At 48.0% G+C, this 71,464-nt stretch overlaps 2 protein-coding genes and 1 long non-coding RNA gene across 4 annotated transcripts; all 3 read right to left on the bottom strand.

Moving 5' to 3' along the window:
* Positions 1-27,857: 27,857 nt before the first annotated feature.
* On the bottom strand, positions 27,858-35,993 carry LOC118476166 (chaperone protein dnaJ 1, mitochondrial-like). Its single transcript, XM_035964361.1, has 4 exons — positions 35,567-35,993; positions 34,882-34,999; positions 28,751-28,834; positions 27,858-27,972 (listed from the first exon to the last, which is right to left on the bottom strand). Exons 1-4 carry the CDS (start codon positions 35,695-35,697, stop codon positions 27,889-27,891), a joined length of 417 nt encoding a protein of 138 aa, XP_035820254.1. The 5' UTR covers positions 35,698-35,993; the 3' UTR covers positions 27,858-27,888.
* An 11,098-nt stretch (positions 35,994-47,091) lies between these two features.
* Positions 47,092-49,263, bottom strand: LOC100273932 (Zinc-finger domain of monoamine-oxidase A repressor R1). Of its 2 annotated transcripts, XM_008669840.2 has the most exons (8): positions 49,021-49,263; positions 48,695-48,929; positions 48,407-48,596; positions 48,228-48,298; positions 48,054-48,131; positions 47,883-47,970; positions 47,717-47,772; positions 47,092-47,603 (listed from the first exon to the last, which is right to left on the bottom strand). In XM_008669840.2, the coding sequence occupies exons 1-8, from the start codon at positions 49,084-49,086 to the stop codon at positions 47,536-47,538; spliced, it is 852 nt and encodes a 283-aa protein (XP_008668062.1). In that variant the 5' UTR covers positions 49,087-49,263; the 3' UTR covers positions 47,092-47,535. The 2 variants fall into 2 exon arrangements, with proteins under 2 accessions (XP_008668062.1, NP_001141796.1); NM_001148324.1 differs by having other exon boundaries at positions 47,290-47,772; positions 48,407-48,929; positions 49,021-49,185.
* A 6,985-nt stretch (positions 49,264-56,248) lies between these two features.
* On the bottom strand, positions 56,249-57,507 carry LOC103643896 (uncharacterized). Its single transcript, XR_561372.2, has 2 exons — positions 57,264-57,507; positions 56,249-56,560 (listed from the first exon to the last, which is right to left on the bottom strand). It is a non-coding gene; the product is annotated as an uncharacterized lncRNA (long non-coding RNA).
* Positions 57,508-71,464: the final 13,957 nt, after the last annotated feature.

The raw sequence follows: 71,464 nt of genomic DNA, 5'->3' as shown, positions 1-71,464 counted from the left end.
GAAAACCAGTGACTACTATGACTTTGTGGTCGTCAAAGTAGTGACGCAGCTTGCGGGCAGTTAGAAGTACTGCATATAATAGCTTCTGAACTTGAGGATACTTCTTCTTCGAGGGACCTAGAACTTCACTGATGAAGTAAACAGGATGTTGCACTGGGTAGGCATGCCCTTCTTCTACTCGCTCGACTACCAACGCGGTGCTTACCACGTGAGTCGTGCAAGAGATATACAGCAGCAAATCTTCAGCCGGTTGAGTCGGCGTAGCTCGCCGGGGTGGTTTCAATACTGGTGGTGTTGTCAAGAATTTCTTCAGTGCATCTAGAGCTTCTTGTGCTTCTGAAGTCCATTGAAACTTATCCACCTTCTTGAGTAGTTTGTAAAATGGCAAACCTTTTTCTCCCAGCCTGGATATAAATCTGCTCAGAGCTGCCATACATCCAGTGAGTCGCTGAACTTTCTTTTGTGACCGAGGAGCTTCCATCTTCATGATAGCTTCAATCTTATCCAGATTAGCCTCAATTCCCCGGTGGTTGACGATAAACCCGAGCAACTTTCCTGCTAGTACCCCGAAAACACACTTTTCAGGATTGAGCTTCCATCTATATCTTCTCAAGCTGTTGAAGACCAGCTGTAAATCTTCGATGAAGTTTTCCGAATTCTCTGTTTTGATCACCACGTCATCCACGTAAGCCTCCACACGCTTGCCCCAGTGATCGGCTAAGCATGTTTGAATGGCTCTCTGATAAGTCGCTCCAGCGTTTTTGAGGCTGAACGGCATGGAGGTATAACAGAAAGCACCAAACGGAGTGATGAACGCCGTTTTTTCCTCGTCTTCTTTTGCCAAACTAATCTGATGATACCCAGAATAGCAATCTAAGAAAGACAGCACAGAACATCCAGCGGTGGAGTCCACCACCTGATCTATCCTCGGGAGCCCGAAGGGATCCTTCGGACAGTGTTTGTTGAGATCAATATAGTCGACGCACATGCGCCAATCCACTTTATTCTTTTTGAGTACAAGAACAGGGTTGGCTAACCACTCGGGGTGTAATACTTCTCTAATAAATCCAGCCGCGACCAAGCGAGCTAACTCGGCACGAATGGCCTCTCTCTTGTCGGGCGTGAAACGACGTAGCTTTTGCCGGATCGGCCTCGCCTGGGGATAGACCTTCAATTTGTGCTCGGCCAGTTCTCTTGGGACTCCCGGCATATCCGCAGGTTGCCATGCGAATACGTCTCGGTTATCTTACAGGAACTGGACGAGCGCGCTTTCCTATTTGTCGTTCAAACTGGAGCTGATGATGGCAGTTTTGTGCTCATCAGCAAACCCCAGGTTGATCCTCTTGGTTTCTTCAGTCGGCCGCATAGAGGTCGCTGCCAGAGCTTCGTTTGCCGGTACTGCCAGGTCCTCCTCAGGCTTAGAGTTCGCCAGTGTAGAGGGAACCGTCGACGGCTTGGTGGTTAGGGCTGCTTGGATGGCCACCCGGAAACATTCTGCGGCGCCTTGGAAGTCGGCGCGCACAGTCATGATTCCTCGCGGCCCTGGCATCTTCAGTATCATGTACGTGTAATGGGGGATGGCCATGAATTTGGCCAGTCCCGGCCTCCCGATGATGGCGTTGTACCCGCAGTCGAAGTTCGCCGCTTCGAACCTCAGGAACTCAGTTCTGTAGTTCTTCGGAGTTCTGAAGGTGACCGACATGTAGATGTGGCCCAGCGGGTATTCCCCTTCCGTCGGCACGATGCCGAAGAAAGGAGTGTCCGACTCGTGGAGCTCTTTGAGGTGAACTCCCAAGCCTTGGAGCGTCCGGGGGAAGGTGACGTTGATGCTGCTCCCCCCGTCCACTAGCACCTTCTTTACCCGGCTCTCTCGGATCACCGGATCGACGAGGAGCGGGTATTTGCCTGGATGGTCAAAATTGAGCCATTGATCCTCCCGAGTGAAAGTGATTGGGTGCTCCGACCACCGGTATGGGGCGGGAGGACCGGTGGTCGCCACCAGTATCTGGCGGTCGTTGAGCTTTTGTTGTCTTTTGTTCTCCTGCGACCCATGTCCGCCGAAGATGACGTTGACCTCCTTGTCAACGCGTGGGAAAGCTCCTCCTCCCCCCTCCTCCTGCCGATGGGGCTGTCGTGGTTCATCTGGTCCTCCCCTCGGCGGAGGAGGCGGTAGAGGTTGGAAGGGTCGGCCGTGCCCGACGGAGTGCTTGAAGTCCCGGCAGTTACGAAGAGTGTGGCGCATGTCCTTGTGGTACGGGCACTGGGCGTCGAGGATGTCGTCCAGCGTGCGCTCGCCTCCACGAGGTCCTCCTCGGGCGCGAGAGGCAGGTGGTCCGGCGGCATGTACTTCCTCGCGAGGCCTCTTCTCCCATCGTTTGTCGGGTTGCTGGTTCGTGTCACGTCGTGGTGCTGCTGGTGCAGACTTTGCTCCTCCGATGAGATCCTGGGCCCGCTCGTCGGCGGTGATGTAGAGGTCTGCTTCCCGGAACAGCTCCTCGGAGGTAGTCGGCGCCTTCTGTAGTATGGCTCGGACGAAGGCCGAGTCATTGGATCCTCTGTAGAAGTCCTCGATCACAGCCGCCTCCGTGACCTCGGGGATGCGATTTCTCATGGTCTGGAACCTTTTAAGGTACGACCGGAGAGTCTCATCCCCCCGGCGCTTGATGGATTTAAGGTCCCATGGTTGCGCTGGCTTGTCGGAGAGGGACTGGAAGTTGGCGGTGAAACGTCGACTGAAGTCTCCCCAGTCGTCGATGCAGTGTCGGGGTAGATGTCGTAGCCACTGTAGCGCATCTTGCCCAAGGACGATGGGCAGATACGTGGTCATGACGTCCTCAGATGCCCCGGCAGCCCGAGCAGCGGTGGTGTAGACGGCTAGCCAACCCCCTGGATCCTGCTTAGGTTCATATTTGTCGACATTGGATACCTTGAAGTTGGGAGGTCATTGGATGGCCCTAAGGCGCGGAGTAAGAGCGGATACTACACACGTGTCCTCCTGTCGTCGGGGACGATGTCTGTCCCGGGGAGGGGAGTGGTGGTTGTGGTTCCTCGACCGTCCCCGGGTGGTACCGCCAGTTGAAGCTGTTGCCGATTCAGTCCTGGTGGCCTGACTTTGAGTTGGGATGCCATGATCCCGATCATATTCCTCCCGACGGCGAATTTTGTTTTCATGCCGCCGTTCGCGCGAAGCATTGATAGAGCTTCGCGCGTCTCGGCGACTGTTGATGGCGTGTCATAGGTCGTTCGGCGGGTGAGCGAGCGGTAGAAGATGGTTGGCTGCCTGAGTGAATAGGCGTCGGTATCCCTCGGCGTCGGGAGTCCGAGGAAGCCCGTCAGCTATCCGAGCTAGTACGCCTCCGACTTCGCTTGGCGTGTTCATAGCTCAGGCGAAGTCGGGATTCAGGTTGCGTCCGAAGAGCGGATTCTCCCGGCGTTGCCTTGCATCTTGCTTGGCTTGCTCCTGAGTCCGTCGGCGATCACGTCGTCGGGAGTTCCTTCGTTCTCTGAAGACGCGTTCTTCCGGAGTTTCTCCTATCTCCGAGACCTCGTCTCGCGAGACAGGCTGCTCCGGATCCCGTTCTCCGGCCGCGTGATGTCGTTGAACGTTCCTGCGTCGGTTCCTCCGTCGGCGGGATTCTCGTTGAGGTGGTTCTTCTCCAGGCGCGGTCGGTTCGTCGTCAGAGACGGCGGGCGACTCCATTCTCCCGATGAAGAGGACGTCGGGGTAGAATGGTGCTGTTGTCGTGGCGAATTTCTTTCCGTTCTCCTTTGAGGCCGGAGGAACGGAAAGAACAACTTGCCCTTCCCTGGTCTCCTTCTTCATCGTGATCCGTGTCCATTCTTTTGTCGGGGAAGTAGACAGCGGAGTTTTCTGGGTCAGCGAGCTCCCAGCTCCAGCCTTTCCGGAGACGATCTTTTTCCGAAGAGCCAGAGGTTGCGTCTCTCCAGCATTTCCGGAGTCCGTTGGAGGAGACTTCTTTTCCGGCGGATCCGCGATACGGTGTAGAATTCCCTCTTCATCTGCTACAGATGAGATCGTCCCGAAGCAGAATACGGATCCAGGACGCATGGCGATCATGCTGTAGAAAGTGATGGCCATTGAGCTAGCTTGGATCGTCGACACACCCCCTACCTGGCGCGCCAGCTGTCGGTGTTTTGGGTCCGACCGCACACCCGGGGTTGCCCCTCAAGGTGTTTTTAGGAGTAGGACAGTGTCGACGACTGTAGCAAAATGGTTCGTGCCGATCACACGAGGGACAATAGACAAGATTTACAGGTTCGGGCCGCTTAGAAAATGCGTAATACCCTACGTCCTGGTGAGTATGTAAACGAGGTTACAAGGGGGGCTCTCTGGATTGAAGACACAGAGAGTTAAGGTGGGTGGCTGAGTAAGATAGGGTCGATCGTTCTGAAGGGGTGCCCCTAGGCCTTATATACTCGACCGTGGGGCAGTACATGTGGATATGATAACAACAAGTAGCTAAAAGGTAGTGAACCTCCTGAGTTTATCCCTACGTAACCTTCGCCGACTTATCCTTGCATGGCTCCGTAGCATGAGGGCTCCAGCGCGGGAAAGTCGGGTCTCCGTTGCGATTTACTCGCTCGACGTTGTGGGCCGTCCGGGTTTGCATCAATCCGGTCTTACGTCTTCTCTGCTTTGTTGGTCGTTTCTCCTCAGGCCCACGAAGGAATGACCTTACGATTTATTGGGCCCTTGGGCCTTTCGTGAGGTCTTTTACTCCTTTAGTGGACCCAGGGGATATCTATCCCCCACACAAGCAATTTTTCATTTTCATCTCTAAGGCTAGCAAGAGAAATGTTCAATTTTTCAATCTTAGCAAGCAAATCATTATTATCATTTCTAAGATTGGGAATTGAAACATTACAAGCAATGGAATCAACCTTAGCTAACAAATTAGCATTCTCATTTCTAAGGTTGTCTATAGTCTCATGGCAAGTGCTTAGCTCACTAGATAATTTTTCACATTTTTCAACTTCTAGAGCATAAGCATTTTTAATTTTAACATGCTTTTTGTTTTCCTTGACTAGGAAGTCCTCTTGGGAGTTTAAGAGATCATCCTTCTCATGGATGACACTAATTAATTCATTTAATTTCTCTTTTTGTTGCATGTTTAAGTTGGCAAAAAGAGTACGCAAATTATCTTCCTCATCACTAGCATTATCATCGCTAGAGGATTCATATCTAGTGGAGGATTTAGATTTAACCTTTTTCTTTTTGCCGTCCTTTGCCATGAGGCACTTGTGGCCGACGTTGGGGAAGAGAAGTCCCTTGGTGACGGCGATGTTGGCGGCATCCTCGTCGTCGGAGGAGTCGCTAGAGCTTTCGTCGGAGTCCCACTCGCGACAAACATGGGCATCGCCGCCCTTCTTCTTGTAGTACCTCTTCTTCTCCTTTCTTCTCCCCTTCTTGTCGTCGCCCCTGTCACTGTCACTAGAAATAGGACATTTTGCTATAAAGTGACCGGGCTTACCACACTTGTAGCAAACCTTCTTGGAACGGGGCTTGTAATCTTTCCCCCTCCTTTGCTTGAGGATTTGGCGGAAGCTCTTGATGACGAGCGCCATTTCCTCATTGTCGAGCTTGGAGGCGTCGATGAGTGTTCTACTCAGTGTAGACTCCTCCTTCTTCTCCTCCGTCGCTTTGAATGCGACCGGTTGAGCTTCGGACGTGGAGGGGACGTCAAGCTCGTTGATCTTCCTTGAGCCTTTGATCATAAACTCAAAGCTCACAAAATTTCCGATTACTTCCTCGGGAGTCATTAGTGTATATCTAGGATTGCCACGAATTAATTGTACTTGAGTAGGGTTAAGGAAAATAAGTGATCTTAGAATAACCTTAACCACCTCGTGGTCATCCCATTTCTTGCTCCCGAGGTTGCGCACTTGATTCACCAAGGTTTTGAGCCGGTTGTACATGTCTTGTAGCTCCTCCCCTTGGCGAAGACGGAAGCGACCGAGCTCCCCCTCGATCGTTTCCCGCTTTGTGATCTTGGTGAGTTCATCACCCTCGTGGGCAGTCTTGAGCACGTCCCAAACTTCTTTGGCGCTCTTTAATCCTTGCACCTTGTTGTACTCCTCCCTACTTAGAGAGGCGAGGATTATGGTTGTGTCTTGGGAGTTGAAGTGCTCGATTTGGGCCACCTCGTCCTCATCATAATCCTCATCCCCTACGGATGGTACCTGTGCTCCAAACTCAACAACATTCCATATACTTTTTGTGGAGTGAGGTTAGGTGATATTTCATTAAATCACTCCATCTAGCATAATCTTCACCGTCAAAGGTTGGCGGTTTGCCTAATGGAACGAAAAGTAATGGAGTATGTCTAGAAGTACGAGGATAATGTAAGGGGATCTTACTAAACTTCTTGCGCTCATGGCGCTTAGAAGTTACGGAGGGCGCGTCGGAGCCGGAGGTGGAAGGTGATGAAGTGTCGGTCTCGTAGTAGACCACCTTCCTCATCTTCTTTATCTTGTCGCCACTCCGATGCGACTTGTGGGAAGAAGCTTTCTTCTCCTTCCCCTTTCCCTTTTTGCGGGACTCTTCCGATGAAGCCTTCCCGTGGCTTGTAGTGGGCTTTTCGCCGGTCTCCATCTCCTTCTTGGTGTGATCTCCTGACATCACTTCGAGCGGTTAGGCTCTAATGAAGCACCGACTCTGATACCAATTGAAAGTCGCCTAGAGGGGGGGTGAATAGGGCGAAACTGAAATTTACAAAGTTAATCACAACTACAAGCCGGGTTAGCGTTAGAAATATAATCGAGTCCGCGAGAGAGGGTCAAAAACAAATCGCAAGCAAAATAAGAAGTGTGACACGCGGATTTGTTTTACCGAGGTTCGGTTCTCGCAAACCTACTCCCCGTTGAGGTGGTCACAAAGACCGGGTCTCTTTCAACCCTTTCCCTCTCTCAAACGGTCCCTCGGACCGAGTGAGCTTTCTCTTCTCAAATCAACCGGGAACAAAACTTCCCCGCAAGGACCACCACACGATCGGCGTCTCTTGCCTTGGTTACAATTGAGTATTGATCACAAGAAAGAATGAGAAAGAAGAAAGCGATCCAAGCGCAAGAGCTCAAAAGAACACAACAAATCACTCTCACTAGTCACTAAAGCTTTTGTGGAATTGGGAGAGGATTTGATCACTTGGGTGTGTCTTGTATTGAATGCCTAGCTCTTGTAAGTGGTTGGAAGTGTGAAAACTTGGATATCTTGAATGTGGGGTGGTTGGGGGTATTTATAACCCCAACCACCAAACTAGCCGTTTGGTGGGGCTGTCTGTCGCATGGTGCACCAGACAGTCCGGTGCACACCGGACAGTGTCCGGTGCGCCAGCCACGTCACCAGGCCGTTGGGTTCCGACCGTTGGAGCTCTGACTGCTGGGCCCGCCTGGATGTCCGATGGCGCACCGGACATGTACTGCAGAGTGTCCGGTGCGCCACTTCACGCGTGCCTGACTTCTGCGCGCTCTGGCGCACATTTAATGCTTCTGCAGTTGACCGTTGGCGCGAAGTAGCCGTTGCTCCGCTGGCTCACCGGACAGTCCGGTGTACACCGGACATGTCCGGTGAATTATAGCGGAGCGAATTCCCGAAGCTGGCGAGTTCCAGAGTCGCTCTCCCCTGGGGCACCGGACACTGTCCGGTGTACACCGGACAGTCCGGTGAATTATAGCGAAGTGCCTCTGGATTTTCCCGAAGGTGAGGAGTTCAGCGTGAAGTCCCCTGGTGCACCGGACAATACGATGCACCAGACCAGGGCACAGTTTGGTTATCCCTTGCTCTCTTTGTTGAACCCAATTCTTGGTCTTTTTATTGGCTAAGTGTGAACCTTTGGCACCTGTATAACTTATACACTAGAGCAAACTAGTTAGTCCAATTATTTGTGTTGGACAATTCAACCACCAAAATCAATTAGGAACTAGGTGTAAGCCTAATTCCCTTTCAGTGAGGTTTATCTAAACTCACTCAACAATCTAGGGTTCACCTAGAGCAAGCGCTAAAGCGGTCTAACTAACCTAAGCACTTCGCAAAGCACCTACGCTAATCACCGAGTGATTCTATTAAGCACTTGGGTGTAAGAGCACTTGGGAATGTCTACTATATGCCTTGGTATGTCTCTTGGGCTCCCACACTTGGAAATGGCCGGTTGGGGGTGTATTTATAGCCCCCAACACAAATAGAGCTGTTAGAGAAAAGCTGCTGCTTTCTGCGGCACACCGGACAGTCCGGTGGTGCACCGGACATCACACTGTAGCCTGTCCGGTGTGCCTAGCTGTTGCCCTGTCAGAGCAGGTGACCGTTGGCGCCGCAGGCTTTCCACACTGGACAGTTCAGTCCTCACACCGGACAGTCCGGTGGTCTTCTCTCTGGGTGCCACCTGGAACTAGCCGTTGGGCTGGGGTTCCTTGGTTCACCGGACAGTCTGGTGCTCCACGCACAGACAGTCCGCAGGCAGCACACTTGGACTTTTCTTGGATCTTTTTAATGTCTTCTTTTGAGGTGTTGTTTTCCTCAATTCCTTAGTCCAAGTTAATCTTGCATCTTGTGAACTACAAACACAAACACTAGAAAACTTATTAGTTCACGGATTATGTTGATCATCAAACACCAAAACTTAATTAGCCAAATGGCCCGGGGTCCATTTTCCTTACACTTCTCTTCAGCTCTACATCGATTAGAGGTGTCTAGGGTGGCTTGCCGACCCTAGACGAAGCCTAGGATCTCTCCTCCCCGGCGGGGTCCCTCCCGGGAGCGAGATTCAGGCGCCACCGGCGAACTCCGCCACCCCTGCGCACACGCGGACCGTTCGACCCATCACGCAGGGAACCCGAATCCTACGCCAGGTCACGGACCGTCTGGCCCACCGTCCGCGTCTGTGCAGAGAGCATCGCCACAGGTTCTCAACGCAGTGATTGGCGCCCGGATCGGCGCCAACAAATCCCTCTCCGGTATTCTCGTTCTTAGGGCTTGTTTGGGAGCAAAGAAATTGGAGGTGACTAAGAGCATCTTCAATAACTCCTAATAATTAGTCTTCCAATATTTTTATTTAGGATCTCTCAAAACTATTAAGGGTTAAAAATGGACTAGTTTTCTAATAGTTTCTTGTTTTCATTTCCCAAAACTATTTACAATACTCTTTGTGGGCCGACCTCACCTCGCGACATACTCTCTAATTTCAAATTTATAATATATAAGTAGTAGTAGAACAATTCTTAACATATACGACCAGTGAAGAATGTGAAGATGTAAACTTGTAGTAGTAGACAGCAAGCAAAATCACCCTTCATGACCATTCTGGCCAAATAAATTGTAGTGATACCAGGTAGGAAACTCAGTGAGAACCAAATATAGGTTGACAAATGACTATAATATTTCTCATAGACCATTATTGTTTATGTAAGAATTGATAGAAAGAATGATAACGACTTATCGAAGCATGGCATACAATGCTTAATCACAAAGCTGCTTACATTGTTTTTATATCAGAATAATGTAGCGCAACATCAGTAAAGAATCCAATATTTACATGGTATTACTTAATCACAATTAAATATGTAGAAATTATTTGAGGAAACTAAATTAAGGTAAATATGTGGCACTGAATAAATGGTAACTGGTTAACAGGGCTGAAGTGACAATATTTGCTGCATAAACACAAAATTCAATTAATGGTGTAGTATGATGGCCAAGAAACAAATCGAGGATTATATCATGAATGTAATAGGGAAAGTTGAGGTTCTGTCGAAGCAAGTCAAAAAAGAGAAGCTATCTTCAAGCACTTTAATAGTTGGTACCTACAAAATCAACCTCGAAAGGCGGTTATCAACTACAGAAATTTAAGATGTCAATTTCATCACAGCAGACCATACCTTTTTGTCTTCTCCTATTTTCCCTTGGCAACCACACCAAATTTAAGGAAAAGAAAACAAAACCAAACACGTGTGCGTCGGTCGCCATGGCCATGACAACCGAGGGGAGGGCGAGTATTCTGTCTCCGATTCGTCGTCGTCCACCTCTTGCTCGTGGTAGCTGACCATGCGGCAAAGGCGAGAGTTCAAGTGTACCGGTCGGCAAGCCGGAGGTGAGGACCGAAACCAGCAGGGAAAGGCGTACTCGATCGTGTCCACGTGACGCCGCGACGCAGGAGTGAGTGGAGCAGCAGGTGGCCAAGGTTGTCGCCTCACCGGATGGATTGGGCTTCAGCTTCATGGGCGGCGAAGGAGGAGGATGAGGGTAGGCATGATCGTACGAAGTCCACGAGGAGACTAGAGTAGGCAAGAAGATTCAAACGCCAGGAAAACCAACGTCTGAAATCCTAACGTCTGAAATCCTAAGCGTTAAAGACAAATCTAACGGCTACGAAATTTTGGAGCGACGTGGATAGGCTCTGAGGCACCGTTTCCATCTGGCTTTAATAATAAGGAAATATGTGCACGTTCTTGGAAGATGGAAACATGTAAAAAGCGATCAGAGTTACATCATTCGTCAAGAACAAGGACAAAGTTTAGCCAGACACTACACTAGTTTACCTTAATTAAAAGCTGAAACCTCAACAGAAAACATGAATTGACACAGGTACCGTGTGTTCTTTACATGGTCACCCTGATCCACAAAGTTGTACTACAAGAGTCCCTGCACGACTGATAGCATTTACGTGCATGATTACACATCAGGCAGGGCGGTCCAGCATTATTCCAGCTACAAAATCCCAAGCACCATGTCGGTAGCAGTGACTTGATCAAGCCAGTGTGATCGAAGTAAGAATATTGCTGGGTGTCTGAGTGGTCATAAAGAAACCTTTTCTTCTCTTTTCTTTCTTTTGCAAGCTGATGTATTCATGTATCAGAATGAAGTTCACATCATAGCACTATGGAAAGGTGGTTAGCACCATATGGACACTTCATCGTTTTAACTATATTCTTAGGGTGCAAAATGAACAGATTGTTGGAAAATGCACCAAATTACCCGTGTCACATTCAGGACAGCACCAACATGAATATCACCTTTCACTCTTCAAAATACACGATGATCCTCACGAACCTGGAGAAAAAGTAGCCAAAGGATAATTATATTCGCTCATTTGTCATCATCTGTGTTACTAAACTGTAAGAGACGATGAGGACTGACCTTGAGGGGAAGATATACAGTGCAATCAATCATATTGATGTAGTGCATCTAATCAAAATCCAATGGTGACGGCTATTTACATTTACTGAAACCTAGTACCCATTTTTGGTTTAATCTCTTCCATATGAAACCGCTGGATCTAGATTGGATGCTCTGGATGGTTTGATCGCATGCTTGCACCAAATGAGTGATTGCACATGATACGCCTCCAACTTTGAGGGTCACATTCATGATCAACCTTGGTCAGTATATTCATGATCAACCTTTCCAATAGCCTCAAGTATAGATGAATATGTAATAAGATCGTACTCAAACCCCAGTGTATTCATCTCTTTCATCAGCTTTGATGCCTCCTCAAACATGCCAGCATGACTCAAGGCACCAAGGACAGTATTATACGAGACTACATCAGGTCTTACTGTAGATTGTTTCATGTTAGAAAGCATTTCCATTGCACGGTGAGGTCCTCCCGTTTTTGCCAGCCCATTAAGGATAATATTGTATGAATTGATATCAGGAATACACCCATGCTCTTGCATTCTTCTCATCGTACTAAGAGCTTCATCAAGCATGCCTGTTCTTGCTAATCCAGACATGAGAGCATTGTACGCATAAACATCAGGAGCACAACCAAGTTTGTTCATTTCGTCAAACATATTTATAGCATCATCAAGCCGTCCAGCCTTTCCTAAGTGTTTAATCATAACTGCGTATACCCGAGCACTAGACGAGCCACAATTTTCCTTTAGTTCCTGAAAAAGCTCGCAAGCAAGATCATAACGCTTAGCTTTTCCAAGAGCATCAATCAGGCTACAATATGCCGCTGGACATGGAGGGAAACCCTTTTCATCCATCTCTTCCAGTAGCATCATGGCCTTCTCCATCCTGTTGGTTTTGCAGAATCCATCAATAAGGATAGAATAGGTGAACGAACTTGGGGATATTCCACTTTCCTTCATTCTCTCAAACCAAGATGGAACCTCAGAAGCACGAGATTTTGATTCAAAAAGTGCTTTTATGATAGTATTGTATGTCACCACACTAGGAATGCACCTCAATGTTTCCATCTCCTGAAACAGCTTCATAGCATCATCCAAACGGCCAGCCTTGCCTAAGAAATTTATCATATTATTCATAAAAACTGTGTCTGGCCTGCAGCCTTCTCGCTGCATTTCACAGAAGAAGTGATATGCTTCATCTATTCTACCAGCTTTACCAAGGCCTCTGATTAGCTCTGTGTAAGTAAACACATCCGGTCGGCAATACTGATGCCTCATTTCTTCAAACAAACTCAATGCTCCATGAGCATCATTGAATTTGAAGAACAAAGCTATTAACATTGTATATATCTTAGTAGTTGGCTGCATACCGATCTCCTTCATCTCATTCAACAACTGAATTGCTGAATCACGTCGACCTAATTTGCAAAAGGCGGAAATCAATGCACTATATGTCACAGTGTCTGGGAAGCAATGACCCTCAGTGCTCATCTCATTGTATAGTTGATGGACTTTCTCATATTGGCCCTCATGCATCAACATTATTATCATGCTGTTATATGCCTGTGCAATTGGCTGACACTTCCGCGTTTTGATCTGGTAGAAGATTGTAATTGCCTGTCTGACCATCTTAGCATTCCCCAGCATTCGAACTACATCTGAAAGTTCTGTTGGGGTAACAACACAAATGGGATTCCGTACCATTTCTTGGATCATCTTCCACATCTCACCATACTGCTCCACTACTTCCAAACAATGTATCAATGCCATGTAAGTGGATGTGTCATGCTCATAATTCCTCCGCTTTGCAGCCCATCTGAAGAACTGCATCTTCACATTGACCCCAACGTCAGTTTTCATAACCTCTCGTACCAACCAGTGATCAACTCTAAGCATGAGAACCTCCAGCGCCTTCTCAGCATCAGGGCCCCACTTGAATATCTTCAGGATCCTAATGAACCTCTCATCCAAGACACGCACAGAATGTGTGTATCTTGGCGCAATGGTTGCTATTGCTTCCTCACTCTTACGAATTGGAGGATGAAACATTCGAACAATTTCACTTTCTGAAAGACAAAAAATTAAGAGTGGTCAAGGATAGGAGAAAAGATAGTACAAAAAATGTGGCATTTCAGTCATCATTTTTTTCTCGAACACGTGGGAGAACCACGCATCAATATATATTAAGAAGATAAGAAAAAGGGTCTAGAAAAGACCCAGTACAAAGGTGCCCAGGAAGCACCCCAAAAATTAAAAAAACCAAAAATCAAACTACAACCAAACCTGCCTAAGAGCAGCAGCCCCTCCAAGACCCCATAATAAAGCCTCATCATGGATGGACAGCAAAATTGCGTGAATGTTTGGGGAAGCATTGTCAAACACACACGCATTTCTATGCTTCCAAATCTGCCAAGCTACTAAAATTACAATAGAGTTGAAACCTTTTTTCTTATGCTTAGACACTTGTCTTTCTGCCTCACTCCACCAATCTTGAAACCCTGTAGCATCAGACGTGGGAGCAAGATGTTGCAAACCTAGCCTGCTTAGTGTTGTAAACCAAACTTCCCTCGTAAAAACACAATCCACCAGCAAGTGATGCACTGACTCATCCTGCTGATCACACAAGGGACAACTATCTGGATGATCCATTCCATGACGTGCCAGTCGATCAGCCGTCCAACATCGGTTGAGAGATGCAAGCCAAATGAAATACTTGCAGCGCGGGGGGGCCCAAGTCTTCCAGATTCTTGTAGCAGGCTCAAAGGTTGTTGCACCACCATGGAAGCGCAAATAAGCAGAGCTGGCGGAATACAGCCCTGAGGAGGATGGCAACCACCGATGTTGATCCTCCACATTAGGGTACAGTTGCACCTCTTGGAGTAAATCCCAAACCAATAAAAATTCAAACAGCACCTGCGTCGTAAGGCTTCCAGAGATATCATGCACCCAACCATTGGCTGTTAAGGCGGCTTGGACAGATCTGTGCCGTCTTATATTCGCGGGCACCCGATTTATTAGAGCGGGGGCAATCTGGAGCAAAGATTGGCCCTGAAGCCATTTATCTGTCCAGAAGAGAGTGTTTGCCCCATTACCAACCACCGAACACACAGAGGCTGCGAAGAGAGCTGAAGCAAATCTGTGCACCTTTATTTTAAAATCTGCCCAAGGCCTAGCTGGTTCAGTTTTCTGGAGCCAAAGCCATCTCAAATTTAAAGACCATCCCATAACTTCCAAATTGTGAATTCCCAACCCACCAAGAGAGAGGGGACGACAGACCTTGGACCACCCAACGACACAATGTCCTCCTCTAATGTCAGTTCTTCCTTTCCAAAGAAAACCCCTGCGAATCTTGTCTATTGCCTTGATTACCCACCTTGGACATTGCAAAGCAATTAGATGATAAATGGGAATAGCAGTGAGCACAGCTTTAACCAAAGTTGCCCTTCCGGCCAGGTTAAGATTAGCAGCTTTCCAGCCAGGAAGCTTTGCTGCCACCTTATCAATAAGCTCCAGAAAGGATCTTCTAGGGAGCTTTTTAACAGAGAGAGGAAGACCTAGATATTTACATGGAAAAGGAACAACATTGCAGAGTAACATCTGTCGAGCAGCAGCAATGATATGCTCGTTGCACTGAATAGGTGTCATACTGCACTTATTTATGTTTGTAATCAGCCCTGATGCCTTGCCAAGCACCCTCAACAGCTCCTTGACCACACTCAGCTCATTTCTGTTAGGCTGAACAAATAATACAACATCATCGGCGTAAAGAGAGACCCGCTGGCCCCCTCCCCTTCTTAATAAAGGTCCCAAGAGCCCAACCTCATTTGCTTTCTGAAAAAGAGAGTTCAGCACATCCATTACTAATATAAAGAGCATTGGGGAGAGAGGATCTCCCTGCCGCAGGCCTTGCTGGTGACAAATGAGATCTCCTGGTTCCCCATTAACTAGCACTCGAGTAGAGGAGGAACACAATAGCTTAGCAATTAAATTACGCCAGAATAGACCAAATCCCACATGTTCCAGAACTTCAAGGAGGAAAGGCCACGAAACTGAGTCGAAGGCCTTGCCAATGTCTAACTTCAGCAAGATTCTAGGAATTTTCTGCCTGTGAATCGCTTTTGCAGTTTCTCTAACCATCATAAAATTGTCATGAATACTTCTTCCCTTGATGAATGCACTCTGATTGGGGGAGACCAAAGTAGGGAGGATTGCAGCAAGCCTATTGGCCAGAATCTTGGTGAGAATCTTGGCAAAACTGTGAATTAAACTAATCGGTCTGAAGTCTTTTACCTCCACAGCCTCAGCCTTTTTTGGTAAGAGAGTCACATACGCCGAGTTAAGGAGATAAAGCTTGGAAGAGTCCCCCTGGAGAATTACTGACAGGGCTGCCAAGAAATCCCCTTTGACAACCGTCCAGGCACACTTATAAAAACGCCCAGTAAAACCATCTGGGCCCGGGGCTTTGTCCGAAGGAATAGACTTGATAGTATTCCAGACCTCTTCTTCACTAAATCCATGATCCAGCACTTCAAGATTGCTGGCTGGTCGGTGGAAGACTCCCAAATTGAGGGTAAATTCCCTAGAAGCAGCAACCCCAAGGAGATTATTGTAAAAATTCCAAACAGCATGTTTCTTTTCTGCTTGATCAACCACGATCCGATCCTCTACTTTCAGTTTGCCAATAAAATTTTTTCTCTTTCTATACCTTGAATGGTGATGAAAATAAGCAGTGTTAGCATCGCCCTCCTTCAACCAGTTCAGACCACTCCTATGTCTGGCCATTGTTCTCTCTAATGATGCCAGCCCCAAAGAGTGGTGTTTTAGTTTACGACGCAGCCATTCTTCATGATAGGAGAGGTCTCTTGAATCTCTAGCAACTTCCAGCCTATGCAGAATCTCATTAGTCATTACCAGCTGCCGTTTAACATGCCCAACCCTTTTGCTACTCCAAGATTGGAGGTGTTTAGATAGCCTTTTTAATTTATCTGCCATCCGCTGCAAAGGACAAACCGCTGCAATTGGTTGACACCAGGAATTTTCTACCTCTGTCATAAAACCTTCCAACTTAGTCCAAAAACTTTCAAAATGAAAACGACGTTTGCCTTGAGTGAACTCGTGCAAACCCACCACCAGGGGACAGTGATCAGAGATTGAGGAAGAGGAACTTTGCATCAAACAATCAGGAAATAGATCCTCCCAGTCCCTGGAATAGAAAAATCTGTCAAGACGCACAAGGGTGGGGGATGACCTTTCGTTGGACCACGTGAATTTCCTTCCCAAAAGCGGGAGCTCAACTAACTGCAGATCATTGATAATCCTCTGGAATCTCCCCATCATGGCCCTATCAAGGTTGTTGTTATTTTTGTCTTCAGCCCCATAGATTAGATTAAAATCCCCCCCAACTGCCCATGGCCCAACACAAACAGACCGGACCATGCGGAGCTCCTGCAGAAACTGCAACTTTTTTTCATCAGATTGTGGTCCATAAACTCCAGTAAACCACCAGGGAAGGTTACTATCATGATTGAACTGAACTGAAATTGAAAATTCATCCACCCTTGTCTGGAGAGCAGAGCACACCGACCCTTTCCACGCAAGCAGAATACCCCCCCGAGTGCCAATGGCTGGTAGACAGGTGAACTGATCAAACACATTTCCAAGGAGGGAGAAGACCATAAATCTGGAAATAGATTCCTTCTTCGTTTCTTGCAAACACACTATGTCGGGGCGAGTAGACTCAACCATCATACGCACAGCATCCCTCCTAGCTTTCCTATTAAGACCTCTGACGTTCCAAATGAGGATTTTTGACAGATTCATTGATAACAGAAATACAACCAACATAATGTGAGGCTACAGCAGGCCATCAAGCACACGTTTCAATGCTTAACTCCCTAAGCAAAGGAACATCCAAGCATTCTTGCACATTATCTGGGACCGACCATCCAAACAAAGCTGCTAGGGCCTTGATGTGAGAGTTGGAAAGGGGTTTGTCAAACAGCTGTCCAAATTCCTCCAGCATTTCATCAGTCACAGCCACCTGTGAGTTTGTGACGTTCAACTTCAACATGAGCTCCGCCTGGACTTGTCTGACTGTTGAATTTAAGCCTTCCCTTTTCTTTGACAAGCGACTACTGCGTCGTGGGACAAAATCTGGCGGAAGCTGTTTAGTTCTTCTTTTTTGAATTGGAGGTTGCGGAAGCAAGCAGTCAATGTCTCTTGTGATATTAGCCACCAGTTTCATAACGGGGGTCGCCTCCTCCAACTGAGAAGAAACACCAGCAGGTACCAGATCCAAAACTGGTGCCGACACCTCCATCTGGGATGAAACCGGTGCAGGTATCTGAAGTCTGCCCTTTTTCAATCTTGAGTACACCTTCAGTCTGGGGCTCTCAAGGACCTGAGCATCAAGTGACATTCCAGCGGGAGAGTTCCTGTCCGCCTCCGACGTCCCAACCAAAGATTGAGTTGAGGTCAGCCGGGGGACCAACTCGATCCCGACATTGAAACTGTTGCGGGGCGAAACGGTCTTGGTCAGCCTCTGCAACCCGACAAACCTCTGTCGGGGAGAGCCCGACCCAAGCGATTTCAGCGACCCAGCCAACCTTGTCCACATGGGCCCCCCGTGCCCATCCATCTGCGGCTGTTGCACAACTGGAGCATCAACAGCACAGCCCACAGGGCCAACCTTTGCGCAGACTGTCCCGGGACCTGTGCCCATGTCTGCTGCCGTGAGTTCCATCTGGACAGCCAACACCTCCCTGGCAGGAACGGCTACCATGCTCCCAGTGTGTGCAACGGCTCCTGAGCTGACCGCCAGCATTCCCCCAGAGTGCGCCTCGGTTCCTATGTCGGCCGCCAGCATTCTCCCACTGTGCGCCTCGGTTCCTGTGCCTGCCGCCAACCATGAAGGAGAATGGACCGCACGTCCCATTGAAGAGGCCACCTCCTCGACTCCCGCCACAGAATTAACCGCCAGCCGCCGCACAGGGGGAGGCACCTCCTCGACCCCCGCAGCAACCAGCAGTAAAGGGAGGGGGCAATGCAGCCGTCGCACCTCCGCGATCCCCGCAGCAAGGTCCTCCTCGGCTCCTGCGCCAATCGTCAGCGATAAAGGAGATCCGTCCAGCAGGCGCGTTGGGGAGGCCACCACCTCGATTCCTGCAGCCGGGCCCGCTGCCGAGAGGGCACAGCGCTGGACCGCAGCACCACGACCACCAGACGTTGACTGTCCCCTCGGGCCCAGACGCTGGAAAATTGGGCGCTGAAGCCGCCCGCCGTCCGGACGTGGAGAATTGGAGTCGTCCGAATGCCTCCCGCCGCCATCCTCATGCCGATCCCGTCCATCAGCCGCAGGGGAATGAGCTGGAGGGGGGTCGAAATTCGTCGGAACCATCACAGCAGTAACAGCCACCTCAATATCATAGGAAAGGCATCTTTTCTCCTGCACATCCGTCCCCGGCTCAACAATGAGGAGCTTCATCGGCCGAGGGAACAAATCTGTGTTCAAACACCATGCACGAAGCCTGAAGGAAGACAGATCATTCTTCAATGACGTGCTCGGATGAATGTCTGTGATAATGCAAGAGTCACGGAGCAGATACTCCACCGTAGAACGATCCCATGCGTGGGCTGGAATGCCATGAACCTCGACTTCCACCAGTGCTGGCAACCTAGCCGCCTCAGCATGAGCCAACCGCGACCACCGTCTGAATTGAAGATTGAAAAGAGGGCCCCTAAACAATTTTCCTCCGCTGAAGACTCTATCAGCCGAACTTTCATCCGGTAACAACAATAGGAAATCTTCTGGCAAGGACTGATGAATCGATATTGAATTAACGTCAATTCCAAAAGCCCGAGCCACTTCATCCCGCACTTCAGCTCCACTGATCTCCGGTCTGCTGCCAACAATAGAGACGAACAAAGCCCGGCGAAGAGCCGCCTCCTCCCGAGCCATAGCAGTGGAGAACTCAAGCATGCAGGTCTTCACACTCGACTGCGTCCCTACACCTGGCGAGGGCTCCAAGGTCGAAGCGGCACCCACCGGCACTGTGGACTGCCAAGAAACCTCCTTATGACGTTTAGCCCGCCTCCTCTTCTTCTTACCAGAATGACTCGAGATATTGCTCTCCACCAAGCTTGCCTCTGCTGCCGGAGAATGAGAAAACTTCGACGGCGGCAGCTGAGGGCCAATTCTTTGCCACACAGACATCCTGTGATTGAGCACAGAGGATGGAACCGGTGGACCTAGCCGCTGCCAAACCTGAACACGCCCGCCTTGCACCCTTGGTGGCTTTCCAGACGTCCCTTTCTCTACCGGGAGAAGAGAGGGACACCTCCTTGCTTGATGCCCAAGAAGACGACAGCGGAAACAGCGAGTAGGGCGTCTGCACACAGCAACGAAGTGGTTGCTGGACAGACAGTTGAAACACTTCCCACGGAGGTCCACCGGACGACGCGGAGCTTGCTCAAACCGCCGCCCACGCCGCCTTTCAACGGTTTGCCACCCGTCGACTTCCTGCCGCCGAGGAGACGGGGGCAAGGAATGACGCACCAGACCTACTTGACGTCGCCCAGAGACCGCCTGCCGGAGGTCCTCGACGTGACCCCGGACCACCACCTCCTTTGCAGACCTCAACTGTGATCCCCGAGAAGGAGAGGATGGCACTGCACTCAACTGGATGAGTGTAGCATCTTTATAGGAACCGGGCTCACCGGAAAAAGGACCACCACCTCCGTCGCTCCACCTCTGGAATTTGGACCGTCCTACCTGAGAAGATACACCACTGTGACTGGGCTCTGACGCCTGGCTAAAAGTGGGTGTGGACGCCGAGTTCGGGGAGAATGCCGGCGAGGGGCTGAGGTGGGAGGGGGCATCAGAACTGGGTGGGAAGGACTGGGTTAGAGGGTGAGAGGTAAGGACTGACTCCATGGGTGCTAAGTTCAGTCATCATTAGAAAGCTTCTTTTTTCTGCTTAGAACTAAAAACTAACAAAAAACACGTCAAATCAAGATACACATCAGCTTCTAATCTGGAAGGGCAACTTGTGAACTATGTTAGTAGGAAATTCATTCTACTTGGTTTCTTGTACAGATCGAACATAGGAATTAATTTATTCATGCTCCCCTTGTTTCAAATTGTAAGAGATTTTGGTTTTACTAGATACATAGTTTTTTGTTATGTATCTAGACATAGTGTATACCTAAATACATAGAAAAAAGCCAAAATGTCTTATAATTTGGAATGGAGTACTAAACAAAGCAAATTTAACATTACATTACTAAATATCAACAGACATATTATTTGTCAGCAATTCACCAAATCTACCTTAAGTAACATCTTCCCTTTTTGCAATTATATAGCTGAGGTTGGAAATTCCCACAAACTCTAACAGAAACCCAAATAAAAACAAACTGCAATACAATTTTTGCTGCATATACAGTACATCACGACTCCTCACCAATTTCTATCCAGCATTCGGGTGCATATCAAAAGAACCCATCGTTTTTTACTTTTGGATAGACCAGGTATTTGAAAGCATGCTTCCCAACGCAAATCTACATCCATCCCAACTTCCTAGCCCCACTACCATGTCAAGCGTCTCGACGCCCAACGTCGCTGGACCGCGGCTACGCAGTTCGTAGTCGCGCTCCAGACCTTCACCGTGAGGGATTCCTCACCGGTGGCTTGAGAGAGGCAAGGGAGAAGAGCAGTTTTGGATAATTGATCTTTCTTGATTATTTCCCAGCCTATTACACGGCATATATATAGCCTCTGGTTCAACCAACCTTTCCTATGATTAAGGCATATGAAAAGGAAACTAATCTTAACCAATCTCTCCTATTATTAAGGCATATGAAAAGGAAACTAATCTTAACCAATCCCTCCTATTATTAAGGCATGCAAGAGGGAAACTAATCCTTATCTTTCTAAACTTAGCCACTGATTGTGGCGCCTGCCTTGGCTGCGCGATCTGCAGCCCTCCTGGCGTCACGACGGCGCCTGTAAGTGCGGCCGTACATGACATCTCTCCCCCCCTCGACGATCAGCTCGTCCTCGAGCTGAAAATGGGGAAATTTGTCGCGGAAGTCGGCGACATCTTCCCATGTAGCATCAGTAGTGGCCTGCCCTTTCCAGCGGATGAGCACCTGCTGAATACCCCTGGCCAACCTGTACCGAACAGCCTGCTCCGGTTCTGGGATCACCGCCCCATTGTGAGTGGGTGGAAGAGGAGGTGGTGTAGCTAGTGGGGCGCCGACGAACTTCTTGAGAAGGCCGACGTGGAAGATATTGTGCAACTTGGCACGCGGAGGTAGCGCTAGGCGAACTGCCACCGGATTGATGAGCTCTGTGACTTGATACGGCCCGACGAAGCGCGGCTTCAGCTTGCCCTTGGGCGCGTGGGGAAGGGAGGAGGCTGCCCGATGACGCAGGCGCAGCAGCACCCAGTCGCCCACGATATAGGAGACCGGTCGGTGCAGGCGGTCGTAGAACTTCTTCTGGACGGCCTGGGCTTGTTCCAGACGGTAGTGAACATCCGCTAGGAGCTCCTCGCGTTCAGCCATTGTCGTGGCCACCGCCGCCACCCGGGTATCGCCAGGCTCATAAGAACGGATGGAGGGAGGATCCCTGTCGTAAACCACCTTGAAAGGAGTGTCCCTGAGTGATGATTGGTACGCCGTGTTGTAGACGTACTCCGCCCACGGTAGCCAACGTAGCCACTGACGGGGCCAGTCCCCAGTGAAGCACCGGAGGTACATGACGATGACTTTGTTGGCCGCCTCCGTCTGGCCATCGGACTGCGGGTGGAAGGCGGACGTCATGTGCAGCTTGGTGCCTGTGAGGCGCATTAACTCCTTCCAGAACGCCGAGGTGAACACGGAGTCCCGGTCCGACACCATGGACTGAGGAATCCCATGGAGGCGAACGATCTCGCCGAAGAATGCCTGGGCCACAGACTCAGCACTGTAGGGGTGAGCCAGAGGAAGAAAATGACAATATTTGCTGAACCTGTCGACCACGGTGAGGATCACTGATTTACCCCCAACGCGGGGTAGCGCCTCGATGAAATCCAAGCCGATGTCGGACCACACGGCCTGGGGAACAGGCAGGGGCAGCAGCAGGCCCGCCGGGTGTAGGTGCTCAGACTTGTTGCGCTGGCACGTAGCGCAGGCGCGGACGAAGTCTTGGACCACACGGCGCATGGCGGGGAAGAAGAAATCGCGGCGGAGGCGATGGAGAGTGCGCTGCAGCCCTTCATGACCGTCGTCGTGCGTAGCGGCCACCACTTCTAGCAGCAGTGGGGAGTCCGGCGGGATGTACAGCCGGTCTGCGTATGCCACCATGCCGTCGAGCAGCGACCATGGTGCGCCCCTTGTGCCGGCCGCGAGTTCATCCCGGATGGCGACTAGGGCCGGATCCTGAAGTTGAGCCTGACGGAGACGGTCGACGAAGTCGAAGCGGGGCGCGGACAACACCAAGACCGAGCCTTCCGCGTCGGTGTCGCGCCGAGACAGCGCGTCGGCGACGGTGTTCGTGGTGCCCGGCTTGTACTCCACCGAGAAGTCGAAGCCGAGGAGCTTGCCCACCCAATGGTGCTGCGGGATTGTCGAAAGGCGCTGGTCGAGGAGGAACTTGAGGCTGTAGTGGTCGGTGCGGACGAGGAACGCGCGCCCCCACAGGTACGGCCGCCAGTGTCGCACGGCGTGCACCAGCCCGATGAGCTCCCGCTCATAAGCTGCCAGCGCGCGGTGACGGGGGGCGACTGGCCTGCTGAAGTAGGCGATCGGATGATGTTCTTGCAGTAAGACCGCCCCAAAGCCATGTGTGGATGCGTCACACTCAACGATGAAGGCCTTGGTGAAATCCGGCAGCGCCAAAACCGGAGCCGAGGTCACGGCCATCTTGAGGTCCTGGAAGGCTGCCTGGGCCTCGTCGCTCCAGGAGAAGCCCTCCTTCTTCATCAGCGCGGTGAGGGGTGTTGCAATCTTGCCGTAGTCATGGACGAACTTGCGGTAGTACCCAGCGAGGCCCAAAAACCCACGCACCGCGCGCGCCGACCGAGGTGTCGGCCAGTCGTGAATGGCCTGCACCTTGGTCGGGTCCATGGCCACACCGTGGGCGGAGATGACGTGGCCTAGGTACGCCACCGATGGGGACCCAAAGATGCACTTGGATCGCTTGATGAAGAGGACATGGCGGAGAAGTTCGTCGAGGACGGCGCGGATGTGGCGCAAGTGATCTGCCCAGGTCTTGCTATAAATCAAAATGTCATCAAAAAAGACGAACGAACCGACGGAGGAATGGCCGGAGCACGTCGTTCATGAGCGCCTGGAAGGTTGCCGGGGCGTTGCATAATCCGAATGGCATCACCAGGAACTCGTAGAAGCCGTCGTGGGTGCGGAACGCCGTCTTGTGCACGTCAGCCGGCCGCATCCGGACTTGGTGATAACCGGAGCGAAGGTCCAGCTTCGTGAAGAACTGCGCACCATGCAGCTCGTCAAGGAGCTCGTCGACGATGGGGATGGGGAAGGCATCTTTGACGGTGAGGGCATTAAGGGCGCGGTAGTCCACGCAAAACCGCCAAGCCCCGTCCTGCTTCTTGACCAGCAGAACCGGTGAGGAGGACGCCGAGTCGCTGCGGCGTACGATGCCTTGGGCCAACATGGCGGCGCATTGCCGCTCCAACTCATCCTTGTGCGCCACCGGGTAGCGGTACGGCCGGACCGCCACAGGTGTAGAGCCTGGCTTGAGGACGATGGCGTGGTCCCGAGCTCGCTGCGGGGGCAGACCCGCCGTCTCAGCAAACACCCCGTCCAAGGAGTGCAAGAGCTCCTCAAGGAGGGCGCTCGGTGTCGTGGTAGCGGCGAGCAGGGGATGCTGACGGTTGGCGACGTCCGACCAGGAGACCTGGCGGCCTTGGTGCAGGAAGGAGACAGAGCGGTCGACGAAGTCCCACACCATGCGACCAAGGGTGACCATCCATTGAGTCCCCAGGACGAGGTCGTACCCTGCGAGCGGCATGACGAAGAGGTCGATGAAGAATGGCTCGCCCTCGATGATGACCTGGGCGCGACGAATGACTCCTGGGCAGGTGACGCGTTCACCGTTGGCCACAGTGGCCGTGAGGTGCGGCCGCGGCTGGATCGGCAGGCCGATGCGGCGGGCGGCATCCTCCCCAATGAAGTTATGCGTGGAGTCGGTGTCCAGGAGCGCGAGGAGGGTGGTGGCGCCTAGGGTGGCCCGCACCTGCATGGAATTGCAGATGGGCATGCCAGTGACTGCCCTGAGGGAGAAGACAGGGGCGCCGTCCTGCGGGTCGTCCCCTGCGAGTTCCTCGGCAGCGGCCGTGAGCTCGACGCCATGGAGGTAGAAGATGCGGCGGCAGACACGGTTGTGGTCGCGGGTGTACGGCTCATTGCAGTTGAAGCAGAGGCCGAGGCGGCGCCGTTCCGCCTGTTCCTCCGGTGACAGCCGCTTCAAGGGCGGACCCTCTGGTCGCGGCTGGGGCGCGCCCGCGGGTGGTGCAGGGAGGGCGAGCAGCGGCTGCTTGGGCGCCGACGATGGGGGAAGAGCGCGAGGGGCTCCCATGGCGGCCGGTGGCGGTCCCCGTGCCAACTCCAGCTGCTCGGCCTGACGGGCGAGACTCATGGCCCCATCAAGTGTCTCCGGGTTGTGGATGCGAACGACGTGGCTCAACGGGGGAAGGAGACCGCCTGTGTAGAGTTGGACGCGCTGGCCCTCCGTGAGGCGACCCGCGCGCGGCAGCAGGGCCTGGAACCGGTTGGAGTATTCCTCCACGGTCCCGGTGCGGCGACACTCCGCCAACTCGAACAGGGGCGCTGAGCGGAGTGGTGGCCCGAAGCGAAGATTGAGGAGGTCCTTGAACCGCCCCCAGGATGGTGTGCCCTCGTCGTCCTGTAGCTGGATGAACCACAGCTGCGCGACGTCCTCCAGATTATAAGAGACCATCCACACGCGTTCCTCCGCCATGGTGCGCTGTTGGCGAAAATAGGATTCGCATTTGTTGATGAAGAGCATCGGGTCGGTGGTGCCATCGAACCGGGGAAAGTCGAGCTTCTGGAACCTGGGGGGCCGATCCACACGAGGGGGATCCTCGCGCTCGCCGCCGCCGTCGGTGGACGACGAGGACGACTTGTCCTTTATGGTGGCTTTCACGGCAGCCAACTCGGTTTGGAAAAACTGCATCAGCTCCATGAGGTCCTTGATGGTGGGCTCAGCCAAGGTTCTTATGGCGTCGCCTAGGCGTCGCCTAGGCGACGCCTAGGCGTCCAGGCGGCCGTAGTTTCTGGGCGTCGAGCTCGCCGCGCCTTGGGTGCGTATGGCGTCGCCGCGCGCGCCTAGGCGTCGCCTAGGCGTCCAATTGCGCCGCGGACGCCGCGAACGCGGGAAAGGACGCGGGAATTTTAAGATCGCGCGCGTAGTCGCGTACAGGAAAGGGTTTTAGGGTTTCATGTCCTGCGCGCCGCCTCATCCAACCTACGCGTCGCCTCTCCTCCAACAGGCGCGCCGCCGCCCGCTGCTCCTCCATCCGGTGCGCCGCGCCGCCGCCTACCCGCCTCCACCATCCAGCGGGCGGCTCCTGGCGGCACTCTGCTCCATCCGGTGCGCCACTCTGCTGTCTGCTCTTCCTCTTCCTCTGCTCTCCTCTTCCTCTGCTCTCCTCTTCCTCTGCTTCCTCAGCTGCTGACTGCTCTGCTGCTGCTCGCTTCCTCTTCCTCTTCCTCTGCGGCTCTGCTTCCTCAGTTCATCTGCTGACTGCTCTGCTGCTTGCGAGTGTTAGATTGTTAGGATTTTTTTTGTATTCTCTAACCTTACTAATTTTGCTATCTACGACTCTGCTGCTCTGCTTGTATTCTCTAACCTTACTAATTTTGCTATTGCGAGTGTTAGATTGTTAGGATTTTTTTTGTATATCCTCGCCTAGGCGATCCTCATATGGCGTCGCCTCGCCGCACGCCTAACTCGCCTAGGCGTCTGGAAGGGGGTCGGTCGCCATGGCTCGCCTTAACGCCTTAATAACCTTGGGCTCAGCCATGGTGATGGAGTGGTCGGTGGAGGCGGTGGGCGTGGAAGGGGATGGTGGAGGGCAAGGGTGGGTGGGTGAGGATCGACGTGACGCTGATACCAGGTTGTCAAGCGTCTCGACGCCCAACGTCGCTGGACCGCGGCTACGCAGTTCGTAGTCGCGCTCCAGACCTTCACCGTGAGGGATTCCTCACCGGTGGCTTGAGAGAGGCAAGGGAGAAGAGCAGTTTTGGATAATTGATCTTTCTTGATTATTTCCCAGCCTATTACACGGCATATATATAGCCTCTGGTTCAACCAACCTTTCCTATGATTAAGGCATATGAAAAGGAAACTAATCTTAACCAATCTCTCCTATTATTAAGGCATATGAAAAGGAAACTAATCTTAACCAATCCCTCCTATTATTAAGGCATGCAAGAGGGAAACTAATCCTTATCTTTCTAAACTTAGCCACTGATTGTGGCGCCTGCCTTGGCTGCGCGATCTGCAGCCCTCCTGGCGTCACGACGGCGCCTGTAAGTGCGGTCGTACATGACATACCACTACACTGCTTTCAATTTTGAATGAGCTCTATAAATCCAACCTTACTAAGATCAATCTAGTTCTTATTAAAACTTCATGCAAAATCCAAAAATGTGCTAAGCACACCTATGCACAACACTGATAGCCAGCGTACTGACACTATCTGAAATTTCTTGAAAGCGAGCTAGAAAACCAAAATAAGTGAAAGAAGAAAGGCACGCCTCACCCGTTTGGTTGATCCTCCGAGAAAGGCGCGGTGATGAGGAGATCCCCCGTGCCACCAGAAGTTGTACATCGCGACGCGCCATCATCTTTGGCCGCCAGCAACGCAGCCGCTGTGCTACGCTGCGCCTTGAGGAGGGAGAAGCAGGCAGCCACTGGCTACACATAACGGGGCGACCAGGCGAGGCCCGCCCGAGGAACCGGCAGAAATCCTAAAGGAATAACATAGAAGCATAACCAATGTTGTGGTGATTCATCAGAATTCATAAGCTGCTCTATAGAGGAAGTCCATTACAGGGTAACTCAATTAGTTAACATGATAGAGCTGACTTTACATGCAATCAGGAAATAAATCATTCATGACTAGTAGAATAAAATATGGTGAGGAAAAGTAATTCATACTTCAAGATCATCAACTTCAGTGAAATACCTGTGCCAAGGGTGTACTATAATGATTCATAATCTATTTTTTTTGTTGCAGCTGATATATGTCATTAAGAGGGAAACCCTACCTTCACAGTCTTCCCAGAACCACCACATTTTGTGCAAGTTGATTGCATCCTGAAGGGTCCAGTTTGCATGAACATCTGTCAACAATATTTTTAAAAACTAACACAAATAAGAATACTAGTTAAACTGGATAGACAAAAGCAATGTGATGAAGAACTAACAAATCCTGAACCCCTGCAAGCTAGACATGTTTCAGGTTTGGTTCCAGGAGGCACGCCGGCTCCATCTGAAAAATATCTCATCACAATAAAAAACAGAAGGCTAAATACCTAAAAATGGAGACATGAGATAAAAACTGCATCTACATACTGCAGGTTTCGCACGTGACAGACGTTTGGAAGTTGATCGTTTTGCTGCATCCTTGAACTGCTTCCATAAATGATAGTTCAAGTGCAACCTGCAAAATGGGAATGGAACCGCAATTCACAGGGTATAGCTTAATGTACAGCGAAAATGAGTGCAGAAATCACCTTAATATCATGGCTTCCAAAATCCCTATCCCTGAAAATGTTCCTAAAGAACTTCATACCGAACAAATATAAAAAAATAAAATTAGTTTTAGCAGATTTAGAAGAGAACTGAAGTAGACACACCAACTAAAAGTCATCGGTTCTTAAATTGTAACATAAAGTAATGGAAACAGGAAATAGAAATATGATACCCAAATAACCAACAAGGAAATAAGTTACAAATAACGAGTGCAAGAAACTAATAGTCCTTTCCTGTATATTGTATAAAATAAAATCATCCAGTATTGGTTTTAAATCAGTTATGGACTTGAAGTAGAATAAATCACAATGCCTGGTAAACACATGTTTCTATTTTGATCAAATATGGTATATGAAATAAGAATGTAAAATGAAATGAGCTTCAATAAAACTTGAGTTTTTCTGTGTGGTCAGTGATATATATTGTATGAAGTTGAAAATCAAACCAACAACTAAGGGCCTGTTTGGAAGCACCTGGTTTTTAAGAAACTAGTTTATAGAAACTAGAGTGGTTCCAAACATACCAGTTTATATCCTAATTTATAGAAATTAGATTCCCAGTTTCTTAAAAACCAAGATTTAAACATTCGACCACTTATGAATCATCAATGAACTTGTGCTAAGGAAGAGTAGTAGAAATGTAAACATATGCCATCAAAACGGTTGAATCATTAACTCATCATATAATGATCTTTTTTGTTCATCCTTTAAAGTCTACATTGACGGCAAAAACATATGCATCAGAATTCACAGAACCTACACCGCCTTTAAGTTAGGTATAAGCGCAGCACACTAAACAGACATCAAGTACCTCATAAGCTCGCTGAACCTCTTGAAACTTCGGTTCTGCATCCGCATCACCTTTATTCGTGTCTGGATGAAGCTTCTTTGCAAGCTTTTAGGGCAAGTGAGGCAAAAAAAGGCAGTAAGGGTAAGTGTTAGCTATCTGTGTACATGGGCCTAGCCCACAGCCCACTAGGGGTATATATCTGTTAGGGTTAGGGTTTACTGTAGCGACTACTGTTTATTCGCTCTCCAATATGGTGCCAGAGCTCTAGGTCCAGCCGCCGCCGCCTCTCCATGGCCGGTCGACCGCCGCCCCCTCCCTTCTCCGGCGACCCCTTCCCCTTCCTCTCTCCTACAGGGCGGCCCTCGCCGCGCCCCTGGCGGGCCTCTCCCCCGCGGCCGGCGCGCCGCCGGGCTTCGCCGCCCCCGCGGCGGTCCTCTCCCCTGCGGCCGGTGCTCCTGCAGGACTCGCCGCCCCCGCGGCGGCCCCCTCCCCCGCGGCTGGCGCGCCACCGGGCCTCCCGGTCACCGCGGCGGCCCTCTCCCTCTCCCCTACGGCCGGCACACCCTCCGCGGCGGCCCTCTCCCCTGCGTCCGGCGCGCCGCCGGGACTCGCAGCGCCCGTCGCGGCCTTTCCCTCTGCGGCCAGCGCGCCCTCGGCCCTCACTGCGCCCCCTGCGGCCCCTTTCCCCGCTGTCCCCGGCTCTGCACATCCCTTCGCTGCTGCCGGAACGCCGCCGGGCCACGCCTTTGTGCTCACCGCCACGCTTCCCCCCACTGTCGAGCCACCTCCGCCCATGCCGACCCAAACTGCAACCCTCGCGGCAGCCCCTGGCCACGACGGGTCCCCGCCGGCTCCTGCACTCTCCCTACCGGATGTCGCCCTCCTTCACTCCCAGCTGCTGGCGCCCGGTTTTCCTCATGTCACCACGACTGGCGGGGGCCCCGTTCGTGGCTGCCCCCTGCCGACCACTGTCTACAGTCAGCCGTCCGCCATCATCTCCTCCCTGCGCACTTCTTCGGCAGACGCTGCTGCCATTCTCGCCGCCACCCGGGCGGCCGTTACGGCTGCTCGCCAGCGGGCCCAGGACGCCGCCCGTGCTCTCGAGCAGGAGCAGGCGGATGTCGACGCCATTGAGCGCCAGTACGCCGAGACCTACCACCGTCTCGCTGGCAAGGGCGTGCCGGATGGCTCCCCCACATCCGCTCGCCACAGCGCCGACACCTTCGAGCCCGCGCCCGCCCCGGCCTCAACCCTTCGCGCCTCTCTTCATGCTCAGGCGGCGGCCCTCACCAGCATCCGGGCCACCGTCACCGACGTCCTTGCGCCGGCCTCCACTCAGTACCCCCGGTGGCGCGATCAGGTCTTGCAGACCCTTCGCCGTTACGCCCTCGCCGACCACGTCCTCTCAGCGGTCCCTGACCCGTCAGAGGATTGGCTTCTGATGGACGAGGTGGTGCTCTCCTGGATTCATGGCACCCTCACGGCCGAACTTCAGGACATCGTTCGCGTTCCGGACGCCACTGCTCACCGGGTCTGGGGTGCTCTTGAGGCCCAGTTCCTCGACCACCGCCAGACTCGGATTCTGTACCTCGAGACCGCCTTCCGTCAGCTTACTCAGGGCGATCTCTCTGTGGACGAGTACTGCCGTCAGATGAAGACGATGGCGGGCACTCTTCGCACCCTCGGGTCCCCCATCACCGACGAGTGCCTCGTGCTCAACCTCCTCCGCGGTTTGAGCCCTCGCTTCGATCGTGTGACGCCCATCCTCACCCGCCTGAAGCCTTTTCCCACCTTTGCTGAGGCCAAGGACGATCTACTTCTCGAGGAGCTTCGCCTCTCCGCCACTGCGACCGCCGCTCCCGCCACGGCGCTCTACAGCGCTCCTCGGGCTCCCCCCTCTGCCTCCGGGGGGGGATCCTCTTCGCCGCACTCCGGCCTCCCGCCGTCTGGATCCCTTCGGCAGCCTCCTGGCTCCGGGGGGGTCGCAGTCGTGGTCGCGGCCATGGTCGCAAGAGTGGCCGCGGCAGCCGGGGCCATTCCCCGGGTGGCTCCCAGTGGCCATCCTTCTACAACCCGTGGACTGGCACCATTCAGATGTGGCCCGGGCCGTTCGCGGGCACCTCGGCCCCTCGCCCCGTCGCCCCTCAGCCGGTTTTCCTTGCCACTCCTCCGGCGGCGCCCTCGGCACCTCCCCAGCCTCAGCAGGGGCTCCTTCCCCTCCCAGGGCCTCCGGCTCCACCCGTGTGGGGACCCTGGACCAATGGGTGGGACACGCAGTCTCTCGCCAACTCCTTCTCCACAATGACGCTGGCCCCACCCACCTCCGTCTCTGACTGGGTGGCTGACTCCGGTGCCTCCTACCACACCACCCCGGACGTAGGTACTCTGTCTTCCACCTATCCCCCCCACCCCTCCCTTCCGTCCTCTATCGTGGTTGGAAACGGCTCTGCCCTTCCCGTCACCTCTGTTGGTGACGCGGTCCTTCCCGGTCCTTTCCGTTTATCCAACGTTCTTGTTGCTCCCCACATCATTCAAAATCTTCTTTCCGTCCGTCAGTTTACTACTGACAACTCTTGTTCCATGGAGTTTGACCCGTTTGGTCTTTCTGTGAAGGACCTTGCCACCAGGACCCTTCTCGCTCGGTGTGACAGCCCCGAGCCGCTCTACACACTTCGCCTGCCTGCTTCCCCGCCACCGACCTCTGCGCCGCTTGTTCTTGCAGCCGCCGCCTCTTCTGTGACTTGGCACCGTCGTCTCGGTCACCCCGGTCGTGATGTGATGTCCAAGCTCTCTAGCAGCACCTCCGTTTCTGGTTGTAGGGGATCTTTTGAGCACCTCTGTCATGCTTGTCAGTTAGGTCGCCATGTTAGGCTCCCATTCCCCATCTCCTCTTCTAGAGCAGCAGGCATTTTTGATCTGATACACTGTGATGTATGGACATCCCCTGTAATCAGCATTTCTGGCTATAAGTATTATTTACTTATTCTTGATGACTTCTCGCATTATCTGTGGCCTTTTCCTCTTCGTCAGAAGTCCGACACCTTTCCCACCCTGTCTCACTTCTTCGCTTGGGTCTCCACTCAGTTCAGCCGCACCATCCGGAGCATCCAGTGTGACAACGGGCGTGAGTTCTACAACAATGTGTCCCGTGACTTCTTCCTCTCTCGTGGCGTCCACCTCCGCATGTCCTGCCCCTACACGTCACCTCAGAACGGCCGAGCTGAGCGGATGATTCGCACGACGAACGATGTAGTGCGCTCTCTCCTTTTCCAGGCTTCCCTTCCAGTTTCTTACTGGGCTGAGGCCCTCGGCACTGCCACCTATCTCCTCAACCGTCTCCCCACCAAGGCGGTTGCCCACCCCACCCCTTACTTCGCTCTCTTCGGCGTCCATCCCTCCTACGACCATCTTCGAGTCTTCGGGTGCGCTTGCTACCCCAATCTCGCTTCTACTACTCCTCATAAGCTCGCCCCTCGCTCCACTCGTTGTGTCTTCCTCGGCTACTCTCCCGATCATAAGGGGTATCGGTGTCTTGACCTCGCCTCTCACAGAGTCCTCATCTCTCGTCACGTTGTTTTCGACGAGTCGGACTTCCCCTTTTCCTCCGCCCCCACTGCCTCCCATACCGACCGTGACGTTCTCCTCGACCTCGACCCTGTCTCTCCCACTATCGTGCCTCCCTTCCCCGCTGGTTCGCCCACTTCACCGTCTCGCGTGGCCCTGCCTGCGCCGCCCCCCCCGCCGCACTGCCACGTGCGGCCCCGACGCCCTCTACGCCGCCCTCCTCCGCACAGCTACGTGCGGCCTCGCCGTTCCCGGAGTCGCCTCGCGCGACCCTGCCTGCGTCGCCCCCTCCCGCACAGCCACGTGCGGCCTCGCCGTCCCCTGCGACCCTGTCTGCCCCGCCCTCCCCCGCACAGCCACGTGCGGCCTCGACTTCCCCTTCGTCTTCCGCACAGCCCAGTGCGACACCGGCGCCTGCTCCGCCGTCTCGCTACACCGAGCCCATCCATACATACCAGTGCCGTGGTCGACGCGGCACCCCGGCTCGTTCCCGCGCCGAGGTCACGCCCTACCACCCCGTCGTCGTCCACCGTGATCCTCGCCACATCCACCCAATGGTCACCCGCTGCGCGGCCGGTGTCCTTCGGCCGCCTGATCGCCTGATTCTCTCTGCCACCTCCTCTTCAGCTCTTCCACCTGTACCCACAACTGTCCGTGGTGCGCTTGCCGACCCACAGTGGCGGCGCGCCATGGAAGCGGAGTACGAGGCCCTTCAGGCCAACCACACCTGGGACCTGGTGCCTACTCCCCCTGGTGCCAATGTGGTCACCGGGAAGTGGATCTTCAAGCTGAAGTTGCGCGCCGACGGGTCCCTGGAGCGGTACAAGGCCCGCTATGTGCTCCGGGGCTTCACCCAGCGCCCTGGGGTCGACTTCGACGAGACCTTCAGTCCGGTGGTCAAGCCTGCCACCATCCGGACTGTTCTGACCTTGGCGCTGGCCCGGGACTGGCCGGTCCACCAACTCGACGTCCTCGACCGCGCTGGCATGGCTGACTGCAAGCCCTGCGCGACTCCAGTGGACACACAGGGCAAACTCTCTGCCATCGGCCCCCCGGTTGCCGATCCCACCGGCTACCGGAGTCTTGCCGGGGCCCTTCAGTACCTCCTCTTCACCAGGCCCGACATCGCCTACGCCGTCCAACAGGTGTGCCTTCACATGCACGACCCTCGAGAGTCGCATCTCACCGCACTGAAGCGGATTCTGCGGTACTTGCGGGGCACTCTTGACTTCGGGCTCCTTCTACGCCAGTCCTCCACCACGGAACTTCGCGTCTACACCGATGCCGACTGGGCGGGCTGTCCCGACACGCGCCGGTCCACCTCGGGCTACGCCGTGTTCCTCGGCGACAACCTCATCTCCTGGTCGTCGAAGCGCCAGCCGGTTGTCTCCCGCTCCAGCGCCGAGGCCGAGTACCGCGCCGTGGCCAACGGCGTGGCCGAGGCGGCTTGGCTCCGTCAGCTCCTCCACGAGCTCACCACGAGCACCCTGGTTTTCTGCGACAACGTCAGCGCCGTCTACCTCTCCACCAACCCCGTCCAACACCAGCGCACGAAGCATGTGGAAATCGACCTCCACTTCGTCCGCGAACGGGTAGCTTGTGGAGTTGTTCGCGTCCTTCACGTCCCGACCACCTCACAGTTCGTTGACGTCTTCACCAAGGGGCTTCCGTCGGTGGTCTTCACGGATTTCCGATCCAGTCTCAACATCTGCAGTGGCTAGAGTTTCGACTGCGGGGGGGTGTTAGCTATCTGTGTACATGGGCCTAGCCCACAGCCCACTAGGGGTATATATCTGTTAGGGTTAGGGTTTACTGTAGCGACTACTGTTCATTCGCTCTCCAATAGTAAGGCCAATTGCAGAACGGAAGCAAAATTGTCAACCATCCTGATAAACACCATGGATACACATTTGATTGATATAATAAAAATGGCAAAATGCTGACCAGATGCTAACCGAACTCTTGCTAAATTGGGTGTGCACTTTCTAAATGCAATGGTTACAGGGCTATTGCCGGACGTTTTGAATCATGGTGATTTTTGTACTTGGAAGTTGGAACCTCGAAGACCCTATTGTCTACACTTACAAATCGTACAGTAACTGAAGTAGCACAACTCTCGTGCACGTAGTTTTCCCTGTTTTCAAGTCGTCGACTAGTCGTCCGGTCGGTCCTGGGAGCTCGACTTGGGGTGCTGGCTCGACTTTTCTGGCAAGTCGGACAACTTTACAGTCGTTGACAAGTCGCCCGACTTGCCAGAAAAGTCGAGCCGGCACCCCAAGTCGAGCTCCCAGGACCGACCGGACGACTAGTCGCTGACTAGTCGACGACTTGAAAACAGGGAAGCAAACATATTAAGATCACAACAACTCTATTACCATACACAAGCCTAATAAAGCTTCTGCTTGTGCATAAGCTGGTCTATTATTCTTTTTTGTGTCTATAATTCAGTGTTGATGTGTACATCCTACACAAAAACGTGAGTTTATATTCAGAATATTTAATGTTTATGGTAATTTTAAAATAAAAAATAAGATTTCAAAATGCAGTGCACCAAGGGAAATCTTCAATGCACATTTCCATATAGTTACCTCTCCTTCAACAAGCCCTACATAAGCCCGCAGTCGCTTCCCAGAGTTTACAACCTTCCTGTCAATGCTGGGACAACCACATCGTAGGGCAACCTGAATATCACATCTTGATATATGCCTGCAACAAAAGACTTTCAACTTGCTTCCAGCGTCCAAGTCATTTAGTCAAAAGTTGAGACTCATGAAAACAAACCAAAGCAGTACTACTCTACGTGCTGAAACAATGCTTTGTAATCGCACACATGATGTGTGCGATTTCACATCTAAGAGTTGCTGAAACAATGCTTTGTAATCGCACACATGAAAACAAACCAAAGCAGTACTACTCTTAGATGTGTCACATCTAAGAGTTGCTGTACGGTATCCCCAAAAATGGTTACTACTAGTACTAGGCAAGCTTTGCTCCGCGAGTTGCTATTAAAGTCCGACACATGCAATTAGCCAAAATATTGCAACAACCGCAACTACCTTTATGGTAAATACGCAATGACGCAACTACCTTTACATGCACAGGTGGAGTGCCTGAAAGAAAAACAAAAGTAACGCGAATGGCTAGCACATTTCAACAAACACCTAGGTTTCAGCTAAAATCATAGCCCCAACAGAGATATTGCCATCAATGTGATCACCAACCCAGGTCAGGAAACCAAGCCCAAAACGACTACTCCGACCACGGCTACCTCACCGGATGAGCTCCGGTCGCTGGCGCCCGAATCGGAGGCAGGCGGTGCGGACAGCGTTGGCATGCTTAGAAGACAGCGAGGCGGCGGCGAAGGCGGAGGGGTCAACATGGCCCCGACGGAGGAGGAGTTCCATCAGCGCAACCCACTGCGGCCACGGATGCGCTATATCCACAGCTGCCGGAGCGTCTCCAGCAAGAGCAAGACCGCTTCTTAGCTCTTCTACACCTGGCACTGTTCCCTATAGGGACGCTGTGGTGCGAGAAGCGCCGGAGCGCGGGCGATGCGGCTGCGGTGGCAAGGCGGCGGTGCATCCGCTTGCAGTTGCAGGTGGGCAGGTGGAGATTGTCTAAAACGCATCGAGCTCCGGCCGTTTTCAAGTTGCCCAACTAGCGGCGGGCCTAGCCCAACTTGGTAAAGTAAAGCTAGAGCTTGTTCGGCCCAATCTGGTTCCTTAAAACCTGAAGCCACTTCGAGCTCTCCCCGCGTTTCGTGGGCTCTCGGTCGCGTGCGTGCCGACGCGTGCCCAGGGATTCGGACCCGAAAATTTTTACTCATTTTAGTTGTGAGCGGTACCGTGCGTCCGTGCCCTCACAAGCTTTCTCTGTCGCCGCGCATGTGGTCTCCTGTCCTCGCTCCGCCGTCTCACCTTCTCCCCCTCTCCCTCCTCACCGCCGTGCTCCCTGCCGCCACGCTGTGGCCCTTCCTCGACATCGTCTGCTCCGGCCACCGCCACCTCCGGCTCGCTCGCCGCGCTCCACGAGTAGGTCGTCCTCATCCTCACTCTCCCTTCCCACCTCTTCCTCACACACACGCCGCCTCTACAGTCCGCATGCCAGATCTGCCGCCTCCCTGCCACCGTGCCCCTACCGACCTCGCCCTCCTCCCTAGCACGACCCTACCACCGCCTCCTCCCAACCACGTCGCTAAGCGAGCGTCCCCGCCGTCGCCGAGTGTTGGGTCCGACCCTGGTGGTGGTGGGTGGCTGCGTACTGCGGGCCGCTGCCGATCCAGTAAAAAACGTCGGGCATCGATCGCCTCCTACCCCCAACCCCCTCCACCCTGTCCTCGGATAGGCAGCGTCGGTGCGCCGGCGGTGCCAGCGTGGAGGCCGAACACCCAGACAACCCGGACCTTCAGCTGTCTGCTTCTGCGTCTGGCTTGCGGGAGTGATCCCGTCTTCTGTCGACCAGGTTCTTGCCTAACAGGGAGCAGTAATGCGCATCGAATCCGGCTATTTTCATGTGTTTCCTTAAGATTCTTGCTCGTTTCGTCCTCGATTCCCCCTCCCTTTAAGCTTCTGTAGCGTGTTGCGAACGAGCGGAGTTTGTCTATTGACAGTTCGACGCGCTAAAGTAAAAAGTTTTTTACAGTTTATTTACTAATAACAACTTCGCATCCTCTGCGCAGTCGCGGACTCAAACTAGAGCTGGCTTCACCATAGACTTCTGGAGGAGGCAACGAGATTGGGAATTGGAACATGGGGAGTTCGGTCAGCTGCTTGGGAGGCGGCTCCAAGTCGAGGCAAGATCAGAATGGTCAGGTCGTCGCGGGTTCGTCTCCCCGTTCAGGTACATCCGTTTTGGGAGCACATGATTGGAGGGGGAGACCACTGCTCAATAGTATCGTGATTTAACCATTTCATCTTCGAATTGCACTGCATTTGTGCTTGTGTCGCTTTACATTGAAATTGTGGACAACATTGTAATTTTCTTTTCTTTTTTAGCCACACGTTGATGCAGGGCATAGTAGCAACTGGTACACCCAACATACCAAAATATTGATAATCTATGCTTCATGAGTATAATCATGATAACAAAAATTATTCATCAGGGTATCAAACATGGCCTCAAGACAAAACTGTCTCTCAGTGTTGTTATGTTTTTTTTCTTGTAATCCATGCATTGCTGCACGCAAGTGAGGCTTCAATGAGATCCGCTCACGCCTCGCCTCGGCGTGGTCCTCTCGCCGCACCGCCACGCTGACGCACGTGTTCGTGGCGACGTCCGCCTCGGTGCTGGCCTCGCACACTGTCTACAGCACGCGCTCAAGGTAGCCACCAGCGCCGACCAGAGCCGCCTCGCGTTGCTCGGGGTCGCCTGCGACATCGGCGAAAACCCCGGCCTCCTCCCGGGGTGCTCTTCAACCACCTCCAGCCCGCACTGCTACTCCTCATCGACGTCGATGCGTGTCTGCTCGGTGTGGCACCTCATTGTCTCCGGTGTCATGCTCGCGCTGCCTTACTGACTGGTGAGCTGCCGCCGATCTCACTCTCTATTTTGCTATTTCTCGTCGATTTGGCACTTTTGCCCTGTCCGTGTAGACATAGTGTATGGATTATTTTGGTGATGAAAGTGAACTGCTGGGTATTGGTTTAGAGGAGGAGATGAACAATATGATTAGGTACATTATGATTATGTTGTTCTGGTGTTAAAAAGTGACTTCTATGACGACATGTTCTGTTGATGTGTAAACTTGGATTATGTAAGAAAGGACATTGGGAGAAGTTTTGGTTTTATACCTCAAAACTATAATATAGGCCACAACTGTATTGTTTCTCATGACTTTTGGTACGTGCGGTGGAATACCAGACTTATAAGACAATATTTGATATAGAAATTGGTTAGATAAAATGAATTGGCATGGAGGAATGAGCATATGCCTGATCTCCTGTCAAGCTGTCACTAAGATTGTAGGCAATCTTGCTATATAATATTTTTTCTGAAATTTAGGCCAATCGGTGACTAGCTGTTGCAGCAGCAACAATTATGTTTTTTCCAAGAACTAATAGGCTTTTTTTGTAAATATTGTGACCTTTTCAGGTTGTGATTGCTATCAGTTTTGACATCAACTCACCAGCGACATTGATTTACTTGTTTCTTTTGTGTTTTCCTCTGCATGCAGACGACATTGATTTCTAGCGAACTCTTATGACAGTGGTACCAAAAATTTACTAATGTTGATGATGTTATACTTATAGGTACTAAATTTGGTCATGGGGTGGATGGTATCAAGGAGTGGATATTGCCAAAGCTCCCTCTGGGTACTGCTTACTACCCCAAGGTGTTAGCAAATCATTCATATTTTCTAATGGCATTTCCCCTGTACTTTGTTTACTTTTAGATGTCATCGCCTGTCTTCATATCTTATAAACAGAGAGAGTCAGGATCAGATGCTCAGAAGAGTTTAGTAAATATTTTTATAAGTTTGGTAAAGAGTGCACTCCTGAATATCATTATAATTAAACTTGATGTGCCACATGATTTTTAGCATAAAGCCAAAGTGCACTTTTATTATAATTTTAGTTCTTAATATGTGTTTCCCCTGCTTTAAATTATAAGACATTTCCCCTTGATACGTCACTTTTATTATATATAAAAGGCACTATGCAGTATCTACATGTGCCACGATGTTTTATAGGTGCTTTGATTTACCAATGATATAAAATTTAGATGAGTGGCTTTATTCCTCATACTAATTGTAAATATAGTTTGTGAGAAATGAGGCCCTGATTTATTTTTAAAATTTTAGTACTATGCTCCATCCAAACTAATTGCATTAGCTGAAGAGGTCTATAAATCCATGCGGTAAAAGATTATAGTTGTCCTTTGGGCCTGAACTGTGTCCGCCGCATTCTGACCAACTCTTCTGCATATGATATTTCAGTTTGGAGCCACCAATCCATTGGACAATAAGGATAAATCTGGTGCCAAAAGTAGCTTCTCTCCATCAAGCATGACAAAGAAGGTATGATCATTGCCTTCTACACATTTCTCATTAAAATTTGGTGTTGCCTATATCATTACCTCTTGTTTTTATTCTGTTATTTGAACCTGATCATGGATTTTTTCCCCATATTTTAAGTTTTCTGCCACACATGATCATCTAAGAAATGTTGCACAGGCTGAACAGATGGCATGATTGTCATCTTCCATTAATTGGGAACGTGCCCAATTTCTCCTCTTGTTTGAAAATATTCTGTGGTATACTTCTATGAAATAGGAGGCTATGCTAACAGAATTACTTTGGCTATTTATTCCAGAGTATGCAGATGGCATACAAAATAATACACATTCTACATTGAAGTACATACATGTAGGCTGAATAAATCTGTATAGAAATACAGTTGGTCATTCAATAATCAATATTCTTAAAATCACATTTTTACATACTCATGTTTGTTCCCCTCAATTATATTTCCAGTACGGGTACTGCTATTCAGAGTATTGCCATCAGCTATGGATCTCTTATTCGTAGGTGGTTACTGAACAGAACTTCTGTTGGACAGGTCTGATTTAGAACCAAGATTAAATGACCTATAATTTGGAGCAAGGGGTTCAGTTTGAAGGTATTCATAAGCAGAGAATCAGGAATGTTTGAAGGTACCATAATGCAGAACATTGGAAATGACTGCCTAAACTTATGCAGAGAATCAGGAATGTTTGAGTGCACTGGAACCTCGTTCTCCATTTTGTGCCATGACAACTGTCAATTATGGTGAAACAAAGTTTTCCTTAGTAATTTGACTTTGGTCAATATATTGTATTGCCACCATAAATTTGTTAAAATATTTTGCCTGTTGTTAAGAAATGGATTGTTTTCATCAATTTTTTTGGTACTCTTAGCCTGTTCATTTCATAACCAATACACAAATTTCCTGTATTACCTAAAATTTGTTTGCTTTGTCAGAGAATGGGTGCCTCAAATATTATCCGTCCTGTATCAAGCTTTAGAGTTCAATTTGACAAACGCTTGTGAGCCATGACCTATACATTTGACTATCTCATTGATCTAAATTCTAAAATTCATACTATTCTCTACTTTGATGGTGTTTCTGCTTATTATATGGACCGTTCAATTTACTACACATTAGCTTCTGTCTTCAATCGCGGTAGGGCGCCCGAAGGGGCGCCTGATGTTCTAGTTAAATTTAAGACTGAAGCAAGTTAGCTAGAGTTTGCTCAACAAGGAGGGTTTGAGTTTTGTCCTAACTAAAAAAACACTTAAGTATTTACTGATATTTCTATTCAGGCAACGACTAATATGCAAAAAATCTACCTGTGTTCAGGGCATGAAATGCCAAAATGATAGTGCAAAAAACTATATTTTTACGTTCTACGTAGCTGATTGACTAGCTATATCTGAAATCATCTTTCTGACTCCACGTTACACAACCTCAATGAGAAATACTTCCTCCATTTCAAATTATATTACATGACTTAGCCTTTCTATATACATTGTTTTTCAATTCACTTAGATATACACTATTTCAGATACATAAAAAACAACGTATCTAGAAAAGGTCAAAATGCCAAACAATGATCTAAACACTGTTTGAAGACATGACCATCCATAGAATCCAAATACCGGTTGAATTTTATGCTGATATCAGATGGCTGGTTCCATCACAGAAACAATAAAATGACAATTCTCATTAATTGATGGACTTATGAGATATTTAAATGCGATATAGATAATAGTTAGTTGCTAAAATTAATTAAAGTCATTTAAACATTCTAGCTAATAATTCATATATTAACTACTTTTAGCAAATTAGTTAATAGTTAGTTAACTAATTTCACTAGCAATTTTTAACTAACTAACTATTAGATTTAGTGCATTCAAATGTTGAATAATTAGACAAATTCCAATCTAAATTCCGAATATAAATCATGACCAAATCAGAAGAACTGAAATAACAAGCCAAATCAGATGATGCGTACTGATTAGACTTATTGATCGATGGCACGCGCCGGAATCAGCAGGGTCGACGATGTCAAAGTAGCGAAATCAGCAGGGTCGACGAGGTCAGCAGATCACGAGCAGTCGCGTGAAGACGCTTCCCAAAAACCTTATTCGCCCTCTCCCGGTGCAGGATCTAGAAGACGAAGGGTTCCGGAGACCTGCTCTCCTGATCGCAGATGCACCTCTGCGGTCGGGACGAAGGGAACTAAAAGGCGGCTCAGCTATGGAGAGAGGCGAAAGCGAACTGGGATCTGGGATGATTTGGAGGCTGGCTGCCGGGCTCCTTTTATAGGGCCGAGTCCGCGACCCCCGTGCTTATCCGCCCACGAAAATCTCGCAATCAGTTGAGATTTTATAGCGATCGGTTAGGATAAGCGTAACAGCCAAGAAACCAAAAAATCAAACGGCAAAAGGTAGCCGCGTCCCCGCAAGGTGAGGGGCCGGATTTCGGCGGACCATTCACGCGCATGTCGTGCGCCCGCGCCCTTCGCCCCGCCCCGGCCAGGCCAGGCGAGGCGAGCGAGCGCGCGCGCGCGTGTGGCTCTCCACACTCTCTCCTCTCATCCATGACTTGGTGAGTGAGTGTGGCTTCCATATTTAAGCTAGCTCTACTCCACAAGAGCTAGCAATATGGTGCTATTGGTTCCACCTATCCCTTTGCCATCCACTTATATGGGCTTTTGAGATTTTCCTGGAATTATTAGAAATTCTTAATTGGGCCAAGCCCATAAATCCTAACAATCCCCCACCAGATCTCAAATGCCCATCTGCAGTTTTCGCCACTGTTCACTACTGTTTAATATACTAGTTTTTCAGCAGAGACTGTTAAGTTGAACTTCCGCCTAGAACTCCAAGTTACACCAACCCACAACTTGGACAATGGACTATGCCTTGAATTGCAAGTTTTGCGTGGATGGGTTTCACTTGAAGTCATGACCAGTACTTGGCTACCAGTAGTCCCCTTCTCGGGTGGAGCATATACGTCGTACTCCAAGGTCTCTTCATGAGTTTACTAGAGATCACCCAAATCTCATAGACTGCGACGTTAGACAGTCTAACTCATATAGGTGTGTTCTTTCAAAGAATGTTCTGCAGGACAACATCTTCGCTAATACAAGCCAACAGAACACATTAAGGCACAAAGCCAACCTGCCTTACAGCATTTGAGAGTATTGCATCTTTACTTAGAGAGGGTCAAAGGCTACTCTCCTCAGTTCACCAATGGCTTGTTCTTCCCAGGACCTAATTCACGGGATCTCCGATCACATAGACTGGGTTTCCACCATGGCAACTTTATTTGGGTCTCATACCCATCTCTCTCGATGCGAGTTCTATCACATTACGTGGTAGACCCTTGGTAAAAGGATCTGCCAGATTTTTATCTGTTGAAATATAAGTCACACTTATAACTCCGGAGTTTCTCAACTTTCTGACAGACTTCAATCGTCTTTTGACATGTCTTGATGACTTTCCATTATCCTTAGAACTCGTCACTTTAGCGATCACTGTCTGATTGTCACAGTTCATAAGGATAGCTGGTATTGGTTTCTCAACCACCGGCAAGTCCATCAAGAGTTCACGCAACCATTCCGCCTCAACGGTTGCTGTGTCAAGTGCAGCTAGCTCGGCTTCCATGGTTGACCTCGTCAAAATGGTCTGCTTGCATGACCTCCATGATACCGCACCTCCACCAATAGTAAAGACATAACCACTGGTGGCATAAAGCTCGTCTGCATTAGATATCCAGTTCGAATCACTATATCCTTCAAGTACTGCATGCTGACCAGAATAGTGAATTCCATAACTCATTGTACCTTGCAGGTAGCGCATAACCCGCTCAAGTGCATGCCAATGATCAGTCCCGGGGTTTGACATGAACCTACTCAATTTGCTCACAGCAAACGAGATATCAGGCCTTGTTGCACCAGCAAGATACATGAGTGAACCGACAATCTGAGAGTATCTCAATTGGTCTAAACCAATTCTCTTGTTCTTTCGCAGTGTCACACTGGGATCATAAGGTGTTGGAGAAGGTTTGCACTCAGAGAAGCCAAATCGCTTCAAAACCTTTTCAACATAGTGAGATTGCGAGAGAGTAATCCCACCATCTGCCTTAATCAGCTTGATGTTTAGAATCACATCAGCTTCTCCCAGATCTTTCATATCAAAACTCTTTGATAGAAAAGACTTGACTTCATTGATCACATCAATGTTTGTGCCAAATATCAATATATCATCAACATATAAGCACAATATAACTCCTTCGCCCCCACCACAGCGATAATATACACACCTGTCTGCCTCATTAATGGCAAAGCCTGCAGACGTTAGAGTAGTGTCAAACTTCTCATGCCACTGCTTTGGTGCTTGCTTCAGACCATACAAAGATTTCAATAACTTGCACACCTTGCTTTCTTGACCCTTTACTACAAATCCATCAGGCTGTTCCATATAGATTTCCTCGTCCAGCTCTCCATTAAGAAAAGCTGTCTTTACATCCATCTGATGAACAAGGAGACCATACGAGGCAGCCAAAGAAAGTAGTACTCGAATAGTGGTCATTCTAGCAACAGGTGAGTAAGTATCAAAGAAGTCTTCTCCTTCTTTCTAAGTATAGCCTTTAGCCACAAGCCTAGCCTTGTACTTTTCAATTGTACCATCAGGCTTGAGCTTCTTTTTAAACACCCACTTACAACCCACGAGTTTGCATCCATAGGGTCGATCAGTGACTTCCCACGTACCATTTGAAAGAATAGAGTCCATCTCATTATGAACTGCTTCTTTCCAATCATCTGCATCTGGAGATGCAAATGCTTCTGCAATGGTAGTAGGAGTATCGTCCACAAGGTACACAATGAAATCATTACCAAAGGATTTTTCAACCCTTTGTCTCTTGCTCCTTTTAGAAGCATCATTGTCATCCTCCTCTAGGACAATTTCATGTGGCTGTTCAAAACTCTCAATAGGTGTATTATGTTCAGGAATTATCTCAGAAGAGTATCTAGAATTGCTATGAATGTCTTTCATTGGAAATATATGCTCAAAGAAAGTAGCATCATGTGATTCCATAATAGTATCAACATACACATCATGAACTTCAGATTTAACTACTAAAAATCTATAAGCTATGCTACACGAAGCATATCCAAGAAAGACACAATCCACTGTCCTTGGACCAAGCTTGCGCTTTTTATTAATTGGTACATTGACTTTCGCCATGCACCCCCAAGTGCGCAAGTATGAAAGTGATGGTTTTCTCCCAACCCACTTCTCATAAGGGGTTTTCTCTTCTTTGCCCATAGGAATTCTATTCAGAACATGACATGAAGTCAGGACTGCCTCCCCCCACCATGCCTTAGATAAACCAGAAGTGTCTAACATGGCATTCACCAGGTCAGTCAACGTACGGTTTTTCCTTTCAGCAATCCCGTTTGACTCGGATGAATAGGGAGGAGTCCTCTCATGAATAATGCCATGTTCTGCACAGAAATCGTCAAAGACTTTGGGAAAGAACTCACCACCACGATCTGATCTAAGACGTTTGATCTTTCTCTCTAGTTGGTTTTCAACCCCAGCCTTATAGATTTTAAAGTAGTCTAAAGCCTCATCTTTAGTTTTAAGCAAGTATACATAGCAAAATCTAGACGCATCATCAATCAATGTCATGAAGTATCTCTTACCACCTTTTGTCAACACACCATTCATCTCACAAAGATCAGAATGTATGAGTTCTAGCGGTGCCAAGTGTCTCTCCTCAGCAGCCTTATGAGGCTTTCGAGGTTGCTTCGACTGCACACAACTATGGCACTTAGAACCTTTGACTATGGTGATATTCGGAATTAAACTCATGGTTGCAAGCCGAGACATAGAGCCAAAATTAATATGACACAAACGAGAATGCCAAATACTCGCAAGATCATCAACATTAGCACAAATATGGTTCACAGACTTATTATTGGAATCTAACAAAAAAAAGCGGAACAAGCCTCCGCAATCATAGCCTTTACCAATAAATTGTCCAGACTTGGACACAACTAATTTATTGGACTCCAAAACTACCTTGAACCCATCTCTACATAGAAGGGTTCCGCTAACGAGATTCTTGTGTATAGAAGGGACATGATGCACGTTCTTCAGCTGCACGATCTTTCCCGAAGTAAACTTCAGATCCACCGTGCCAGTGCCATGAACAGAAGCATGTGACCCATTCCCCATTAGCACGGAAGAATCCCGGGCGCCCTGATAAGAAGAGAACAAGTTAATGTCAGAACACACATGAACATTAGCACCAGTATCAAGCCACCAACTAGGTGATTGAAATACTGAGAAGATGAAAGGTAGATTACCATACCCTTTGTCTTCCTCATTGCTAGCGATCACTGTGTTGACATTGCCCTTTTTGCCACGGCGATCCGCTCGATCAGAACAATCCTTGGCAAAATGACCCGCCTCGCCACATGCGAAACATGTCAATTCAGCCTTGTTCTTCTTCTTCTTGAAGTTGGTAGTTTTATTGGGCTTGTTAGATTTTGGCTTCCCTTTGCCCTTGTTGTGGTTCTTCTGAACCATGTTGGCGCTGGAGTGGCCCTCGCCTCCTTTAGATCCCGTGTCCTTAGCCCGAGCTTTCTCCTCAACATCCAGAGACGCTATCAGATTTTCAACTGATATCTCATGTCTCTTATGTTTCAGAGCTGTGGCGAAGTTCCTCCATGTAGAAGGCAACTTTGCAATAATGCACCCAGCCACAAATCGGTCAGGAAGGACTATCTTAAGGTGGTCGAGCTCCTTGGCTATACACTGTATTTCATGAGCTTGCTCTACAATAGAGCGATTATCAACCATCTTATAATCATGAAAGCTCTCCATGATATACAGGTCACTGCCAGCATCTGATGCACCATACTTAGTAGTAAGTGCATCCCACAACTCTTTCCCGTCTGTGTACTGCATATTCGCATCAACCAGACGGTCAACAAGGGCGCTAAGAACGGCTCCCGTGAACATAGTATTGGCATGGTCGTACTCTTTCTCCTGTTCAGGAGTCAGTGGACCCTTAGGTCTGCCTTTACTAACATGGAAGACATTCATAGCAGTAAGCCAGAGCGTGGCCTTGACTTGCCATCTCTTAAAGTGCATACCATTAAACTTTTCTGGCTTCAGCGCGTCGGCAAAAGCAGCCATAGAAAAACTAGGAAATTGTCTACAATAAGGTTTTTGGATTGTTGAATAATTAGACAAATTCCAATCTAAATTCCGAATATAAATCATGACCAAATCAGAAGAACTGAAATAATAAGCCAAATCAGATGATGCGTACTGATTAGACTTACTGATCGATGGCACGCGCCGGAATCAGCAGGGTCGACGAGGTCGGAGACCTGCTCTCCTGATCGCAGATGCACCTCTGCGGTCGGGACGAAGGGAACTAAAAGGCGGCTCAGCTATGAAGAGAGGCGAAAGCGAACTGGGATAACGGCAAAAGGTAGCCGCGCCCCCGCAAGGCGAGGGGCCGGATTTCGGCGGACCATTCACGCGCATGTCGTGCGCCCGCGCCCTTCGCCCAGGCGAGGCGAGCGAGCGCGCGCGTGTGGCTCTCCACACTCTCTCCTCTCATCCATGACTTGGTGAGTGAGTGTGGCTTCCATATTTAAGCTAGCTCTACTCCACAAGAGCTAGCAATATGGTGCTATTGGTTCCACCTATCCCTTTGCCATCCACTTATATGGGCTTTTGAGATTTTCCTGGAATTATTAGAAATTCTTAATTGGGCCAAGCCCATAAATCCTAACATCAAACACCTCTTAGCCAGCTGGATTCAAATCCAGAAAATAAATAGACTGTGCATGTGCACCATGGTTGCCCCGACCCTCAACAAAATGTGGTTACAATAAACAGACATGCTGCCACTCAGAAGTCAGAAGGCCGCTGAGGTTGTTCTCTGAAACATCAGACTACCGAGAGTTCCTAGCTTCACATTCTTCTTGGGCCAAAAAGTCTAACTCATTTCAACAGAAACATTTTCTCCTAGAGGCTAAGATGCCTACTATCGGAACTGCCAGACAAACGGACTCTCGCTATAACCTCTACCAATCTACCATCATCACTAAGCCACTGCAGAAGTGAAACATGCAAAACCATACGTCGTCAGACAACAGACTGCCACTACAATCTCTATGTCATCATCGTCGCTGTAGAAGTGAACGTGCCAACACCATTACACCAGTCGTCATCAGAAAGCTTGTCGCTTCAGCCTGTCCATCAGAAGGTGCGCAACTGACTCGTATCCTTGCTCCCTTGCTGTTGCAATGTCAAAGAAAGTGAAAGGAAAAAAAGAAGAAGCAGATATGTTTATCAGTAACAGCAAGAACAGCATGTTTCACATATGTGGACAGGAGTCGAGTCAGAAATACCATTATATATGGCAATCCCAGTCGGTGGTATCTTCCGCTTCTTCAAGCAGAAGGAGCTGCATCATCGTGTATGACCCAAAGGGGTTAATGAATGAGCGATGGGAAAGTGATTTTTAAAAAACACTATTATATATCCTGACAGAGAGGGGGTTGAGGAAGCGCTCACCTGTTGCATATCCAGAATTTCTTGATACCCTTCTCCTCAACGCAGTGAGGGCACAGCCAGTTCTTGTTCTTCCGCACCTCTTCCATCTCTGCTACCGCGTTTCATAGTTTAGTAAGCAGGACAAAATCCAGCAAGAACAATGCCATTCCAGCGTTAAGCAAGTCCGCTTACCTTCGCCGTACCTAACTTTCAGGCAACCACGGCAGAGTATCCCATTAGAAGAATGGCAAGATGAGCACTCCGTCTTTCCTGTCAAATGTTTGCCAAAGTATTGAGCGTTGACATGATCATACTAGGTGCGGAAATCAGGGGGAAATAGGAGAATCCTCTACGGATTCTTTTTACCTAAGCATGGCTGCTTCAGGTCTCCTTCCCCGCAGCGCTTGCAGTCCTCCTCGCCGCACAATTTCTTCTGCCTTTGATCATAGAGAACGACTTTTTGTCAGCTACTTGTACACTAATCCCGCGCGGTCTTTCTCAGGAGCACCAATCGGTGATTCATGTTTGTAATGATGAGCGTGTACCTGCAGAAATGGCAGCAGATCCCAAGAACAGAGTCGTACACGCCGCCCCTCCCCCTGCTGTCGCACCGCCTCTCCTGCAGCGCCTGTACCCTCTCCTTGGCCACCGCCACCGCCCACTTCCCCTCCTTATCATCTTCCCATGTATCATCCTCATCCTCCGATCCCGCCGCCGTCAACTTACTCAGAACCCCTGCCAGAAAATAAAAAGGAACTTGCTTGAACTGTTTCCCGTCGGCCGTCACATATAACACGACTCGATCCACGGAAGAGAGCATTCAATGCTTCAACCTGTGCCCTGTCCATTCAGCCGAGTGGAACAGCGGTGCGTCGACGCGGATCCGGTCGGGCGGGTCGGCGTCGCGGCGAGGAGGCGGCCGGAGCGGCGGAGCGGGGTCATGCTCGTCACCCGTGGCCTGGGGGTCTTCCGAGGCGTCGCGCTCCCTGCCGCGCGGTGGCTGGAGGCGGAGGCGATGTCGCTGAGCTCCCCCGCGCAGCGGAGAAGGCCGAGCATCTCCATCCGGGCCTGCAAACACGACACGAACGAGAATTGGAGATGATGCGAGAAATTCCTCTTCGAGTGGAGATCGAATTCGGGTAGGGTGCCTGCGCCTTACCATGTTCTCGGAGATGCGGGCGTCGCGGAGACTCTCGTAGTCGGACTTGGCTCCGAGTTTCCCCATGGCGTCGGCGGCGGCGGCTGCGGCGTCTTTGGACGGCTTGCAAAGATTGGTTGTTGTGCTTGGAGGATTGGTAGTGGGTCGCGAGTGCTGAGCAACGGCTCTATGTGAAGTTTGAATGGGAGAAGAAAGGTAACAGAACGGCTCTATTTTATGCCGAGCGCAGGGTGCGAACTGCAGTGTTGCTACACATTTACCATTTTGCCCATGACGCTTGACGCATAAAATATCACCGAGAGATCCTTAAAACCTTAATCCTAATCCTAATCCTTGTTTTAGGATAAAACGAGAAAAAAAACGTTCCCAACAGATGCATTCTCCACAAACTATCGCAGGTGAAAAGAACCATCTCCACGGCGTAAAACTCGGCCGCCGCCCGAGCTCCCCCATCAAGCTCCCGTATCTCGTACGGAGTACCTGTGTTTTTTCAAACAAATCGTGTCAGCCTGCGTCAAGCAAAGGAGATTCCGCGGGCTCACCCATCCTCGGATATGAACTGCTCTTGTTGAAAGTCAAGAAATTCTACATCCAAGGGAGACAGATTGTTCCTCGGATATGAACTGCTCTTGTTGGAAGTCAAGAAGTCCTTGGCTCTCTGAATTTCCACTCGCGATAACTGATGCGGAGTTATACGATATCTGAAATGATAAGGACATCCGACCAAGAGCGGATCTAGACAAAAACAACCAATCCATTAAATTATAAAATCATTAACTCATTTTTTAATAGAGGGGATAACCCTCTATTTCACTATGAAATAGAAAAAGACACAAGTTCTTACAAGACCAAAGAGCCAACCAAAATTTAAAAGCCGATAAGACACACAACTATCAACTACGACAAAACTAAACCTGAACGAACCAAACTACCAGAAGCAGCACATGATCAACACAGAGCTGACCAAAGACATAGTTCGCAAAGATCAAACTAGAGTAGTACGAAACTAAACAGCTTCAGCCCCGATATAGCCCAAAGTTTTTTGGCAGCCTGAAGCTACCGAGGCGAGGGGGGAATACAACAAACGCAATGATGATGAACCAAAATAGCCAAACACAGCAGAATCTTCATTGGATCCGTCTGTCGATTGGCTTCCAGCCACGAGTCTTGTTGTAGATCTCACACGCCATCCTTCTGATTTTGAGGCTTCCTTGTTCCACCAATTTTCTTTCCTTCTTTTTCTGACGGATAGCCCAAGTATCAAGCCAATAGCAACAGGAGAAAATCACATTAGTCGGATCATTAATTCTATCAGTTCCAAAGCAACAATCATTGCGACATCGCCAGATCGCCCAAATGACAGCACCACAACCAAAAAGGACCAGGTTCTTTTCAGTTTTGTTAAAACTATCAATCCAAGAGCCAAACAGATCATCCACACTGTTGGGTATACAAGTTAAGCCAAGAGCCGAGTAGACAATTCTCCAGGTAAATCTAGCAACTGAGCACTGAAAAAACAAATGATCTATGGATTCTGAAAATCCACAAAAAGTGCAATCCAGATTGCCCTTCCAATTTTTCTTGAACAAGTTATCCTTGGTCAAAATCTTTTTATGCCTAACAAGCCAAAAAAGCTTTGATTTTATATGGGAGTCTATTCTTCCACAAGAAACTAGAAGGCAAAGGAATCTGAACCCATTTGATTTCTTTGTAGAAAGAATTGACAGAAAATTTTTATTACCCAGAAGCCAAACTAATTTATCATCCTCCTCAGAAATAGTAATATTATTACGCTGTGTAATAAGGCGATTATAGTCATCTTCCAAAGCACCATAGATCCTTCTCCTAAAATTCACAGCTCTAAAATCAGAAGAAAAGGCTTTTGCCGCTGTGATATTTTTGTCATATGCAATATCAAACAGACTAGGATATTTAGAAGACAGAGGTTCTAAATCACACCAAATATTGTGCCAGAAGCTGGTACTATTGCCATTGCCTACCTTTTTTTACAATATTTGTAAAAATTGTCTCTAACATCAAGAACACCCTTCCAAAAGTGAGAATCACTTTGTCTTTTTTTAATGAAATAATAGGCCTTCCTTTAACATATTTATGTCTGATAATGGTCTGCCAGAGCCCATTCGTATTTTCCAACTTCCAAATCCATTTAGCAAGAAGAGCCCCATTCATCTTGTGTAAATCCAAGACCTCAAGGCCACCCTGACCTCTCGGAGAGCAAACCATATTCCAATCAGCCAAATGATATTTTTTGTAATATGGCCACCTTGCCACAAAAGCCTTTTTCTGAAGAGATCCATACTCTTCAAAATATTCTTGGGAGCTTTATAAATCGAGAGCATGTATAAAGGGACATTGGTAAGACTGCTATTAATCAAAACTAACCGACCACCCAAACTAAGGAATTTTCCTTGCCAAGAACCCATTTTTTTCAACTTTCTCTACTGTGGGTAACCACAGGGACTTACACAGTTTTTTTGTCATCAATCGGAACCCCCAAATATTTCATAGGAAGACAATTATAAGGACATGTAAAAATGTCACCATACCACATTTCCTTATCAACAGCTTCACCTAGACAGAAAATTTCACTTTTATGAAAATTGATTTTGAGACCAGACATCTATTCAAATAAGCAAAGAATAAACTTAAGATTTCTGGTTCCCTCCAGATCATTTTGGAGCAAAAAAATGGTGTCATCAGCATATTGCAAACAACAACAATTATTAGGGATGATATGGGGAATGGGTCCCCTAATAATACCTTCATCTTTGGCTTTTACAAGCCAGCCCATCAGCATCAATATTAAAAAGCAGGGGGGAGAAAGGATCACCTTGTCTGACACCTTTGTGAGTGGTAAAGTAGGGACCAACCCTGTCATTTGTCTTGATGGCCACTTTACCACCTCTAACAGTTCTCATAACCCAGTCACACCATTTGCCACCAAAGCCTTTTTTAGTCATCATATGATAAAGAAAGTTCCAATTGACTTTGTCATATGCTTTCTCAAAATCCACCTTAAAAATCACCCCACTCTGCTTCTTTTTTTTCACCTCATGAATAATCTCATGGAGAGACACCACTCCATCCATGATGTATTTACCCTTGATAAAGCCATACTGAAAATCACTAATCACATTATTGATACAGCTGGCCAATCTGTTGGTCAAAACTTTGGTGATAATCTTATAGCACACATTAAGCAAGCAAATAGGTCTGAAAGCTTTAATGTCAGTAGCATTAGGAACTTTGGGAATAAGAGTCACCAATCCAAAATTGAGTCTTTCAATGTTGAGAGCATCAGCATGAAAATCTTGAAAAAATTCCTGAAAACTCCTGATAAAATTCAGCTAGGATGCTATCAGGTCCAGGAGCTCTATTATGTTTCATAGAGAACACTACTTATCTAATTTCCTCCATGTCAAACGGTCTGGTCAGGCAATCTCTGTCAATATCATCCAGCATTTGCATATTCAAATGATTCAAAGAAATGCTAGATTCTTGAGATGGACCAAACAGATTTTGGTAAAAGGAAGTCGCCAAATGGTTAATTTCATCATCATCTTGAGCAACTTTGTCTTCATGAGTAAGAGTCAAAATCTTAAGCTTCCTTCGCTTACACTTGGCTAAAAGATGAAAATATTTTGAATTCTCATCCCCATCCAGGATGAATTTATCACGAGCTCTCTGTTTGAGCTTAGTTCTCTCCTCATCAACTAATTTTTTGAGAGTCAACTCCAGGTCAAGTTTCTCCATCCTATCATTTTCTGAAAGACCAACCACTTCACTGATATTGTCAAAGATGTCAATTTTTGCCAACAATTCTTTTTTCATTTTTTTGTAATGTCCTTCAACATTAATATTCCAGCCTTTGAGCATTTGCTTCAAACGTTTAATTTTTGTTTTCCAAATGTCAATACTACCTTTAGCCATCACAGGAATAGACCAATTGTCTATCACTTTTTGTGAAAATCTGGCCTATCCTTCCAACATAACTCATACTTGAAAGCTCTACTGCCAATAGGGATAACATCCGTTTGGATACATAAAGGAACATGATCTGAAAAGGATCTATTCAAACCACGCACATTGATATTATTATAAGCAAGATCCCACTCAGGACTATCCAGAAATCGATCCAACTTTTCAAAAGTGGGGTCAGTCCGATTATTAGACCAAGTGAACAACCTATTGTTCAAGTCAAACTCCACAAGCCCATTTTGCTCAATGATACTGTTAAAAAGGAAGCTCCACTTATTAACACCCCCAGGTTTGTTTTTCTCTTACGCTTTTCATATAATATTAAAATCACCACCCACGAGCAAAGGAGCACGACTTCTCGAGCAAAAAGACGAGAGCTCACACAGGAATCTGCATTTATTCTCCTTCTGAGCAGCACCATACACATTGACAAAGTTCCAGATGAGGTTTTTTTCTCTATGAAAAATCAAGGTGCGAATCATAAATTCACCAATCTCATTTTCTCTCACATCAAATACATCAGTATTAAAACCCACTAATAAACCACCAGATCTACCATTAGGCGGGGCAGAAAACCAGGCAAACAGTTTACTACCAGCCAGCGAAGTCAACCAAGACTCACTGAAATGACTCCTTTGGGTTTCTTGCAAACCAATAAAGTCGATTTTCTCATCTCTAATGAGTTCTTTCAGAAACTGGACCTTAGAACCAATCCCTAAACCCTGACAATTCCAAATGAGGCCTATCATCAGAAGGGGTCTGGGGAAGATAAAATTTCTCTGCTTCCCTCTTTTTATTAGGTGTACACCTAAATTTAGGGGAAGCTTTTTTTTGCTGATTCTTTCGATGTTTAATTTTTCTCCCTTTTCTCAGGACCATAACATCCAAAAGATCATAATCAATCTCTTTCTCAGAATCAGCATGGACACTACTATCCACTTCATTAAAATCATCAACAATGGGCTCCTCAGTTTTTTTAATTCCACATGATTGAATAGCCAGAATTTTTCTGGACATTTCTAAATCTCTTATCAAGTCAAGATTAGCCATAACAGTGGATTCAGAAGAACCCAAACAAACTCCTAGTTTATTAGAAATATCACACAAATCCTCATTACTAGCATTAAGTAAAGAGAAGGAATTGTTGTTCATACCTTTGTTGAGGAAGGTGTCTTTAGCTTCAGCTCTAGAAATAGCCTTATCTGCCACCTTAATATCTTCATTCTTCTCCAATCTTGAGCTTTTTCTTATGCTTTCAGTGGTAGACATCTGGATCTCGCTTGACTTTTTACCCACCGGATCCTGCTTTTCATCTTTAGTCGAGGGAATCGAAAGCACCTCGCCCACTTTAGCTTGGAAGTCAGTTTGCATTTCCTCCATATCTTTTGCAAATTCTTCTAACTCTTGAGAACTCAACAGGTCATCTTCATTGGGATCAAAATCAACTTTCTCATCACTAAGATCTTCCAATCTCAGCCCATCACCTGATTTATCTTTAGAACTATCTATGAAAACTTCAGATTTTTAAAGGATTATTTGTCTTGGGAGGAGGTCTCTCCCACCCTAAAATTAGGAGTGGGTCTTCCTCACCAACTTCATCATCATTTCTGGGTTTTTCCCAGATTTGTCAAACATCGGATCATTTATCCCATGGATATCTACAGAAGCTCTCTTACTAAAATTACTAAAATTCATTAGTGTCACAGCAAAAAAGGGCCTGGATCTGCCCCTGCTTGTGAAGGTCAAAGAGAAAAATGATCAGCTTGATTTCGGTGGCTTTGCGATGATGGCAGAGCAATGTGGATTAATATCTTGGAGAAGGCTCATGCCTTTGAGTTTCAAGACTGGTGATTATGTGGTCTAGAAATGGGGGGAAAGAAAGTGTTTACTGTGAAATTTTTGTATGACTTCCTCGCCATTACTGTTTATGTGCCATATTTTAAACATATCTGGAAAGGGTAAATCCCTCCAAAAATCAAAGTCTTTATGTGGTTTTTAGAAAATAATGTCCGGCTAACCAAAGATAATCTATTTAGAAGAAAATGGGTTGGGATACTTCTTGTGGTTTTTGCCCTATGTTTGAATCGACCAATCATCTTCTTTTACATGCTGCTATAATTTGTTTGGGGTGTGTGGCAAAATGTCTTAACACGCAAACTGTTCCTGGAAACCTGAGAGAATGCTGGATATGACTTAAACAGAATATGCCTATTGCTGATGACATATACATTATTGGGGTCTGTAACACCCTGATTTTGGGTTATAAAATTTCTTTCTAATTATCACCCAAAATCATGTGTTACTCTTCCTTTTCTCACTCTAGGATTTGTCTCTCTAGATTCTCTCTCTCTTTTTCCTTTTGATTAGAAATAGCTTAAACTAACTGTAGGCTTTCTCTCTCTAGATTCTTTCTCTCTTTTTCCTTTTGATTAGAAATAGCTTAAACTAGTGGAGGTTAAATATTTATTTTTGTCAAAACCTTATGAGTCATGACATATTACATCATGTTGAGCTTAAAATACTCTTTGAAGTGTTGCACATGTTTGAATTTATTTGAATTTGAAACTGTTGGAGGCCTGCTTCGTCGCTGAAGGTCCCATAAGAAGAAACACCTTCGGAAGATTGACACAAAGCCGAAGCTATCAATCAGAGAGCTTCGGAGTACATTTCCAAATGCACCGACTTAAAGATGAAATCACTACTACAAATCGTGTTATATGAGACGGTTAATTTTTAGTTATTAAGACGCTTATGATGTGTTCAAATTTGATGGAGTCGCAAAAGATGTTACATTTTTAAGATGGTTATAAACCGTCTTAAAAGATATTAAATAAGACAATTTTTAATTTATAACCATCTAAAAAAGGAATTTGTTACGTCATTTTGTCCAATAAACCGTTTTACATTAGGTTTTGTTTAAGACACTTCTTCGAATGAACTGTCGAAAATACGAACATTATAAGTCATAAAGTATTTATCAAACTGACTATAATAGCCTATAATAATAGACACACGCAACAGAAAAACCATCTTATTTAGGAGACTGATATTGGACGTTTTAAAAACCGTCTTATTTAGGAGACCGATATGAGACGTTTTGAGAAATGTCTTATTAAGATTTGAAATGACTTACTTGGCAGTATATTCTTCAATTACCACATTATAATAATTTAAAAGAGAAAAATACATACACATATATTTAATAACACCATAATTAATATAATATATATAAATAACATTCAATATCTCATAAATAAGCATTGTCAAATAACTCATACATAAGTGTACTCTAAATTTAAACTTGCTCATCAACTGTTTGTGCTAATATTGAGCCTAACTAAGTATATAACTTGATGAATCCATGAAAGGGCAAATACAACTTGATGAAGTCCATGATCTTGTTGGTCTCCAGATCAATCTTGATGGTGTCGTTGGCCTTGATGAGAGGGTCGGGGTAGCGGATGGTGCGACCGTCGTAGGTGTTCAGGTAGGGGATGCCTTTCTGGCCAAACTGTACAGACCTCACCTTGCAGAGCTTGAACTGCACATAAACCAATAGAAAAGAAGTGAGCATTTCATAGGCGTACTATGAAAGGGCATGGGAATTTCCAGCGATGTAAATGGATAGATAGACAGAGCAACATCTATTAATAGTCCTAACGATTGTAGCACATGACATGACATTTAATAGAGATCTGTCCAAACAGATAAAAAAAGATAAACATAAATGCAAGTAAAATATAATATAACTATTTTCAAGGCTAAGTACAAGGCAATATAGGCAGTAAGTGTTATTTGTGGGGAAAAGAGGAAAAGGGAAATTAGTCAACTAGATCCTGTTTATAGTAAACCTATGAAATGTTGTGTACACACCATGTTAATGGACTGAATAAATCCAAATATTGCGGGGAAAAGAGTTCATTACAAATATGCATATCTGATAACCTCTTGTAAGCTAAAAGAATGAACCTGAGATACCAAAGAATACGGTAGCTTAGTAAAGAGTGAGAAAACAAGAAAATTGTGATGCAAAGATGAATACATCAATCATAACAAGATAGTACCAAATCTGAAAGATGGAAAAAGAAGGCACTAAGTTAGTGATGCAATGGTAGTTAATCATTTCTAAGTTTAATGATCAAAATCATCAATATTTAGTCAAGACCTTAGAAGAACTTCCAAACAAATAGCAAAACCCCATCAGTGTTATGTTTGTAAGAATTCTAGATACAGTTGAAACCTACCGATCTGAAGTATTCAACAAAGTGTGGTTCTTGAAAGACAATTGTTCCTTGAAAGACAATTGACCGATATTATTTTATTGCTACAACAACCATTTCATCCATCAGATCATGCCATTCTCGCTTGTGGGAAATTGGAGGATGCATGCTTTGTAGAATACTTGGATCCACTGTACAAATTGATACTTTTCTCCTATGCTCAGGGGATAGATCCAATTGAGCGCTATGAAAAGCCATGTCGCGCAAACCTGCGCCATTTCAAAATTAAGTAGTAACAGCACTAAACACATAAACATCTACTACCAAAGGATTTTTTAGGAATCAGTTCAAATTTCTAAATGCATTAACAAAATATATATATATATATATAACATCCAATAGAGAGAACAAGTCAAACTATTAGTTCATCAGAAGAAAATAAACATATTATGACCTAGTTGTACCTCCATTGTTCCCAATTATTAATAAAAAGAGCAAATGAGCCAAAATCGATGACCAGATTTTAGGTCCTAGTACTTTCTAACTGGTTAGCAGTAATCACTAATTCATGTAGAAATGGCACAAGAACAGGTTGATGTTGCTGTAAACATGAAAGCTCCTGACCTACTATATTTTTACTAAGTCTTAACCAAACTACACCGAAGAACTGTCTCATCAGTTCACAAATTTGTACACCAAGAATTAGTGATGCTTGAAGCATTTAGTAAGGAGAAAAGGGAACATAGAATTAAATTGTACAACCGATAGGAGTTAGAACATCACCAGCAATAGCAGTGTAACTAGTAACATGGCACATGGGAATCCCTAAGCAAATGTCGCAACAATTTCTAACAGACAGAAACGTCTTGTTCAGAAATATAAAGCAATAACTAGCACTGATTTATCACCTCTGATTGGTTCGAGCAGTCCACAACCTTGACTATGACATCTTCATCCATTTCTTCATCCATGATCTCCTGGATACCTCTCCAAATATAGTGAGTCTTAAGAATAAGGGGGCACAGATGACACAACTACAGTTGACAATATCAATGCTACCTCCAAACATAAATACAAAGTATCAGGGTAAGTATCTGATTGCATTGTGACGTAATATGGTCATAAGATCCTGTAGACCCTTACCAATCAAATATCAAAGCATTAAGGTCACATCTAAATTTTGAAGGACCCGTTATGGTTATGATATGTGGATAGAAGATGGATCTACATCTAACATAATAGTTTTTCTGTTCATAGCGATGGTGTGGCTTGCAAATGTGGCAAAAGGCTTGGTATATAGTTATGGATGTGAAAAAAACTGAAGCTCATTGATATCGTCGACAACAAAAGGGTTCTGTTGCACATCCTTAATCCTAGGATATGGTCTGATCGATTATGGGAAAAGCTACAGCCTTGTCACGATCCAGACAAACACTGATCTTAGTTACTTTATGAAATACAAATTTTGGCTTAGCCAATGACTACATTTGGAAGCAGTCCAGTTAGAACCACTCATTAAAAACTATTAGTCATAAGACCAAGTTTAGAAAACAGGAACAATAATCTATGAACAGGTCATATAGTGTAACACAAACAAAATACTGAAGATAGACATGACAAAAATCCATTTCCAAGGAAACCAAGATAGACATGTCATTGGGGATAGGAGGAAGGCGAGGAGGAGTGAGTGGTAGCAGACGGACCAGAAGGCGAGCTTGGAGAGGAGCAAGGTCGGCAAGTGGTGGTGGTGGTACAAGGTTTAGAGAACATAGACCCATTGATCTAGGATATAAAACTAACACATGTGGAAGACACAATACAACAAATTTAAGGAATAGTGCATGCCTCAACTGCCTCCTAGAAACTTTCAAGATAATGTTGCAAAGGAACAAGAAGAAAAACATCTAATATGACAGGAAATATCACTCGATCAACTCCATAGCAATCTTACCTCAAAGGAAACATGCAGCCTACCAAGGTATATGTAACTGCAGTTTGAATAATATAAACTTACAACTTACAAAGGTAAAACAAACCTTTTGAGCAGAAAACACAACACTTTGTTCACATATGAAGCCAAAATTGGCCCTCTCTGGTCTCAAAAAAAAGTTGCCCTTCTCTATTGATAGAATAAGTATTTCTCTGATATCTATCGATTATTCAAATGTAGTGCCTCAACATTATTGAAAGCTCTCTTGTGAGTTTTGGTGTTTGGATGACAACTCAATTAAAGGACTAACAAGTGTACTAAGTGTTGAACAGGTGCTTAAGGTAAAGCCTACAGGGTTCAACACATGTGAACAATTGTGATGGTCCAAGAACTGGATTATGGATACATGATGGACATCACAAGTAAGATGGACATTGCAAAAGTGATACTCGGGTGCGTAGCTCGGAGACAACTGATCAAACCAAGGACGAAGGCAAGAAAAGCTTCGAGGTACCAAGTGCACGGGAGAAGGTCAAGGAGGCTGAGGAACCCAAAGCCAAGGGTGAAGAAGAAGGCTTGCAAAGTCAAGGGTGATCGAGTTGAGAACAGCTACGGCACATCAAGGATCACTACATAAGGACATGACTTACAACCAATGAGGTAACAGCTACAGTTATGTGGTGTAAGTCATAAGGCTCAAGACCAAGCTCTAAGAAGGAGATCAAGGTCACTAGAAGGAGAACAAGTGTCAAAACCAGAACTGGAAGCAGCCCAAAAGAGCTAAGTTCACCTTGATCTTTAGTTTGGGTTGTTCCTATGTTTGGAGATGTTCTATGTGACCTATGCAGGATGTTGGAGCTAAGAAATGTCAATCTAGATCAAGTCAAGCAGGCTTGATGAGTTAAGAGTCCAACATCAAAGCTCAAGCATGTCAAATGCTATAGATGTAATAATTAAGAGAAGGTATGTTTCTAGACTTAGTACATTGGTTTTGTGGACTAATATGCTTGTCTAAGTGTTAGAAACAAAAAGAAGAAGAAAAGGAAAGAGGTGCGAAAGGCTTGGCTGTGTACAACCAAGATTCAGCTCAGTCTGGCACACCGGACTGTCCGGTGGTGCACCGGACAGGTCCGGTGCGCCAGGTTGAACTCCGGCGAAAAGGTCGCTCTCGGGAGAAGTCTGGCGACGTACAACTATAATTCACCGGACTGTCCGGTGGTGCACCGGACTGTCCGGTGAGCCAACGGTCGGCTAGGCCAACGGTCGGCCGCGCAATCCGCGCGTGACGCGTGGACGAGCCAACGGTCAGATAGGGGCACTGGACTGTCCGGTGTGCACCGGACAGTGTCCGGTGCGCCAACGGCTCCAGGACTGCAACGGTCGACTGCTCCATTTATGGAAGGAGATCAGGCACCGGACAGTGTCCGGTGGTGCACCGGACTGTCCGGTGCGCCACTCGACAGAAGGCAAGATTTGCCTTCCTGGATTGCTTCCAACGGCTCCTAGGCCCCTTGTGCCTATAAAAGGGACCCCTAGGCGCCTCAAGCAATGTACAAGCGCAGCCAACAAGTATAGACATCTCTCGAATCAATTCTCACTCTCCCTCTTGTGTGTAACTCTATAGTTTGTGTAGAAGGCACAGCTATAAGCCTTTAGAGAGAGGAGAAGTGCTGCTTAGAGCTAGAGCAAGGTCTTGAGCGTATCGTTACTCTACCGAGGTGTTGCCGAGAAGTTTGTAAGCAGCCACGGTGTTGTTGTAACCCATCTCAATAGTGAAAGGCTCTATCTGTCATACTGACAGATCTGAGCAAACGGAGGAAGGAGTTGAAATAGACTCCAAGCCCAGGTGTGGCTAACTCCAACGAGGACTAGGCAAGCATTTCAGGCTTGGCCGAACCTCGGGATAAATCCTTGCGTCCGTGTGCTCTATTCTGTATTGTATCCTGACTCTCTGTCTTACTCGTCTTTATATCTGCACTTCAATACTTATCTATGGTATAAGCTTTATTTGAAGTGCAGGACATTTTGAGACAGGATCTTCTATTCTGCTGCAACCTACTCGAAGAGTCTTCTCACTCCACTGCGTACTAAGTCTTCGAGTAGAGTAAGAATTTAAGTTTTAAAGTAATAAGTTTTATTCGCCTATTCACCCCCCTCTAGGCGACATCCAGATCCTGTTCCCGGGTCAAAGGGAACTTTCAATTGGTATCAGAGCTAGGCCTCTCCAGTGTGGGCTTAGCCGTCCGGAGATAACGATGTCGTCACAAGAGGTAACTGTAGAACTTCTTTTAGGCGATGGTTCTAATTACAAGTCTTGGTCTGTCTCTATTTATAATGCTTTCATGAGTGTTGATTCTAATTTGAGACAGATCTTTAGTAGAAGTATTTTTCCCTGTGATTTTAGTAAAAATCCTTCTAATGAAGAACTAAGATGTTTATCTCTCAATCACCATGCTTGCAACATCTTAGTTGACTCTCTTTTTAGAAGTGCCTATTTTGCCATCATGAGTAGTGATAGTGATCTATTTGTTGATGCTCATGATTTATGGAATAGGATTAAAGAAAAATATTTTGTGGCAAACTGTGATGCTCCTACTCCCTATATTACTTGTGATACTAACCATTCAAAGGGAGAAGAACAAGAACGATGGCACCCAAACGATGAATCCACCTCGTCGACAGGTTTGTTCTCCACTAGTGATAAATGTTTTATTGCTAACAATGACGGTGGAGACGAAAGTCATGATGAGGAGGAATATGAGGATAATAGCGAGGATGAATCTTCATCATCACAAGGTACATTTTCCTATATTGCTTCCACTAACATTAATGACAGGGAAAATGAGACCGATGATGTGGAAGAAGAGGAGATTCGCCGTTTCTACAACCATCTCAACAAAGCGGACAAAGCTCTCTTAGTTAAGTTGTTCAGAAGGAACAAGGAACAAGGCGAGATGCTTCTCAGGCTAGAGGAGACCCTCATCAAAACCAACAATAGCCTGGAGAAGATGACCAAAGAACATGAGGAGCTAAAGTGCTCTCATGACGATTTGGTCCAACGGTATGAATCTATTTTATTTGAGCAAAGAAATAATTATGATGCCTTATCCTGTGTTGCTCAACTTAAAATGGAAAACGCCATGCTTAAGAGACAAGTAGAAATTCTAAATTTAGAAAAGCTTGCTCTAGGTGAAGAGTATGATATGTTGTCACATTCTCATAATAAACTAGTTGATGACCATATCATGCTTGATATTGCTCATGAAGTAGTAATTACTAGTTTTAACTCATGTGAACCTCATTCTTGCACAAGTACGCATTTGGATAATTTATCACCATGTGCTAACCCCTGTTGTTCAAAAGAAAGCCAATTTTTGAATAAGCATCAAGCTGCAGGGTCACAAAAGAAATTGTGTGGGAACAAGAAGCAAAGACAACTGAGGAGAAGACACATTGCTCAACTCTCTCAAGATATCCACAGGCGCGTGGTGAAGAAGCTTGAGAAAGGAAAAACTGCAGCAAGTGTCAAGCTCAATAAGAAAAATGTTCCTAAAGATGAAGAAATCAACATGAGCTTGGAAAAAGGTAAAGATTCAATTAATCATGTTGTTTGCACTGACCTTCTCTCCATGTCATTCAAGTACAAAAAGGGAAAAGGAAAAAGGAGGTGTTTCAAGTGCAAGAAGTTAGACCACCTCATCGCGTCTTGTCCATACAAAGACAAGAATGAAGGGACAAGGAGTTGTTTTGGATGCAACAATAAGGACCACACGATCACTTCATGTCCGGTCATGAAGAATCAAGGATGTGCATCCTCCAAGGTGACCCTCACCAAGGAAAATGACACACAGCAAGCGTCATGTCAGGTTGAGCGACGCTTCTGCTACAAGTGTGGTGAGCAGGGTCATCTATCCAAGGTATGTTATAAAGGTAAGATTCCTAAGCAAGTGAATTTGTGTCAATCTTATTCGCGTAGGAGACCCAAATCATACACTTGTGCTAGATCTATAACGAGATCACCTAGAACTAGCACAAAGGCAATTTGGGTACCAAAGGCACATTTAAATGATCATTATGGACCCATCCCGAGATGGGTACCAAACTGTGCTAACTAGACCATGCAGGTGCCTTGAGATGGACTGGAGACCATGGGAGAGCTTAAGACGGTTATCTAAAACTCTATGCTTAAGTTGTTAATTGTTTTGGTGTTTATTGACCCAAGGTTGAATTATTGTGAAACACTAATCCCATGTTCATCTCAAGTGAAATAAGGTGTATAGGTCCTGAATCATTATTGGTGAATCAAGTAAAGGACTTTGATGAGAATCTACACCTTGCTCTCCAAAGGATGGTACCCATGTATTTTAAGTACATAATTGCAATTTAGTATTGTTCTTAAGTTGGCTTGTTGTGCTATCTGTCTTTGGAGTAGTTATGCTTTATGATTGCCTGTGTTAAATGAATTATAATGATGTTTGCTTAATCATGACTGGTGCTATATAGGATATATCTTTTGAATCATTCATGGGTAGCTCTTTCATTTGTTATATCCACAACGATTAACTCTCTTGGTGTATATGGATAAACCTGTAACTTTTTGTAAGTCATGCTATGTGCAATTATGACATTTTGTTTAGTCCATGTTCACATGATTACCCTAGTTTGGTACTGTGTGAATTTTAAATCCATCTCGTGCCCTTTTGAGCTATGAGGTGCATGAGCAAAAGGAGCCCTGAATTGGTGATAACAAGTGCTCTCATAAAGGCAAAGGTATGGAAAATGGAACTGTGCAATTTTATTGAATATCTTGAAGTTCCATTGATAGTGATCATAGCTGTGTTCTTGTATTTCATTGGTAGTATCGTGGCTTAGGAGACTTATTCCTTAAAATGTTGTTTCTTTTGGTGTACCTAAAGAACCTTCTTAACTATGATGTGCTTAGATATGATCATGTTGTTTTTCAATTAGTATAGGTGATGCAATGATAGTTAAGTATGAAGCATGTCTAAGTTGCGTGTAAATGTTATACTTCCTGTGAGTATTCAATTGGCTTAGGTGCCACTGAGGCATGCATTGTTGTATTTAGTCAACCTTTTATTTAGCCTTCAATTGATGTTAAGTGGCTTTTCATTTGATATTCAAATTGGCATCTTTGTGTGATGAAAGTGATAGAGTATGCCTTGACCAAGGTATGTTGTGATCCCCTCTAGTTCTAAGGAAGCTAGAATGTGCAAAGTGCAAGTCATTCAAATACTTGATGCACAACTTGAGGGGGAGCACACATAACTTGTGCCTTTTGAGACTAACTGTTTCTTGAGCAATCTTGTACAGTCTCAAGGTGGAAAAGAGAAGATGAGCATGAAATGGAGCAATCAGGACTTGGGTACTTCTGTAAGTCAAGAAGTTGGTATCTCAAGTCGTGAGTAAGTGCATATTTTTTAGATTGCTCATGCTCTATAATATCTGGTGATAATAGATGCTTATTCTTAAATATCATGGAGCTATGATAATAAATGATCTTGCAATTGGTATCTTTCAATTGGTAGCCGTAATAGTTTGCTTCAATTGACATCTTTTGATAATCATTAGAATAGAAGTTTCTTCTTGTGCCCAATACTATAACTTGTTCTAAGTTTGGTGTCTTAGCAACAAGAAAAGGTTAGGATAAAGAATCAGACACAAGTGTGGAGAAGCTCTCGAGAGATTAAATACTTTCAAGATGGGAAGTACACTACAACATGGTAAAGGTACAAAAGGAAGTATTAAGCTTTTTGCATATATGTATCTTACCTAAATATTGATAGTGCATATGTTCAACAAGTAAGGGGGAGTTTTGATAGTCGTTTTTCCTCCTTAACCCTGCTGTCCCTTGACATCATCCTATGTTCTTGCTTGAGTATGGTTTTTGGTGTTTGATGTCAAAGGGGGAGAAGTTGTGCATTAAAGCTTATCTCAACCTGAGAGGAAAGCTTATCCTAAGGGGTGATGTGTTAATTTGAGCTTTGCCAGTGTGATATTCATATGCTTCTTGCAGTATTATATGTGTTGCATCATATGGACTAGACTAGTGTTTCCGCTGCAATGAATTTTTTGGCCTCTATAGTGTAATAGATAGTCATGTGGTTAATGGTGCTTTAAGATTGCTTTAAATTAGTGTCTTAGTTTATGTGTTGCATCATATGGACTAGACTAGTGTTTCCGCTGCAATGAATTTTTTGGCCTCTATAGTGTAATAGATAGTCATGTGGTTAATGGTGCTTTAAGATTGCTTTAAATTAGTGTCTTAGTTTATGTGTTGCATCATATGGACTAGACTAGTGTTTCCGCTGCAATGAATTTTTTGGCCTCTATAGTGTAATAAATAGTCATGTGGTTAATGGTGCTTTAAGATTGCTTTAAATTAGTGTCTTAGTTTAAATTGGTATTAGTTTGAATTGGTATCTTAATGATGAATAGTGGTAGGTTGATATTCCTGTGATATATCCACTAAATTGAATGGTGTTTAACTCTGATTATGTGCATTTGTGTGTTATAGCATCATGGTTTGTTTCTTGACACAATGCATTCCAAAATTGCTAAGGTATAGAAATGTTTCGAATTGCCTAAGTATGTGCAAATTGGCGTCTGAGGCCAAAATTATGTTTTTGAAGTAAGCACATATTTAGGGGGAGCATTCTATAAACTTAGAATTCAAAAGTTGTGCTTCAAATCTTATTCTTATGTAAGCTTTAATTGTGTTGCCATCAATCACCAAAAAGGGGGAGATTGAAAGCTCTCTTGTGAGTTTTGGTGTTTGGATGACAACTCAATTAAAGGACTAACAAGTGTACTAAGTGTTGAACAGGTGCTTAAGTGTAACGCCCTGAATTTGGGGGTAGAATTTTTTCTTCTTTTCTCTCACCAAATTCGGGCGTTACTCTCTTTTCTCTTTCCCCGTTTGTCCCTTCTTCCCAATTTCAAACCAGTATAGCGACAGGTGTCCGTGTTATGTATAAACCAAAACCTAAGTGTCATGGGTGTTGCATCATGCCGAAGCACATTTCTTTGTCTGATGTTGAATGTTCGTCTCGTTCCGTTCCGGATTTCGGTTCGCGATTTAATTCCGTTTAGTGGTCGCGCTCGTCGTGGGTTTTCGATCCGCGAGGTGGCCCGGCCCAACCTAGCCCAGCCCAGCCGGCCCGGCCCGCCTCGGCCTGCGCGCCCCCGGCGCCCAAACCCCCCCCCCATGCGCCCCCCTCCCCTCTCTCTCTCTCTCATTTGGATCTCCCGCGCAAACAACCTCTCCTCTCCCTCTTCCACCTCTCTCTCCCCGTGGTGCCCTAGGATTTGGAGACGGCGATCACCGGATCTTGGACCCCGAGGTGAGCTCCCCTCCCCTTCTCTTCTCTCTCTCCCTCCCCCTCCTCTTCTTCCCCACGCGCGCCCTCCCTCTCCCCTGCTCGCGCGCGCCCCTGCCCGCCCCTGCTCGCCGGCGGCGCGGCGCCCCCCGCCCCTGCCCGGCCCCGCGCGGCGGCGCTCGCCCGCCCCTCCCCCTCGCGCGCGGTGGCGGCGCCCGCCCTCCCCCGCCCGCGGCGGCGCCCGTCCCCGCCCCTGCTCGGCGCGGCGGCGCCCGTCCCCGTCCCCGCCCCTCCCGGCGCGGCGGCGCCCGACCCCGTCCCCGCCCCTCGTCGGCGGCGCTTCCCCCCACCCCGGCCCGCGCGGCGGCTCCCGCCCCCCTGCCTGCCCGCGCGGCGTCCCCGCCCCTCCCGGCGCGGCGGCGATCCCGCCCGCCCCCCGCCCGGCCCCGTGCGGCCCCCTGCCCGCCCCTCGGCGCGGTGGTGCCCCGGCCCCCCGCTCAGCCCCCCGACCCTGCCCCTCCCCGGCGGCGCCCGCCCGCTCGGCCTCCCCGGCGGCGCTCGGCCGCTCGGCCCTCGGCGCGGCGGCGCGGCTCCCCTCCCCCTCCCTCCCCGGCGGCGATCCCGCCCGCCCCCTGCCCGACCCCGGCCCTGGCGGCGCTCGGCCTCGCCCCCTGCCCCTCCCCGGCCCCGCCCCGGCTCGCCCCCTCGGCTCGCCCGCTCGGCCCCTCCCCGTGGCGGCGCCCCGGCTCGCCCTCGGCTCGCCCGCTCGGCCCCGGCCGGTTCAACCGCCCCCCTGGCCGGTTCAACCGCCCTGGCCCCAGCTCGCCCGCTCGTTTCCCCGTCCCGGCCTCGCCCGACCGTATTTTCGCTCGCCCGCGTTCGCGATGATTATTCGTTAATTAGCGTGTTGCGTCGCGCGCTTCGCCGCGCGACGGATTTGTCTAAATTCAGATTCTATCTTGTGTTGCGTCGTGCGCTTCGTCGCGCGACGATCCATTTTTGTTTCAGGTTGTTTAAGGTGTAGCGCCGCGTGTGTATTCACGCGACGTTCCACTTTGGACTCAGTTTAGTCGACGTATGCCGTCGTGCGCTTCGTCGCGCGACGCTTAACGTCTCCTCGTAACTAAGGCGAAGTGTCTCGTTGCGTGCTCGGTCGCGCGACGATTCGTTAACTTCTTAATTTGTTTTAGAGAGCTTTGTCGCGCATCTCGCCGCGCGACCATCCTTTTATTTATCTCCACCTGCTTATAATAATTAGACATGAAACATGACTTTACTTTATGCTAAACATAGTGTCTACATTAAATTTCCTTCCATTAAGCGAGTAGTTAATTTATAATCATGTAACGTGATCGTTTCTCGACTGTCTTTTCCTCTTTCTCTCTTAACCGTACTCGCGAGCCTGCGTAGAACGTCTGTTTACTTATTGCATTCTATTATATGGTGTACTGTTCTTTTGTATTAAATATGTGGATGTATGTATGTTTGCGCTCGCATAGAGAACGATCCAGTTGAAGAGCCCGAGGAACCCGCAGGAGAAGCCCCTGAGCAGCAGTCGTTTGGTGGAGGCAAGTGTCCTTTGACCTATCTATGTCCTATTCATTATTTAATTCACCTCCCGCTTTACACATTTATACCTAAGGATTGACTAGCTTTTGTTATCCATGTCCTTGTTTACCTATTCGGGTTGGATTATTACTGTTTAGCTTTATGCTATTGCTTAACTCTAATCAATGAACATGATGAGATTATCTATGATACGCTGTTTTCCCTTCTCTTATTATGATGTTATACTTGTGGTCTTCAAGGGGGCTCGAGCGGTTTCTCGAGTGCCTCTCCGTAAGGACCTGTTCTATGGATGACCGCCCGGGAAAACAGTGCAACCATGAGGGTGGAATGGGGTGCCCTTAGCTGAATAATTAGAGGATCCGGGGTGTAGTTCACTTAGCCGTCGTGCCGTCAATGGGGCTCGGTGTATGCGGCTCGCTCTGCCAAGGTTGATTTGTCCCTTGGGGAGGAGTGCGGTACATTTAGGAAACCTAACGGGTGGCTACAGCCCCGGGGAATCTTTGTAAAGGCTACGTAGTGATGCCCTGCTAGGCCACCTAGGTAGTGGTCAATGGGGAGTAGCTCTCTCCGGGCAGAATGGGAATCACGGCTTGTGGGTAAAGTGCACAACCTCTGCAGAGTGTTTGAAAAACTGATATATCAGCCGTGCTCACGGTTATGAGCGGCCAAGGGAGCTCCAATGATTAGTGATACTTGATCAGAGATATTTTGGTACAGGTGGTTATGAGATTGATGGTTTTGGTTATGATTATGGTGCTGGTAAGTGGTACTCTTTCCGTTTGGAAAGGAGTACGTTTGGGTTAATAACTTGGGTTAATGCTAAAACTTGGCTTTCTACTAGTAAGTAATAATCTGACCAACTAAAAGCAACTGCTTGACTTATCCCCACATAAAGCTAGTCCACTACAGCCAAACAGGATACTTGCTGAGTATGTTGATGTGTACTCACCCTTGCTCTACACACCAAACCCCCCCAGGTTGTCAGCATTGCAACCACTGCTCAGGCGAAGATGAAGCCGTGGAAGGAGACTTCCAGGAGTTCCAAGATTACGACGAGTTCTAGGTGTGGGTTAGCGGCAACCCCCAGTCGGCTGCCTGTGAAGGCCGCGTTATCTACGTTTCTTTTCCGCACTTTGATTTATTGTAAGAACTATATGGACGTCTCAGACGTATGATGTAATCGACTATTTCCCTTATTAATACTATTTTGAGCACTGTGTGATGATGTCCATATTATGTAACTGCTGTGTACGTGAATAACTGATCCTGGCACGTACATGGTTCGCATTCGGTTTGCCTTCTAAAACCGGGTGTGACATAAGTGGTATCAAAGCCGTGCTGACTGTAGGACCGCTAACCTAGAGTAGAATGGTCGTTCTAAGGACTATAGACCTCTGTCTCTGCCTTGACTTTGATATCCCTTCAAAAGTTGGTCATACCGACCAAACCTATGTTCTACTATATATTATACCTTGCTGAAAATCATGTTTTATTCTAATCCTTCATTTACTTATGATTCATTATTTGCTGGTCATATTAATTCTGTTCTCACCCTTTTGCTTGCGATGTCTTTTGTAGATGGCTCGACTTAGACACACTGCACGAAAGTCAGTCATCCCCTTCTTACCCTCCCGCCTTGCTGAGCGTCCGCTTCGCCGTCCCGTGGCCGGACAGTCCAGCCACTTGGAGAGACTACACCACCGCCTGCGTGAGGAGCAGGAACGTCAACGACAGGAGCAGCAGAGCTCTTCCTTCTCGCTCCACCAGGAGATAGAGTCTGTGAGGAGCTGCTCCCCTGTGCTTCCTCTGGAGCCGCCCCCTGCACCACCACTGGGCGCCCCATCTTCTGGAGTAGCTGCTGGAGGAGACCCAGACGACGGAGATGGCGACGACAGCTCGAGCCACGACACCGACTTCTGTGCTAACCCTGAGCCGGAAGGATGGGTTGCTCGACCCATCACTCGCGACGCTGCTCGCGGGTGTCACTTCCACGATGCGCTCGACACCCTGCTACGTCGGGCATTCGACCGGCATACTTGGTCTGTCGAGTATCGCTGTGTGGTCTACCAGCATAGTCGCGGGGTCTACCCGGACCGCTGGGAGGCAACTTGCTTGGTGCGCCGCCCGGAGAACAGTCTCCAGGGTGCGGAGGCCTGTTCAGAGCACTATTCTATCTCTGAACGGGACTCAGCTGAGCAGCCATGCAAGATGCTGCACGGCGTGCGCTTTCGCACTACTGCTCGGTTTTCGGTGGGGCAGCTGACGGTCTTGACCTGAAGTATTACCCCCGCCGTCCATCTGGCAGCACAGGAGGCGTGATTGTCTCACCTGTCGGTGAGGGCAATCCTAGGTTGAGCAGCACAGTCAACCTAGCCGCCGTGCTAAACACGGAGCTGGACCATGCATTAGATGAGCTGAGTAGGGCTCGTGCTGAGATTGCCCTGCTGCGGGCTGAGCGCGCGGAACGTCGTCACTTGGATGGTGGTTCCCCCGCCCCCGTTGGGACTCAGCACCCGTACCGCTCACCTCAGCGTGGACACCAGTCTTATGGCAATCCCGACTGCAAGACCAAGATAACTCTAGAGCCATAGATCGTTAGAGTTAGATCTTGTAATTAATACGAAATATATATACATAGAAGCTTCAGTCTTAGCGTTAGTCTCGGTCTTAGTTAGTCTTAGTTAGACAGGGTAGTTTGCTATATCCTGTGCATTGATGTTTGTCATGATGAACTATGTTTGGTTTGGATCTTTGTAATGATTGTCACCAGGATGTGGGTATCCCCTGCATTTTGGTTTACATACTATGTTAATAAAGTTAGTTATATAGTTGGGAAACCCATTATTCTCCTTTCCTCTTCATCTGAGAAGCTGTGTGGTCTGTGTTGGAGATCAGTGAAGATGCTCATCTGTTCAGTGCTGTTGAAAGATTCTATTCTCTTTTCTTATGCTGCAAGACTTGCCAGATCAGTTCTGATGTGTGGTTGCATTCTGCAGATGTCAGAGAACAGGCGCAGAGGAGGAAGGCGTGCTCAGCAGGAGCGAGCCGCTCAACAGGAGGAGGTGCCCCAGCAGCAGCACCTGCCGCCCCCGCCCCCGATGTCCATCGAGCAGATGTTTCTGATGCAGACTCAGGCAGTTCAAGCAATCGGTCAGACTTTGGCCGCCATTCAGCAGCAGCAGCAGCAGCAGCAGCAGCAGGCCCCACCCCAGCCTCAGATGCCTCAGATGCCCAGAGACAAGCGTGCTGAATTCATGAGAGGTCATCCACCAACGTTTGCTCACTCTTCTGACCCCATGGATGCTGAAGATTGGCTGCGCACTGTGGAGCGGGAGCTGCATACCGCTCAGTGCGATGACAGGGAGAAAGTTCTGTATGGTCCCCGTCTG

This window comes from Zea mays, chromosome 1 (genome assembly GCF_902167145.1).
Source record: "Zea mays cultivar B73 chromosome 1, Zm-B73-REFERENCE-NAM-5.0, whole genome shotgun sequence".
In the NCBI taxonomy this organism is placed as follows: Eukaryota; Viridiplantae; Streptophyta; class Magnoliopsida; order Poales; family Poaceae; genus Zea; species Zea mays.
The sequence above is the reverse complement of the archived record's forward strand: the minus strand, read 5'-3'. Positions and strand labels throughout refer to the sequence as shown.

Bases quoted from the DNA above. Each gene is read 5' to 3' on its own strand.
- LOC118476166 (XM_035964361.1), bottom strand. From the start codon at position 35,697: ATGGAACTCCTCCTCCGTCGGGGCCATGTTGACCCCTCCGCCTTCGCC. The intron at 35,000-35,566 runs GTGAGGTAGCCG...CTTTTGTTGCAG, and splicing joins CAGCGACCGGAGCTCATCCG to GCATATATCAAGATGTGATA. The intron at 28,835-34,881 runs GTAACTATATGG...TTGCCCTAAAAG, and splicing joins TAGGGCTTGTTGAAGGAGAG to CTTGCAAAGAAGCTTCATCC.
- LOC100273932 (XM_008669840.2), bottom strand. From the start codon at position 49,086: ATGGGGAAACTCGGAGCCAAGTCCGACTACGAGAGTCTCCGCGACGCC. The intron at 48,597-48,694 runs GTTGAAGCATTG...ATTTTCTGGCAG, and splicing joins GCTGAATGGACAGGGCACAG to GGGTTCTGAGTAAGTTGACG. The intron at 47,773-47,882 runs GTGAGCGCTTCC...ACGATGATGCAG, and splicing joins AAATTCTGGATATGCAACAG to CTCCTTCTGCTTGAAGAAGC.